At 42.2% G+C, this 72,089-nt stretch overlaps 1 protein-coding gene and 1 long non-coding RNA gene across 3 annotated transcripts; both read right to left on the bottom strand.

The window, feature by feature from the left end:
* Positions 1-14,107: 14,107 nt before the first annotated feature.
* On the bottom strand, positions 14,108-45,759 carry LOC104687449. 2 transcript variants are annotated; one of them, XR_005602902.1, is made up of 5 exons: positions 45,658-45,759; positions 43,903-44,211; positions 23,313-23,352; positions 22,819-22,958; positions 14,108-15,694 (listed from the first exon to the last, which is right to left on the bottom strand). It is a non-coding gene; the product is annotated as an uncharacterized LOC104687449 (long non-coding RNA). The 2 variants fall into 2 exon arrangements; XR_005602901.1 differs by lacking the exon at positions 45,658-45,759 and adding an exon at positions 44,833-44,982.
* Positions 45,760-46,924: 1,165 nt separating this feature from the next.
* Positions 46,925-50,479, bottom strand: CBLN1 (cerebellin 1 precursor). The gene is made up of 3 exons (XM_039558431.1): positions 49,858-50,479; positions 49,523-49,642; positions 46,925-48,339 (listed from the first exon to the last, which is right to left on the bottom strand). The coding sequence occupies exons 1-3, from the start codon at positions 50,122-50,124 to the stop codon at positions 48,142-48,144; spliced, it is 585 nt and encodes a 194-aa protein (XP_039414365.1). The 5' UTR covers positions 50,125-50,479; the 3' UTR covers positions 46,925-48,141.
* Between the last annotated feature and the right edge of the window lie 21,610 nt (positions 50,480-72,089).

Here is a 72,089-nt window from a genome sequence, read left to right as displayed (position 1 = left end):
CTGGGTTTTTCTATTGGGTTTTGTGTGGCCCTCCTCCAACTCCAGGGCAGTGAGCAGGCTTCCTGAAGTTCAACTAGGAGCTGAACCCAGAGCTCACATATCTTCCAGGTAACTTTGGTAGAGCTGGAAACCCTGAATTTTTGAGATCTCTGACCCAGGTTGGGGCTCCTGCAGCTTTCACTCCTTTATTCAAAAATTTGGATACCCTAATTCCTGCTGCAACCCCCAGCCAGTGGAGGTGGAAACCTGGAAGCTCTAGGAAAGCTTCCCCAGTAGAGGTTCATTCTTTTTCTCCTCCAGCAGTGGCCACCATAAATACCAAGATTGCTGGTTAAAGTGAATGTCTGTATTTCTGAGGTTCCTACTCTGTTGGTAGGGGAGAAACAAGCAGCCCAGGAGCCCTGAGGCTCTCAGTTCTGCGGCTTTCACAAGGGTTCCTGTTTCCCAGGATCACCCAAGATTTTTACAGTTGGTTCCATTTGTTTCAGACAAAATAATCAGCAATTAAATTAATTTTTCCAATATAAAATTTTCACAATTTTAATTCCACTGAAAAATTTGAGAATCTACTTTTTTATTCTCATTCAAAACAGAAATGTGGAGCAGAGATCTTGAATTTGGATGAAAGCATCTGCAAGCACTGTGTGGGGAATTACTCAGTGCCTGCTTCTTGTACCAAATGCTCCACTCTGAATTGGTAGCATCACTCCAAACCTGTCCACTTGGGGGTTTGCCGTCTGAGGTTGTTTCAGTGAGTCATTCTCAGCCTGTGAGATGTGGCATTATCCAGACTGGGAGGTTGATAATGTTTGACACTTAATTCTTGGTGCTGTATTGTTTACACTGGAGCCATTAAATGTTCTGTAACCTTCAGATATCCTGTTTTTCAACCACGACTTTTGCAGTGTCAGGCTGTGTTGAAGCACACGAGCAGTATATTCAGTCATGGTGTGTGCAGAGTTCAAAGCTTTGTGACTCTTACACAAAATCTCCCTGTGCTTTCAGGGCTGTAATCCTTCCTCTTGACAGAATCATTAAAAATAGCTGTGGATGTTAAACATGCTCCCTGCAACCCATAACAACAACACTTCATTGCATCAGAGTTAATAGCTGTGCAAAGACTGAGCACTACTGACTGGTGCTGTGTGGCAAAGTGCTTGCAGGATCAGGATTGGAGAGAACCTTGGCTAGGATTGGATAGGAAGGATTGGTAGCTGTCTGTTCCCAAAATCAGAAAATTCAGAAAAGGATAGTGAAGACCTTATTCAAGGCAGTGTGCTGGAATTTCCTCACCCACCTTTTTGCCAAAATTATATTAATAAACAGTTAATCTGGGAATTATTCCAGCAGATCATGCACAGAGACATCAAAAAAGAAACAGTGCTGGCATTGTTTTATGTATAATGAGTGAGATGTCAGAACTATGCAGTGATTTCAGCACGCTGGTGCCTAACAAGAGAGGAAAGGTGTATGCGGGGGGAAAGAGAAAGAAAAAAGGAAAGTTTCAGACAGTGTTTGTTTTAAGAAAGAAATCTGTCATATGGCTTTTTTAAATGAGGATAAAACTACTCTCTCCAGCTGCATACCAATGGGAGAGCTGCTCACATATTAAAATGGATCTGGGACTTTCAAGTACTTCACTCAATATGCAGAAAATTATACTGGATGTTGACAGCGTTTCTCCACAGAGAAGACAGCTGTGGGGGTCCTTTTATTACACAGCATAAAAAAAAATCCTAAAGCGAAGTTTTGCCAAGGAAATAGGCAACTATTCAATAAAACAATCAAGTGCTGTTTTTATTTTGCTGTTCAGTGTGGAGTTTGTTACATTTCCTGCAAATAATACACAAAACAAATCCCTTTTTAGGACTGTGGGAAGTACTCACATATGACAAATAGTGATTGGTACACAAATGTGCTGAGCTGGTAATGTCTGTTTTCTCCAGAGCCTATGAATCATCTGACAGTGCCAGTGTGATGTTAAAGTAGATAAAAATATTTTCCTTTTCCATTCTGGAACAGAACCAGGCAACCTTCCTGATAATTGGAGATGACGCCCTGTGAAACCACAAACCCTGTCCATTGTCAAAATCTCTGTCCAGTTCTATGTGTGAACTCTGCATATTCCATGTATAAACCATTCCTGTTACCCTTATTCTTACACAGGCACCCCTGGAGGGAGCCAAGTCCTGGATCCAGGCACTCAGAACGATGTGTTAGCTTCCAGCTCCCCTGAAAATGTGTCACCCTCCAGCTCTCCATGGCTGGGATCAGTTTAGCTCTGAAGGTAAACTCACTGGGTTTAGATGCAAAGAGATTGTTGTAGAAGCCCATTTGCTCTGGAACTGCTTCCTGCATGTCCCTGTCAGCTGATGGTGAAAAAGCCCATCCTAAAGTAGTTCTTCAGGGATTCTTTGAGTCTTCTCCAAGAACAGAGGGAAAGCTGTTTAGAAAAAAACATAGTTTATACTGTTGAAAGTGTTGGTTATATCTTTCAAAAAATATTTATGATCCTTATATGAGCAACTGGGACACAAAACAGTTAATATGCAAACAACAGAGCTAACTGGGATATTACAGAACATCAGCAAACATATACAATATAAATTTGATAAGAGAGATCAAAATCAGCCTGGCAGCTCTTAATTTCCATTTCCACTCAAAAGGCAACTTCCCAGAAACAGCTGCACTATTCCCATGCTTTCCCTCTTTCAGATTCAAGAAGAGCCTTTGCATTTCAGGAAAGGAATGCTTTCTCCCTGAAACTTCATATTTTAGCTCTCTTGGGTTTTCCTCTCTTAATTGCTTTCAACCAGACCAGAGGTTTCTTTGTTGTTTGTCTTTCTGTGTTTGCTTGCAGAGCTACAATTAAACACCAATTACAATTTGGATAGGTGACAATGTAATGCCATTCCTGTTTAACTGTCTTTTTCAAGTCTTGATGACGTGTGTTTTAATCATAGTGACTGTTATCACAAAGAAAGCCAAATGCATCAATTATAGGTGCTATTATTCAGTTTAAAATGATTGCCATTGAAGAAAAGTAAAAGGAGTGATGAAATTGATATACTGAAAGAGTTTTGTAAATGCCTGCAAAGGCACAGGAATATTTTGCATTGTGCATTGTCAGATATGTCTGCAGCTAGTTCTTATTTAAAAATCCTTACATAGGTTCAAAAATTCATCCCATTATATGTCTTTAGAACGTGTACTTTGTTCTTCACTTTCTGTAGTGGTAGAAATGAAAGGCTAAAGTCATCTCCATGGCTTGTCATTTGACAGGTTATTGCACTGGCTCATCCTTTAGCTTTTTGCCACAAAGACCCTTTGAAGCTTTCCCAGCTCTCTCTGACTGACTTTTGTATCTGACCTCCACCAGCACTTAACTGAGGGATATTTGCTAACTTAAGTAGTCAGTACTGCATTTTCTGTCGAATTTCTCAGAATCTTTTCCTGCATCTACACAAGGCCCAGATCATCACCCATACCACAGCAAGGTGCAAAATACAGCTGCTCTTCCCTGACTTACCTTCCTCTGTTCCTCTCCTGTATCCACAGAGCTGATCAATGTGAGACAATTTATTACCACTTCATTGACTTATGATACATTTCCATTGGGATTTCAGTGCCACCTGGGGTTTCTCAATGCTAGAATGAGATAAATGTTTCATAAAGTAAATTTGGAGAAGGAAGGGAGGCAGGTAGGTGTCAGGTTACTCACAAATGTTGACTAAAGGGATGGAAAGGAATGCTGCAGGTCCCTGTAAGCCGAAATTCCACATTGATGTCTCTATTCTGTCATTACACAAGGCACTCCATGGTTGTTAGTTCTGGTGGGTATTGCACAGTAAAGATGCATTAGAGTAATCATATGGTAATGACAGAAGATCATGAGTTAAAGATGTTGTGAATCCTGTTAGTATACACATCTGAAATTGTTTGGAGCTGACGTTGGAGGTGTATCCACGTGGAATTTGATAGCACTGATATTGTAATTAAAGCTGAGGAGAGAGATGAGGTTTGTACCTATTTCTTACTGCTACCTGTGAATATTAATTAACTCATGGAGCCACCTGACCTTAGCAATAATCAGCTCTGTTACATAGAGCAGAAGGGAAAATGTGAACTGCCCTCTGAATATTTATTAAGAAAGCTGAGATGAAAAGAGCCTGGTTGTGATAGAGAATAGAGGTTCCTGGAAGCCAAATTATCTTCTACCTGGTGGAAGGGAGATCAGAATCTTTCCAGTTTCCTCTGCTTTGAGGAGGACAAGAACCATTCTGGCACCACACAGGTGACAGAAACACACCTGGTTTGGCACACAAACGAATAAGAGAATGTCAGATCTCCAGAGATTTCTCTGGGACTTTCTGTATTCCTGCTTGCCTTCCTACCTGCACGGGCTGTAAGGACAAGTAACTCCAGAAGGCCAAAATGTAAGCCTGAGCTCAAGAGTGTCCTCATGTCGGAACACCACATATGTTAGTCTTTCTGAGGGCTTCAGCATCACCCTCAGAGAGAAGGGAAATGATTATTTCATCACTTGTGAGATGAGATGAAATGGTACATTGGGAGACCCTGCATTTTCGTATTGGGGAAAGCCCTGAGAATTAAACTAAATAAAACTAAAATTCTAGTCCCATGTCCTAGGCTGCCTGGCAAAGTAATCCTTTTCATCCTTCCCACTTATAGTGTAGTGTGGGCTTTGGGGATACCCAGACAATTGGGATCAGGGAGAAATTTGAATGTCTGTTTTTTACAGATTGCAAGTAAAAGCCATGGAGAAAAGGAAGATTAGTCTATATCTGCAGCATAACTAGGTAGCTCTGTTTCTTTCCCTGCTAGGACCTCGTCTTTTTTGCTGCAGCAGGAGCCTTCCAAATGGCTTCCTGCTAAGGCTCATTATTGAATTTATATTTTTGTCCTTCTCACCTTCCTCATCTCCTATCACAGTCCCCTCCCCAGTCATAAGGATTCGATCACCTATGATACACAGACTTTGGAGTCAGTGTGGAGGCACAGGCTGTGTTAAAAACGAGGTGTGTTCTTAATCTGCTCAGATTGACTGGAAAGTAATTCTCTGAAGAGGTGGAAGAGCACGACGCTGCTGTGCACTGGTGTCTGGCTGCTGCCCTGCTGGAGATCCATGAGCAACAACAGCATGGCAAGTCCTCTTTCTTCTTTTCTGACAGCACCACAGTACCTGTATCTTAATCAGTCAGTGTCAGACAGTGTCACAGGCTCTGAGCACTGCTCAAAGCAAAGCACAGCACAAACGCCTCCCTGCTGCTGGTAGCTTAGGTTACCATTACCAGGCTGAGCTGCCTGATGGAACACTCCTGTGCTCCAGACAGGCTGAAATCCTCACAAGTGTTGGCACCAACATGTGTTCAGACCAAGACACCTCTAGCCCTGGTGGTTTCTGTGCTCCCGTGGCTCTGTCGGAGGCACTGCAGCTCCACCGCTGGTGACAGCACAGACGGGAAGCAGAGCTGCTGGGGACAGGGACGATGAAAGGAAAAATGCTTGCTGGGGTCACTGATATAATTTTAGTCATACATGTTACAGGGAAGCATAAATTTATGCATATTTTATATGAAAACATTACATGCCTCTTGGGCTATCTGATTTGTAACTTTCATGACTGGCATGGTTTCAATCAGAAAGGATGAAGAGGGAAGCCTACCCAAAATGAAATGGTGAGGTAAGATTTTTAGCAGAAACAATCAAATAGCTGACTAGAGGGAGTAATTGTAGCTCCATCAAAGTTAGAGTGGTTTACTGTTTCCAGCAGTGAGTCTGGCATCAAAGGGAATCCTAAGCCTGAAATCCTTGGAAAGAAGTGGGTTGTCAGCAGATACAAATTGATTCATGTGGAGAACAAAGGCAACATTTTTTGAGTGGGACAGGTGGCTTTTTCCAGCTCTGTGACAGCATTCTCTTCCTGGAGCATGGAGTGGTTAAGCTTGGCCTTTCACCATGTTAACCCATTTTTCCTCAAGGCCCTGTACCTTCAAGGTAGGAATAAATAAAGCTCTAATTTTTTTAAGCATTATATAAGTTACATCTGTTCAGAGGGTCCTGCTGGGAAAGTTTTCAAGCTCCATAAACAAATTAAAGCTGTAGTGTTAACACAGGGTCTGGTGAACTGTGTTCACCCGTGGGCACACGGTGAATGAATATTCAAAGCAGTAAACTTTTAGTAAAAGTGTGGTGTTTAACTGTTTTGCGGAATAAGAACCACCAATTATAAACTTCAGCAACTGGATTTTCTGTTTCTTAGGTCCCATTCCATGGGCCCTCCTGATGCTATATAGGCCTTTGCTGTGTATGGAAACAAAACAATTATTTGGAGCTACCCCGCTAAGTAACAGAATAAAAGGGAGGCAGAGCTGCTGCCACAGAGCTGTTGAAAGGAAAAGATCATTGTGGTGGCTGATATAATTCTAGTTGCACATGTTACAGAGAATGAAGAAAGTAAGTTTAGTAAGTGTGGAAATGCAGAGTGATGACAGCTCTTCACTGGGTGTTCCAGCTTGGCTGGGTCAGTTTTCCTCCAAAAAGAGGATCCTTTGTGCAGAGTAGGGTATTTGGGGCCTCAGATTTATCATTGAGGGTATTCCTTCTGTCCCCCTTTTGAAACAAAAGCATTTTGCCCCCTCAGGTTACAATGTGCCTCAGTTTAGAGACGTGTCCTCCACAGCACAGTCCAGCACGCAGGCAGATGTACCTGTGCCTTCCTGCTGGATGACACAATAACAATTCCAGGATGTCTTCTGCAAAACACAAACACAAATGGATGCAGAAATCAGTGGCATATTTTTGTACAAGAACAAGGTTATTCACCCATTTGAGCTCTTGCAGGATTGAGACCTTGTTTAGAAACAAGACAGTCAGTAAAAACAGTATGTTCAATTTTCATTTTTAAGTCCTACAGAGATTGTAAATATTTAGAAGTTAGAAAGAATACAACAATGCTCAAGTACTACATATTCCAAGGCCTTAGATTTAGTACAATGTTTTATGAGGCTACCTCATAATTCATTTCAGCTGCCCAATAGTAAGCAGAGAGTGGTGTTTCAGGGGCTGATTGGAGAGGTCAAAACCTTGTGCACACAATATATTGAACAATTCCATCATTCCTGCCTTCAAAGTGAATTTAGACTGACATAGCAGAATAGAAAAAGATGCTTAATAAACTAAGGGTTTTATTGCACACACACAGTCTCATAGGTATGCATTCAGCAAAAAGTGGGCATGACTCTGTAATAGGTGCACTAAAAAAAGCCATCTGTTTGTATTAATATCCCCTTTCACCACACTGAGCAAAAAAGACCTTTTCAGTTATTTTACTCTCTATCCTCACCAGCTTTACATTTGTTTGGCTATAGTATTACCTTAGTAGAGAAACCTTGTTACGGAAAGTGATAAATATGAAATTTAAGAGAATGAATTTTTTATGGGCAGTGCACTGAGCCAAGCAAGGGAGTCAGGAGACTGTGCCCTGGCAAGAGTGGCCTGTGCATGTCCTCTGGTGAGGAGAGGAACTTTCCACTGTGCTGCCCCTCCAGCCTCCTCCAGATCAACCAAGGCAAGAGCTTCCAGGGCCCAACTCATCAGCCCAGATGCTGAATCAGCCCAAGAATATTTAACTACAGCAGAAAAATGGATCACACCAGAGGATTTTCTCCTTGAACAGAACTTCACCCTGTTCTGATTAGAGATGGAAATTTCTGAGGTATTCTGGACTTCTTTAAGAGGTCTCAGCAGTTTAGTGGAATCAAAAATGGAAGTCATGGTCACTTAGGCATAAACATCAGTTAACCCTTTGACGTAATAAGATTTGTAAGGAAAATCTATCAGACCTTCATCCCTTTGAAAACATCCATAGCAAAACTATTTGCTAAAACATTCCCAGGCTTTAGCACCCTCCCATTCACAATAACTGCTATGAGCAGCTTTAGCATCCCTAATTTTGAGATGAGCAGCTGAACTCCAGGAGGCTTAGACCAATTCCTCCAGGATATCAGAGTGCCTCCAAACATTTGAGAGCCTAGGCCAAACTGACCCTCTAGAGGCCAGAATGAAGGATGGGAAGTAAAGCCTTAAATCCAAGGCCTTCATGCCTTAACTGTTGATCATAAACACAGCACCATCCTTGTCCTATAGAAAAGTTCCTCACCATAAATAATTCCACATTAGCAACACTTGTAGCTATTTGCTTTTGCTTTGCAGTCTCACTGTTTTGTTATTATGTTGTACAGCCACTGCCGCCCTACTTTTCAGCCATATGTTGTCAGTCATATTTTTGCCTCTTGTTGCATTGCTGTCAGACTCTAACCTGTTTATGAGTCCCTGAAATGTGAAATTTTGGTCTTATTTAGTTTTCAGCTAACCCTGCTGCTTAGATTCAAGAATATCACATTTGTATACAGAGAGATTTATTTAAAACCCAATTGTGAGTTACACTGAGGAATCTTCAGCAAACCATGACAATAAATAATGAGAGGATGTTTGCCTGGAGGACTTCCCTAATGAGGTTTGGTCTTAGGCAGGCATTCTGTTTAGAAGTCAAATACTTTGTTCCTTGAGATTTTCATGTTTCTCCCTATCTAGCAGGGCTTTCTGTGAGGTTTCGGTAAAAACTGACCTTGGGGTCACTCATGATTACACATAACGCAAAAAGACACCAAGAACTGAGCTAGGGGAAAAATAATTTTATGTACAATTCCAATGTCTAATATTTTTTTATTTTTAAACAAAAAAATCTTATCAAGATAGCAGCTTTTTGGAAGTAGGCATAGACAAATGTGCTTAAAAGGAGACTATAGATAGCTGTGAATTAGAAAATATTATTGTTGCCCACATTTGTTCAGGGGAGGGTTTCTGCTCTGAGGTGCACCTCGTTGTATTGTTTGTCTTCTATAAGTTCTCTTCTCAAATGGATTTTCCTAAATGAACTCTCTCACTTTTGTACCTGTGGCATTTGTGTTAGATCACCCTCCAAAAGCCACCTTCCTCTGCCAGTGCCAGCCTCACTCTCTGCTCCTTCATTGACACAGAGCCTCTGTGGTGACAAGGGGTTGTGGCAGCCACGTGGGGGAACACTCTACCAGTTGAAACTGTCCTCTCTCTGTAAGGTACATAGAAACACAGTTTTCCAGCATGGTGTTTTGGACACTCTGTCATAAGGAGTGATAGGCAATAGTAGTGGAGGTATTGTGAATACACCAGTGATGTGTATATCATGCGTGTGAAGGAAGAAAATCTGTAGGGAATGTTGTAACAGATTTTTATGTTTGAGGGAGATGGGTTCACTTCTACTGATGGTCAGTGAAACCCGTGGTATTCTCCATCACAAGCCTGTAGATGACTTTCACATCTGTTAAACGTGGTGTAATATTTCCTTGTAGGTTTACTTAATGATGGTCACAAAGAGAGGGAAGCGCTTTATTACTTGAACACAGAGACACAAATGTACTTACCCAGAAACCCAGGGTCCTGAGTCAGTTCATTGGGCATGGAGAGTTATTTATTGGATGTTTCTTGGATCCTTCAGAGTAAATGGACTACATCCAGGTAGTGGGATAGGTAAGTCAACAGACTTAAGGATTCTCCTATGGACAAATCCCTACCAATCTTTAAAGGTCGTCAGAATGTGTGTGTGGCAGACCACAGTTACCAGGAAGTAAAATATATGCCAAAAAATTCTGGTTGGATCTTTCAAGCTGAAATTCTGAATAAATATCCAGGATGAAGTCTTCTTCCCTAGGTATTATCTCTGCTCATTAATAGTTCATTCTCATACTGGGAAGAGCTCTCCTTAAAGTAGAGCAAAAGTGAAAAGTATTATTGTCAGACTCCTAAATTAATAAAGCAACCCAACCATGTACATAGAGCAATAAGCAGCACATCCTCAGGTTGCAGAGATGCACAATGGGAAAATCTATCCATTTGCCTCAGCTGCACATCTGGTAGCCCTTAGGCAGAAGGCGGGTTTGAAAGGCATCTAACCAGGAGCTGCACACAAAGCCTGGTTCCTCAGGTAGTGCAAAGTTCAGCAGCCAAGTTAAAAAAAATGCAGGACTCCTTTCCTCCTTGCCTCCGGCAACATCTGCTTGTGTGACAAAGCAAAAGCTCAGTAGTTCTGCACTTCAAATACTAGTTTGATGTCTGACTTATAATCAAAGTGCTCAGTAACACCGTGCTTTGCACTTGCCCAACTGTTTTAATCTTTCACAGTGCAAGCAACTTGATAATGTAATAAACAAAAGATTGACAGAGGATGTAGCAAGCTTAACATATCACTCCAATTCCTCTACTGAGAAGTGATGGATACTTCAAGTGAAGAATTCCCCTAGCGGCTTCCTTGTTCCCAGGCATCTTTCTAGATGAACTTTTCCAATGGTAAAATCATTACAAAGCAGAATGCAATCTCTCTAAGGGCCAACTTGGAAGCCCAGTCTAATATACAGAGCCATAATGCAGTAATGAATCCTATAGGCAAAACTAGAGGACTTTTTGTGAATGGCTTAGTGAGGTGAAGAAATGGGAGAAAATATTGGATTAAGAGTTAGGTCAGAGTGTTATGTTTGACCACCTTATAATTTGGGATGTTACAAACCAAGATCTCTCCAAAAGATAGAGACTAAACTCTGAAATGAGAAATGCTTAAAGTCTCAAAATGTGAGCTCCCATCAATGTTCCATTTCTCAAAATGAAAAGGCAGATCTGAGAACACTAGTGTTCAGGTATCTCTGGTATTCAAATCTTGATCTGGATTCAAATTTTACTTCTCAGTGGCAGCTGCAGTATTTTCAGCTTCCATTCCTTCCGAGATTGTTGCAGGGTGCATAATTCACCAGTTATGTGGTGAAAGACGCTGTGAAAAAAGGCTCTTCCCAGCCACACTGCAGCTACATCAGACCCTCTGAGGAGCAACAAAATAATGCTTTAGCACACCTCAGCCAGAGGAAAGCAGTGGGAATTCAGGCTGATATCATCCCCTCTGAGATGGCTTATTGGGAATTTTTATATGCAAAACTAGAAAAAAATCTGGCCCATCAGAAAATAAAACTCAGTGCTTGCTACCAGGATAGGAAATAGTGAGAAAAAGAAATCATAGTCAAAAATTATATTTTATTTCCAGCATGACAGAGAGGAAATCGTTATCTAAGTTATAGATTTACAGTGAGAGTTCAGCCAGCAGTATTCTATATAAAGTTTTGAAAATTAGAGACGCTTGGATTCAACCTGTTTGGAAGATTACTTTGTGTTTAATAACGCAGTTTACGTAACAGAAGATAAAAGCTCGGTTTGCCTAGTTTGGAAAATAAAACTTAAGACATGTCTTGTTTAGGTTGGAATGAACCCATTAGTCATATGTGTAACTAACCATAGTGACAGTTCAGGACAATGAAATCATCATATTGGTTTTTTGTCTTTGTGCTCAAATTAATATGGAAAAAAATCAGTTTTCAATTTACTATTAATTGACTTCTCGCAAGTACTAAAAGTTTTGTGTCTGTAATCAGAACATTTCTACTGTCCCTAAAAAGGAGATTATAACAGGATTCAGTGCCCTGCAATAAACCCTAAAGCAAACCCACCACAATTTTACTTGGCAACTGTACCAAACTACAAACTACAGCAAAGCTGTAGGCTGAGAAAAGCCTACTATTTACTAAAATTATACTAAATGAACATCAGGGCCCAATCCTTGAACGAAACGTGTATAGTGCAGAAGTGATTTTCTTTTGAGAAGGTGTGATAAAATTGATGTGTTTTCCTTAAAAAAAATTAAATTTGGGGTCATGGAAAGAAAAAAAATTCTCTGAATACTTGACAGAAGTGGAGAAGATAGAAAGCAGAAAATACTGTAACTTTGGAACTACACCATAACCACTCCCAAAAAGCCTTTTGGGGTGAATGTCTGGGATGCTTGAACAATGTCAAAGTGGGCAGTGAGACAAGGAAGAATTAAAGGTGTTTGCTAGTGAACCATGGTGTTATCTGCAGGGACACAGGAGTCTGCCCACCTTCCCTCAGCGCCCTTTGATGCAGTAAGGAAGGGATGTCCCCCTGGGTTACCCACCAGCTGAAAGGACAGGCTTCAGAGCTGTTTTTAATCTTGTTCAAGTTGCTAATATTTCCTTCCTTTTTATGCAATAAATGTTGCACTGCTAGGAACAGTATGTGTCCCCTCCTGGTATTGCAGTAGTCATTATTAGGAAACAGCATATTTTTTATTTATATATATACACACAATATATAGAAAATGATATATTATTACTTTTAAATTAATTACAATTCTATTATTTTATTTATATAATTTTTACTTCTATATGCTATATATTTACATGCACATTTTATATATTTGCCTTATATATATATTCTTACATTACTTACATGAATATCTACTGGCTGTGTTCTATGTTTATAGTATACAAATTTCTTTATAGAGTAGGTAAATATTATTATATGAAATAAATGAAGTGCATTTTCTCTTTTTATATGGTTAGTATATGTATAAAATGATAATACGAAAGCTTATAGGCCCTTTCCACCTATTTGGGTGGGCGGGGAGAGGAAGACAGATGTTAGGAATACTTTTAAAGATTTTTTTTATTGAGCTGGTAATAGCAGCTGCTGCTCTTTCCCAGCCTCAGGCTGGTGCCTGGAATGAGTGCTGGGGGTCTGGAGGGAAGGGTTTGAGGCTGCAAGTGATGCAGCAGCAGCAGCCACCTCCAAGCATCAAACTCGGGCTGTGCTCGCAGGGTCCCTGGTCGGTGGGTGATGGGGGCTGGCCAGTGGCTTTCAGCACAATTCAGCCTTGCCCCGGGCACTGCAGGCACCCACACACAATCCCAGGTGGGTGTCCTGTGGGAGCAGCCTCTTCCCGGGGTGCCAGCTCTGCCCCAGACGGCTGTGCAGGGCAAACCACTTGCCTGGCGCTGTACTTGCCCGCGCAGGACATGGCTAATAAGGAGCAGGCTTTTGATGTTGCAAAATTCTCCATCTGTTCCCAGTATTTCTAATTACGTGCATTAATCTGTGCCCCTCCAATGAGCCATAATTGGTAGGCAGTTGCCTCATTAATCATTCAGGTGCTGAGCCTCTCCATGCACAGCCGCGGCAGCTATGGCCAAGCACACGTAGCTGCATGGGCTTTGTATGTGGTACCATTGCAATTTTTGGAATTGTGGCGGATTCCAAGGACATTTGCAGTTACTATAGCTCAAGGGCGTTTTAATATCCTGAAATGCCACAAGATGGCACTGACTGATTCCGAGGCCCCTCATCCCGGCCGGCCCCGCTGCCCGGGCAGTGGCTCTGCCATGGCCGCAGGTGCGTTTTGGGCTACTCCAGGCACTTTTTATGAACTAGCTGGTGGTCAACTGCACTCAGCTGTTCGTGGTTTGTTTTGATGTGGTTTGCTTTAAGCTGTGGCTATGAAATGCTATGACTCTGTGACAGTGACATGAAGCTTTTGGATTTAGACAGATTTGATTTTCCTATGTTATATTCAATGGCCATTTGTCTGTTAAATGCCTGAGCCAAACCATACAAACAGAAAATAAAGCCTAGGCTGCCTAAGTCCACCAAGAGCTGACATTTGTTATTTGTTGCTGAATTGGGTGAGTTCTTGCCGAAAGGCAGAATGCCGTAGTCCTGGGACACTCCCAGAGCTCAGCTGGAAGGTTCACTGCGTGGGTACCTGTAGCTCTGCAGATTCACGATGGGCCACCATGGCTGCTTCCTTACGGGCCTCTTCCTGCTGACCCACTCACGCTGGTGAGTCCAACACAGCTGCTCACTTTGCAATGTTTCATAAGCCCCTCCTGCACTTGAGCGTTAGACACTCATGTCTGGACTCTCCAGGTATCCCCAGCTGGTTCATAAACTCTCTTCTTCTTTTGCTATGATAGTAAAGTTTCATTCCCTGCTTTTGCCCAGACCATGCCTTTTAGGCTGGCTGTAGCATTCTGAAGGGTGCCGCAGTGGCTCAGTTGATTGATGAGTTGCAATAACTGCTTTTGAGTCCCTTTGTTGTGACACTGCTTTTGAGTTTCACCCATGTATAATGAATAGCCTAACAAACATAGCATATTATTTCATTCCTTTATTAAATCATTTATTACACTGCAAGTTCTTTAACTGAATCAAAAAAGTTTCTGGATACAACCAATTTACTGTCATCATGGTGTAACATATGGCTCTTACAAGGATTTCTTTTCAGCAAATCCATACGTTGCAGAACCTGCTCAAAACTAAAACAATATTTTTTTCATTTAACAAACTTGTAGTCAAATCTAATTTTTATTTTGCCTGGGAACTGAATTTTTTTTGGTTACTGAAAGGGAAGAAATTCTCTTTTAAGTGACCTTCTCATCTGTGAGAAGATACCCATTGGCCACATGTTAAAATACTACAAAAACTGTTCTTTAAAAATAGGATGAATCCCACACTTTTTCTAGGTTTAAATCAAACTTTTAGTCAAAAGAGAATACAGAAATAAAGAAAAAATAATACAGACAGTACAGACACAGAACAGATGTTTACATTTAAACATATGCCATTCAGCAGCTAAAAAAATAATTCAGACACCAACATATCAAAGGCATATTAGTGACATATGGTGTCTGACATGCTTCCACAAATGAATACATACGCTGGCTTTGATGACAACCATGCAAATTGTATCTTTCCACATGAACAGTTTATCAGGAAGAGTTAGATTTGTGCCTGCACACTAACACATAGTTTGGATTTCATGTGGAGGACACACCATGTTGTAACCATGCAGTATGTCAAATCAGGGTAACGTGTCAAATCATTCTCCTCCTTGTTTCCGTTGAGACCCAGGGTAAGACTTTAAAGCATGTGAGCCCCAGCAAGCAGCTCTGCTTGGCAATAAGGGCCAGCTGGCAGTTGTGCTGCTGCACGGGACTGCATTACAGCTCCAGGAAGAACTTCTGGGACAGCAACCCTGTCCCAAAAAGAAGGGTCAGGGCAGGGTACCCTCTAAAACAGCCAGATAGCGTAGTGGCAAATTTCAGCCAGGCACATCAGGTTGGTTTTTTGTCCTCTGCAATGTAGATTTGCCCTGGTTCCTCAGCATCTCTGAGAGTACAAAACCCAAGCACTGTCTCCCATCAGTTGTTGCAACACAGTCATCATTTGGTGCATTTGATAAAACCATTCCACACCACGTTACTTATGACAAAACAGGACCCTGGGAACAGCAGAGCCCAGCACTGCTGCTGCTGCTGAGCTGTTTTCCCAGAGACAGGCAAGCAGATTGAATTGGACACAGTGCACTTTCGCACTGAGGGCTCATCTCCTTGGCATATGGTTGGCAGTTCCAGCACATGGGAAGTTATTATTTCACCATAGGAGAAATAAGTGTTAAAGCTTATTATGGGGAATGGTGAGGCTCACATGGGGCCACATGTCAAGGTCCTTGAGTCCTGTCTATACTTCAGCCGGTTTCAGTGGAAAAAGCATCATTTCAGGTGCTGGTAGAGTTATGCTGGCCAACATTTGAGGTCCAACTCAGAGACTCCCAAAGGCACCTGGGGTCAGATGTAGGGTTAAGGGAACTTTTAAGATTTTAGCTTTAGAACTCCATGGCTCAATTTTGCCTATGTTCCTTTCTAGAAAGTTGTCAGGGGATAGTTGTTCAGCTCAGAGCCTGTAAAAGCAAGAACAGAATAAGGAAAGGTCATACTGAAGTTTACACAAATAGAAGCTGAGGAAGGTCAGGCTGTTGAGAGAGGCTTTACTGTGCCACGTATCTAAATAAACAAGGACAAAGAAAACCAACAAAACCCTCCCACTTAGAGCTAAATTAGCTCGGTAGTTCTCCCCAAAACAGCTCCTGTTCCAACACTGATTTCAGTGGCCAGTACCCTAAATAAATATTTTTCTCCATTAAGCAGCTAATGTATTTCTTCATCAGAATATCCTTGAGTCTATCAATTCATCATTTTAAACAATTGCCATACAGCCATGAGTACTAAATAAGGAGAAATGCCAAAGTGTTATTCCTTCCCTGGCTATGTTTAGAGCCTAACAGGGTACATGTGCTGGTCCCACTGATGCCTGCACAAGGCTTTCAGCTCACGGCTGGCTCACATGCTGTCACTTTAGAGCTCAGAGAGCAAGCTGTCCTCCCTCCCTGGGGACAAGAGTACATCTGTTCTTCGGGCCAAGGTGCTGAAGACAGGCAGCAGCTCACCAGTGCTCAGCATAAAAATGCCAAGCAACTTGGGCTAGCCTTAAGTTGCAGGTTTGATTGCAAGAGCTCTGCTTTGATGTTTTCTGTATTTCTGCTCCCAAGCTCACTGCCCTTAAATAAAAATACTGTTAGTGTTTATAGAATTTCCAGTTTATCAGTCTCTCCTGTGTGTTCTCTCTGGTATAGAAAAGTGGGGGGAAGGGAAATGCAATATATTGTCTTCTAGTCACTAGTTGGGCCTCCTTTAAGGACCTTGTAAGACATTTTTTGTGTATTGTTTCCCTGCATATGTGAGCAGCTTTACTACTTCATCCCCCTTAGGACCACTTAACAACATCAGCAAAGCAATTAAGTGTAGTTTTCAGGAAAATGCCAGAGGCATTACACTGTCTGGATGGGAGTCTCAACCCAATTATTTTCAGCTAGTTGTGAACTGTGGAAAGTGGACTTTACTTCATTATAACTTCAGTTCCCACTGATTAAAAGTCTAGTGTGTTACAGACGGTAAGGAAAAATGAAACAATTAAACTTTCCATCAATAAAATTGCTGCATATTCTTCAACATAAGGGTTTACTTCTCTCCAGAGAAGTGATTAAAATGAACTGATTGAACTATAATTTGATTGACTGAAGAGTTGCAATCCATTGCACTAAAGCTTAAATTCCATCTTATTGCTCTATTTAGCTCTGAATATAAAAAATTACTGGTGGTCTTGCAAAGCCCTTATGCAGCCCTCCAGCTGAAATTTCTTGTAGCTCACAGGCTGCAGCAGGTTCTGTTCTTTCATTGCTGTGTCTGCATGATTCACAATGGATTGATGTTGAGAAAGACACGATGACACCTAAGAAATTATATTAATACAGCTTTAGACAAAATAGAAAGATAGGAAGACAATATATTATCAGGTATCTTCTACCTAGTACATAATCATTTGGGGATTCTAAACACAACCACAGAAAAAGTGAACCCCAGAGACCAGAGAGATTAATTGTCAGGTTATATACAGTTGTTGCAGCAAAAATTAGCATATTCTTCTGATGAAAAATGCAGCTGTGATGCTCCTTCTTGCTGCAGACCTGTCTTCAGGAAGGTGTGAGGCTGCCAGATGCAGAGGTTTGTAGGTGTGCACACATATGGGTGACTCCTTCCTCCCAGGGGATCCCAGAGTGGCACACTGCATCTGGTCTCGAGTGTAAGCTGTGCTGGCTGTGAATTAAGATGCCCGAGTTCCAGTGCAAACACTGTTTCTTGGGACTCAGGACAAGTTTTTATGGTTTGCTTAGATGACGAGGGCTTTGTCTCCACAGATGCAGAATTCTGCTGCCAGAGCCAGGGGCTCCTATTGCACTGTGAGGGCTAATGAACACCAGCTAAGAAATGATGAACTGCTTGCTTCTGTCAGCAGGCTACTACGACATTCTGGTCTAGGAAATAGCCAGAATATCATTCTCCCTCTGAAACTTCAGCTGAAATGCCACTTCCTGTTATGAGGTTGCCCCTCTGTTGTATGACACCTGCTTTCTCTATTGCCAGCATGCATTTTGAAATAAAACACAGTATTTGACCCATAGTAACATTGAGTAAGAATATAATATTGCATTAAGTCACAGCAAGAACACGTTATATTGGTAATTAAATGTATAAGGCTGGGTAAGATGTATGGCTAAAGATGGGCAACAGCTGGGTTAAATACTTAATGCACTTTCTCTGATAGCTCAAACTCTGAATGAATTCAATATGTTTTCCCACTAAGATCACCAAGAACCAGGTTATGTACTCCTTGATAATATTTACTACTGAGCTCAGTTTGCTGTGGAGCTTTGAACTTCTGGCTGTGCTGATCTACGAGGCTGGCTCATAGCTAATCAGGCCATGTGTGTGATTTGTGCCAACTTCAACCCTTGCATATTGCCAATCCCAATTTTACAGCGATATGTGACCACAGTCAAGGTCTATTAATCCACTAAGTTCTTTGTTCTTAATGTTTACACATAGGACATACCACAATTCTTCCCATTTGTCAGCCAAAAGCTACCATAACTGTACTGGAGTCAGTGAGGCAGTATTGATCTGAAAAAATGCTGCCTCCATCCAATTTAGAAGGAACACTTTTGACAAATTATATTTGGCACTTAATGATTGTCTTGCATTATTGGCCTTTTCCTTTGTTTCCCCTTTCCTTTTGATTACCAATTACTACAAAAGTTATCCTCTACTCTGCCTCACCAGAGGTAACTTTGAATAAAGCTGTGCAGCAACAGGAGCCTTTTAAAGGGAGTCAAGGGCAAATACAGAACCACAAATTTGTAGGTATGGCTGGAGGCTGCAGAACGTTTGCTAGCTTCCCTGAGCCGAGCTTTATGTACACACAGCAGAGGCACATAGGGCTCCAAACAGCTTAAATGCCTGCTTAATGCCTATTTAATCTTTCAGTTCTTACACAGACAGATAAATTCTCTCAGTTATAAGACCTTTGCATCAAAGTTGAAGCAGAAGGTGCTGTGTTTGAAGTAATTTGTATCTTATTTTCTTGCAGGACAAGAAGATGACAAAAAGATCCCCAAGTGTGAAACTAGCCTTTAGACTTCTATAATTCCAGCATGAGAAAGTGGCAGGGATCTTGCAAAGCATTTATTCTTCTCTAGCAGCACTCCTACATCCAAGGCAGCAAGCAGAGCATAGGAAGGGCTTTTTGTCACACTGACACGAGTCACAAGAAATCTGGGCAGTGTGCAAACAACAAGAGCAGGGCAGGACCTTCTTCCAAGCCCAGCCTGCGCTGGCACATGAAGGAAGAGGCACAGACATCTGGTGACCCAAGCAATTGCTTAATGTGGTTCCCCAGAGAAGTGTCAGCAGGAACTGGCAAACAGTTCCACCAGACCATTCACGGAAAAAGTGAAGAATGATTCAAGCTGGACCTGTTTTCTGTGCCCATGGGCCTCCTGGCAGATGCACAGGAATAATCATAACTACCAAAAAGAACATCACTGTGCTATGGATTCTGCAAATCACAGATGTGACTCCTCTCTCCTTACCCTGTTATGGAGAGGCAAAAATTTTCTGTGTTTCAACAAGAAGTTGAAATACATAATCTCCAATTACACAAATATACAAAAACGTATTTGCCAGCAGATTTGTGTTTGGAAAAACACAGCACTTTATTTACACAGATACCATAACTCCCTATTTTTCAGGAAATGCGATTACTGCAATTTCTTCATTAGGGAAGAGTTTCACTATTTAAGAAAATGTTATTTCAGAGGCGTGGTGTTATCTGTTTATTCCACTCTCTTAACACATTCAAAACATAAGCAAACACTTGAATGCTTTCCTCCTAGCAACCAAGGTCTCTCACATCAGAAAAGCAGCATACTTGTCTTTTTCTGTACCTTGTATTGAGCCAAATTTCTAGTATGCAACCCTTTGGCCATTCAATATCCACCAAATTCCTGGAACATAAATTTAGGTGAAAGTGTAAACCAGTGACTATGGTCACAGGACCAGATTTTCAGACTTTTGTGTATCCCTTACATCCGCTGATGGAAATATTGCAAAATTAATTTCAGGAACTAAGCTTCTTTACATTTACTAATCTGATGCATGACTTAACTTTTCAAATTATCAGCAGCTTTTACAAAATGCTATTTTTCTGCAATTCCCACTACGGTGAGTATAAAACACGGATACTGAATATTGCCTTGGGATCTTGCTCTGTCTTTCAAGGCTGGATAATGGTTCTGTTTTTACTGAATATATATGGGGGTTTTCAGATCTCTTAAAATCTTTGCAGGATATTAGGCACCAAAAAACCCCAAACAAACCAGCAAATACACTATCAGAATCCTCTCCTTGTCTACATCCTTCTTTCCTTACCTAAGGGTAACTTCTCCGTATTTTTTTCTTTTCTTAGGTAAGGGGGACTTATGGTCTCCTTGCTAACTCTTCAGGAAAAACAGAGGAGCAACTGGGAAACCTGTCTTCCAAGGAAAAGATGAAAGCTATAGCTAAGTGAGGAGATGTGTCCTTCTCAACACTGGCAGTGTGGTCAAAGAGACAGCTCCCCCTGACTTTTCCCTGAAGAGTTCACAGACAACTGTCCCGGTCTCCCCGGCGTTTCTGTTAACAGCAGGATTCACTGCAGCACTCTGGACTGCTGCTGCCGTGTCATTCCAGTGCCTCTGGGGTCACCTGAGTGCATTAAATTAACACTGTTCCCAGGCAAAGCAAAATGTCTGGCAACAGGATGGTGCAGCATAATAATGGGATAGGAGGGGTAGATGCACACAAAAATATGAAATGATTGGAAGGAGTGGGGAGTGATGATGTGGTTCTGACCGACGTGACTTAGTGCCAAATGTGCATTATCACACAGATCTCCCAGCAGATTATATGTCTCTTCACCACCACTTAACATTTTTATAGCTTATTTCAGTATTTTTGCATTTGTTCCACCTGTTATAATTTATTTATGAGTTTCAGATTATTAAAAATTTGAAGCTTCATTACAAACTATCCTGGGGGAATCTCACCTGCCTCATGCTATTACATTATTATTACCAAGTGTCTAATTTATATTTAGTCAAACATCAATTGAACATCAATAAAATAATAATGAATGAATAAGCTATAGCTTCCTAGAAATACTAGTAGCTTAAGTGTGTAAGCAAAGGCAGTTCCCTGTCTGTGGGTCAGCTATCAAATCTCTCTGAGACTATTTGACAGAACCATTTATTATTTAGAATATGATAATAAGCCATAAAAATAGTTAATTGCTATGGTCTTCAGCTAATTCTTGTGATAACTATGACCCATACCAACCTGTGAACCTGAGCTGAGAAGCAACCCAGAGTTCCATGTAAGACTGTCATTTCCAAACACTGTAAGTGCCTAAGAGACTCCATGTTTCCACAAAATGAAATGACAAAAGAATTTCGGCTTGGGTAAATGCTTAATTTTTCCCTTGAACACGACCTCTTAGACTGAAATTATTTATTTTTCTACCCAGGCAAATCAAAATAAATCTTTTTTTTTTTTTTTTTAATTAACTTAAACATCTGCCTATGAACATTGAAATAGCATAGTTCAACATTGCTGGTTGGGTGTTCTGTTTTAACAAAATATCGACCCAAAAAACAGGCTTTGGCAAATACTTCTCTGCAGACAGAAGTGGCATTATTTCAGCCGGGGGATTTTCAGTAAAGACCCTAGTCCTGTTCCACCCTATGGCTCCACAGTGATTGTCATCCCTAATTAGTGATGAAGATCACTAACTGGGGACTACTTCCATGTGCACTTCCTAGGTTTATATGTTTTCCCCTTCCTCTGCTAAGCCTCAAGAGCCAAAGTTTTCATTCTGGATCTTTTGATCTCTTCTTCAATTTCCTACTGTGTACTCTCCTTTATGGTTCAAATTTTATCAGGGATTGAAGAAGCGCCCTAGATGCAAAAGATAACCGTGTTGTCAGTATTCTTCTCTGTCCCAGTCCACTAAGAATCACTTAACCCTGTTCTTCAAAATGATCCCACTGAAGTCAGTGGAACTGTCTCAGCCCCTCACTTCAGCACTATCTACATGAGGGCTCTAAATACCCATCTGTGGAACTGAAGCCAAAAGACAGTATTATCCTTCTATGACAGTCTGATATTTTTTAATATTCACTGACTCTCCTTTCCTTTTCATCCACAACACATTTGTCTTTTTTAACTGCTTGGGTCCACTCTAGCTATCTGTATTATGCAAGCAAAGATTATAAGGCCAAATGTCCTCAGGCATGCAGCATGGGCTCATTCAAAATTACAATCCCATTTGAAACCTCAATGCCACTTGGGATCTTGAGAAGTCCACCAAGAATTGCTGTTCAAGTCTAACATAAAGAGGTTCCAGTTCAACATTTAAAGTTCTATTAAGATCTAAATGGGCCATCAGACATTCTGATCTGATCTCTTATCTGAGATTTTTTTACTCAGTTACTTCTACATCAATCCCCACAACTCCTGTTTGAGTAAAACACATCCTATTGAAATACTTCCAGTGTTAAAAGGAAAATCCATCATCTCGGTGGTTTACACTAGCATTTATTATCCCACCCATTTATTACCACACTTCTTCTCAAATTGAACTTGTCAGGCTGTCACTCCCACTCACTGACTTGTCCTTCCCTCCATGCAAGGCTTTGTCAGCCCATGTTTTGGTCTCAGGGGTGCTGGTACACCACAACCTGAATGAGCTGGACTCAAAGGTATGGGCAGTTCCACCACTCAAAAACGTGCAAGCCATTGCATGCTTATGTTCCATCCTTGGCAAGTCCTTTTATCATGAAGAATTCAACAAAGTTCAGAATCAAGGATATCTTCTCTGTTCTTCCTGGGCAGACCCAAATACACTCCTTTTTGGGTACTCTTATAGGGAGTACTTTTAGAGTACTCTCATAGGGAACTGATGACTAGTGTAACAAAAGAGCACCTTCCCACACCTCTGAGGGATGGTTCTAATTTTTGAGCAACCCACTTACTGGATTTCACATTTTATGCCATGTAACCACAGGCAAATTTTGAAAAAAAAAATGCCACTCACCTCTCTTTTTAAAAATCTTTCACCATGGACTGGTTTCACTGCTCTCATTCAATCAAACCACTCACGGACTTGGACAGATCTTTCTCATGAGTAAGAAAGAATAAAGGTCATCCATTTCTGGATGTGCTTTGCAATGGATCCTGTGAAAATCAAGATGAATAATGTACACTAATTCATCTTTAGTGAGCACAAAAATAGTCCCCCGGAGTGATAGCTATGGGTTTGTCTCCAGTGAGAGATGTATAACCCCTTCTGTAAACACGACAATGAGTAACGATCAGCCTCTTACTCCTTTCTTATTCTCTAGTGTGGCAGACCCTTCATTACAGCTATTACATTAATAATGGCTTCAGAGAAACCTACATGGCTGAAGCTGCATTCTCTTCTGGACATCAACACCAGTATTAAAACCCTGCCTGGGAAAACTCTTCAGAAACCTCTGCTGATGTTCACCCCAACCAAGGAATGCTCTGTTCTAGATGGAAAGCACTTACCTTCAGCTCACTGCCTCCTACCCCTGGATGATCAGGCAGCCTGCAAAAAATGATACACCATTGAAAAGGGAAAGATTTACACCTGAAAATATTGAGAGAAAAGAAAACTCCACCTCTCACATTAAGCTCTGAAAAACTACTAAAGATTTTGGGTATCTTACCCAGACCTCTAGATCCTGCAGGGTTTGCCCATCTTTAATCAGCCCCTGACTGATGGTGCTTGCAACAAAACAATGCAAAGCAATAGCACAAATTATGATAGTGTAACAGAAAATTGAACTAGAAACCCCCACTAAGGCACTGTATCACCAGCATCTATCACTGCACCAGAGCATCAAGATTTTAATTCTGTATGTGTGGCATTTATGGGCACCCTTCAGGTATAAACCTGCTTCTAGAGTCAGCGAGGAAGGAGGTCTACACAAGTCCCCAGTGAGGGGGCAACAGGGCAGAATCAAGATTCAGGTTTGCACTAAACAATAAATAATTCATAAACTCTCTACATGTAGGTAACATGTAATTTTTATATAGCAATTACTAGAAAATTAATGTAACTGCCTCTCAAGAGAATTACTAGAAAACACTGTTGTCCTGTGCAGGTATGCACATGCAAGCTAAGTCTATGTAACAGGTGATGACACATCTTATGATAAATTATTTGGTTTAAACTTGTTTTGGAATATGTAGCAACTTATTGATAGACAACATCTTACAACATTGTCTATGTAGAAAGTAATGCCTGGCAAATTATCAATTCTTAATAAAGTTCTGTGCTTCTAGGTATTACTGTTGATGCTGTTCTTGATTTAGATTCAACTAATTTTTGTCTAGACTCAGCACTGTGGCTCATCCATGTTTCTCCATCTCCCTGAGGATTTGGAAATACAAATTCTGACTTGATGAGCCTATTAAAAAATTAAGAAATGCATATGCAGCACTGCCCTTGTCTATCCATGAAACTAACACTGATTCAGGATGCTAGAAAGATACATATGCGTACTAAAAGCCCTGGCTCCAAGATGAACACTGTGTTACCTACAAGCAAGTTATACTGTCCTAAAACAACACTGTCAAGGTGCACTACCACACTTGAGTAAGCCTGGATGTGCCATGAAGGAAAAGAATTTTCAGACAAACCCATCTGTAAAGGTAAGTTTCTTCAGAATTTCACAGCCACATGGTGCAAAAATAATCTGCAAAAATAAGCAGATTTATACAGCTCTCTGCCAAAACTTAAGACTGTTCCATATCTCTATAACAATCACATGTCAATTGTCAAGAGTTGCTGTAAGCAATTATGATCTACAAAGACACAGTTCTCAGTTATAACCTTATCAGTAACATTCCTTTGTGAATGTTTCCCCTTCCAAATATCTTTTAATGAACACCATATCTAGTACTCTGTAAACCATGATCCTCAGATGTGGGAGCTTTGCATTTTCCACTCATTTAGTCAACTCTGGGCATTGCTAAAGATCAGTCTCATGTAATTCTGAGTTCGAAAATATCTTCTGAAAAAGGAAAAACTATTTATGATCCTTTTTGCAGTTTAAATCCTGTATAATATTTTTGATGAAGCTTTTTGACTTCAAAAACCCACAGTTTAAACAAAGGTCTGATAAAACCCCTCTGATTTGCCACAGAAATTGATCTTCTGCTGTCCAATTCCATTCTTAATGAAATAGACAATTCAGAAACCTACAGGAACATGCTTTATTGATTCATTCACAAGTCACTAAAGCCTATGTTCCCTCCAATAAACCTAACCACATAGTGTTTCTCATGCACTGAATTGCAGGGAAGAAAGATGACCCCAGATCTGTTCTGCTGGAAGTCTAGTGAGACTAAACACGCCCAATAAATGTAAACAGGGCACACCACTAAGCTAATGCCACTAAGCTAATGGCAAATGTGTGTGGGAGACAGACACTTATATTTCCTCTTTATTATTACTTCAGCTGAGCCTCTGCTTTCTTGTAATTTATTTACCCAGGGCAGCTGTGCCCAGATGCATACCTGTTTCTTCATGAAGGTCCTTGTTTTTCTCAATTTTGTGGATGGATTAAACAAAGCAGGAGGAGGCCAACCTACATGAGTGAGGTCACCCAGTGACCTGTAATCTGCACTGCAGCAGATGCCCGAATTCTTTCAGGTTCAACACCTAATTTGGCATAAACCTGGAGTGTAGCTGCACTGCACTGGATATTTTATAAATATGTCTTTCAATAATCTCCCTCCCTTCTTATGAAAGCAATAAGAAGCAGTGAGAACAGCAGAGCCTATATTGGATGAGCTTTCCTATTAAACTCCTCTCATGCATCTCAGCTGTGACCCATAGTAATCTGGGTAATCAAATAAGCCTGAATGCCCTGTAAGAACCTACGATGGTTCATTGTCTACCTGCAAGATAGAAGTACAAGAGAGCAGCTAGATACCAGGTATCAGACAGCAGTCAGAACAAGAGTGAACTTAAAAAATAGATGTTAGAAAACACAGGAAAACACATTATCATGAAAATATGCTTTGCACAGTCCTACTGGTACTTTCAAGTACCACCAATTCAACATTCATTTCCAATTCAAAACATTGCATCTACTTGTCCTGCTTAAGGGAATATGCTACACTCAAATTCAGTATCAGGTTTTATGGTAACTACAGTTAATCCAACTATTCCAGTAGGAATACCTTGAAGTATGGCATTTTTTCAGGTTCACCCACGCTTTACCAGAAATCCAAACAGTCTTTTGCCTTCTATCTTATGACACAATAGTTTTAAGGGAGCCCATTTCTCTTATATAATTCTAATATTTTTCTCCCTTTACATATGCTTTTGATAAGTGGGCACAGACCCAGTCAAGAGTAACACTCTTTACTGCAAAACTTATCTGTCACCTGTATTAGGACTTAGTGGGTTTAGTACAATTCTAAGTGAAGAATAGCTTCAGAAAGCAGCCTCTGCTGTTACTGGGATAAATAAGGTAACAAACAATTTAGTGGTGTATGGGGGAATGAAAATATTTTGCAATGCTCTTTAATATTTCCCCTAATTCTAAAATCAGCCAAAACTCCAGCATAAAAATCACTTTTCCTTTAGAATTGCCTCTCAGCAGGGTAGTAGGCACAAGTTATCGCTTTGTGCCATACTGTATGTTCAAAGCCATCAGCATTCAATGTGCTAAGAAGTGACACTGAATCCCACAATCAGAAATAAAAATGAAAGTTTCAAAAAGATTTCAGAATTTAGAAGAATATAAATAGCTGCTTTGAAGATGGAAAGCATTTTACAGATTTACATTTTGGTCTGTTTTGAACGGATAAACAGACAAAAAAATATGTTTTTAAAAGGAGCACTATGATTTTCAGTTTAACACTTTCCATAATTAGATTGTAAGAAATACTAGGAGCCACAGAAAGAATTATTTATATTCACTGTACAGAAAGCTTATGTTTTACTTCTGCTTATTACTTAAGCTTCTGAAAAGCATCTCATTTTATAACCTTAACAACTATTAATGTAAGCCACAAGGTTTTTGCAAATGTAGATTCCCACTATCACCTTTCCCAACTATAAGGATTCAAAGAAATCAGGGCTCTATCATTGTTTAGTCAAGAGATTCAGAAGTTTTAGCAAAGGTTTTCTTTTCTTTTGAAAGACACAACTAATGTTGCCAAAGAATTCATACTAATTTAGAATTAAAAATGTTACGAAAAGTGCTCTGAAGAGAAAATTAATTGGAAAGATTCATACTCTAACACTGCCTGCTGTCACTTCACTCTTAATGACCCAAGAGTTTTTATAGTTTTCTGTGTTCTCCCTTAGTGCTGTACAATTTGATTTCCAAATCCCCTGAGAGCTCTGTGACAAATCTCCAGGGTGTTTCCAGGATGTAAAGGTCAGAGCTGAGGACAATGGGGATGGAGTGTGCAGAACACAAGTCTCAGAATCTCTTGCTTCAAATCCATCACTGACACAGAAACCAGGGTCAGTGAAGCACAAAGAGAAGCCTCTTAAAGGAAAATCAACCATGGTGGGAACTTCCTGAGGAAAAATCAACTCTGGTGGGAACCTCTTAAAGATGTTAGAGTAACTGCTAGCAGAATCCAAGTGACATTCCTTAAACCAAAGGAAGAAGACAGCTTTCCCAGAGATCTGCTGCATGGAAATCAAACAAGCTTCCAAATTGCTTGAACAAAAATTATATACTGGGAAGCCCAAACCATGACTTGCACACTTGTCTCATGCATAACACTTGGAATGCAGGGAAATTCTCCTGTGCTTTATTCCTGGACTCCTTTCCACCCTATCCTCTGAAGGCTTTCTTCAGCCAGCTCCTTCCCTGCCCTCACACCAGCCTCCAATTTTCTGACGATATTGCTCTTTTGGGCTAGACACCATACGACCTTCCCTGTGCTGGCTGGCTCCACAACTGTTAAATTAGTGCCAGCCAATCTCTATCTTAGGGTTCCCTAACAAACTTATTATATTTTTTATTGTTTAATTATCATAATCACTTCTTAAGAACAACTGTAATACGAGTTAGTGGAACAGGTGCTGTAACTAGTAAAAAGTCTATGAAGAGAAAAATCAATATCCCACCAGATGTATGTAGAGGATATACATTTCAACATCACAAATTCCCTTTTGGGGACCTGAAAGTATTCTCTGCTGCTTCTGCATGATGTGCCTCAGTTTTAATTCACTTGTTATTCTTTGTTTAATCAAGTTAATCTGTAGTATAAATGTGAGCACCATAATGCTAATTTCTGCACTTGACATGCAAATATATAAACATTTGTGTGCCAAATTATTAAGGTTCTGTCCATAATGTTATGCCCCTATTTACTATCTATATTTAATGTCTTATGGATTTCTAAACATTTAAATTTATATCAGTGCTGTCACATATCTGCAAGCAGAGACAGTTTTATGAGCACTAAAAAAGCTGCAACACACAGCCACTAAATACTAATGACATAAATGGTATCCACTAATGGTCTCTATTTTTATTACAATGCAAAACTTCAATACATTGCAATTACCATTGCTCTAAGGCTGAACCATACACACTGTATAACGCCAACTTCCATCTCTATAGCATAAAATGACATTATTTGTTGTTCAGCCCTGTACTGCAGATGTTGACTGAATGCTCAAGTCAGCAGTTGAAGCTAAAATTCACTCTATTTACAGAGTCTTACTGTTAACTAATACCCTAAATTGTCAGATATGCCAATGCCTTAGACATTTTTCAAAGCTTGCTGCGCTAATAGCATGTAAGTGTAGCACATGTCTTGTTGTACCTGTCAACAGCCCAGAAACTTTGCAAAGGTAAAGCATGTCAAAAAAAGGAATTATCTTCTTATGCTTCTGCAGAAAAAAAATCTTTAGTGAGTGATTTTTCTAAAATATTGCAATACAAAAGTGCATTCAGCAGAGCTTACTGTCTTGTAACTGGGTTTCTATTTCACATTTTTAATCTTAAATTTTAAATTCGTCATTCATAATTACAACAGTGTCTCCTTTTACTTCAGCTGCCAAAGAGAGAAAGCTTCCTCTTAGAGCTTTAAGGCAGTGGAAATCTCAATGTTCATAAAACTGGATGAAAACAAGTGTATTTCAAAATATCTCCCACATGAGTTGGGGGTGGAGGGGTTAATTTCATTTCATCAATGCATTTTGCTTGCCAGAAACTTTCACCTAAGTAAAGGAGAGCTAAGTTCGATTCTCAGAATTTCTCAAGCTGGTTCATCTCACATAAAACAAGTGGAATTAGATTCCCTCCCATTGACTTCAAGAATAACCTCCAGAAAGCTGAAAGTTTTGTTTGAAACAGGAGACATTTTTCCTATTTCCATGCAGCTGGGAAGTCATTTACAAAAGGAAAACACTGGAGACAAAGTAGGTGTCAGACAGGGTAGCATTTTACATGCATTTTCTGGCACAAGGCAGACAACAGAAACGTGCACACAAAATGTTTCCTTTCAAGGGCTGGCTAGTGAGAACAGCAAAAATTGGCTAGTGAGAACAGCAAAAATGAGGAGACATTAGTGTAATTACTGCAGAGTTACCAAATACTGCTTGTCCTTATAAATACAATCCGATCATCACTCATAACTTTTAGGGATGGAAAACCATTCCACCTGAAAGCTGTACTTTTTTTAAATGTTCTCACTCAGCTTGCAAAATCTAAACATACACAACTGACTAGAGAAGAACACATGATGTGAAATACATAGAATAATAATACCTAAACCTTACACATGGGAACACTGACATAGCATTGCTTATTTTTTTCTTCTTCCTTTCTCTGCCAAGATTCTTGAACATGGCAAGCACTCTCCAGTGCAATCTGAACCCACTTCAGTGTCCTAATATTTTGACTAAGTAGGTTTTATAAAGGATCCCAGTTAACTACCTCTGTTGTACCATTGCAACAATAAAATATTCCAATTGAAAATCAAATGGCAGTTTTAATTTCAGAATCCAGGATTTCTCAAAACAAAAAAATTCATTTCTTTAAACAGTTGTAGGAAAACACAGCTTTTCTAAATAAGTAAAATATGCTATGCATTTTCTCAACTAGGATTTACAATAATAATTTTAACATAATAGCTCATTTTTGAAATTCAAAATGTTCAAGGGGGGGAGAGTAATTTTTAATCCTCTCTATACATCTTAAAACTTGAAATAAACTGGACTGACTGAGCTCACTTGCACAAAAATGAAATACTTGAGTACATGAAAAGCATTTTACTTAAATTATTTCCCCCACCTCCCCTTTTTTTTTTTTTTTTGAGGAAACTTTTGGGTAACTGCAACCAGTTTTGAGGACTATTTTGGGCCTTTTGAAATGCCATCTTTGGCAACCTGCATTATTAGCTGTAATTCTTTCTCCTTGCTTAACAATCACATTGTAACAAAGGAAGAAGCGAGCTCTTTGTAATAAGACCTTGGACAAAATCTGAGAGTATCAACTTGAAAGAAAATGTTAAATTTGTTTCAGTTTGTATGTGTAATGTCTCCACTAGAAAAGTAGGAATAGGTCACGGGCTGGCTAATGTTAAACCAATAAGTGCCTAACCCTTTTTTTTGTGTGTGTGTGGTTTTTGCTTTTTCGTGGGGTTTGTTTGTTTTGACGTAGTTTTCTTTATTTTCCCCCGACTTTGTCTTCACAAGTTTGCCCTTATAACTGTCTATGCAACAAAGCCCAATGTCACTCCCCTAACAGATCACACTTGATGAGGCGCCTAATTAAGAAAGCAGCTGCCCTAAAAACTCTGTAATATCAAGGAGACAGAATGAGACACCTGCAGAGGCCAAGTCAGGTGTCTCTACTTGAAAGCTCCCAAGCTCCTAACGCAGGTGTCTCAGGAGAGCAGAGTTACATGGTCTGAAACCAGCCCATGACCCAAATAGGGAGTTCTGTTTCAGCCTAAAAAAGTGTACATTCCGTGAGGGCACTGACGAGAACACAGGTAAGAGCACAGCTGCTGCCCAAAAATCAGAATTACAAAGGTCTCCATGGATATCACAGCCATTCCCAGAGCAGTAGGTTGGGTGGGTTTCCCAACTCGCAGGCTTGGCAGCTGTCTCTGGGCACCTTTCCTATCCTGTTGCTCCAGTCTCTTTTACAGTAAAAAAAGAACATAAGCTCTTGTGGAGCTTATCTCTACCTGGTTACACATAGCAAAAACATTCTCCTTCACTGAAACAACAAGAGGCTTTCCGTCCACTTCAGTGGATGGTCAATTGAGCCCTAAACCAAAAGACTCTTGGCCCAGTTCCCTGCTTGGAATATTTGGCTATAATTTTATTTCAAACTGTAAAGACACTATGTGAAAAAGCACTCTAGGAAGCATGGCTGTCTGTATCTGTATTCCTTCCAAAGGGAATGCGGTAGAGTATTTACACCTAAGGCAATGGCTTTTTTAAGGTGTTTCCTCTGATACTAATAATACAATAAAACAGCTATAACATCTGGAAGGTTTAGACTTCTGCCTTGTAACCATGCAGATGAATAGCTTCAACCTTTGCAAGAAATTGCAGTATGAATGTCTGTTTTATTCCACAGTTGTGTCTGAGCAGACTATTAATAGAATACTGATAAATGCTACAATAGCTATTCTTTTTCCTCCCCTTTTGCTTTTATGCTATTGCCAATACCTATCCATCCCCTGGTGCTGTCAGCTGATGCCTGTCTCATAACTCTTGGGGTAACAGCATGAGGCAAAAAAGAAGTTCAAATAAAACTGCCAGGTAGAATGAACATTATGAGATTATGGACTGAATTGTTTTCTGAAGCAGGCACATATATGCAGTGTTATACCACTAATGACCTACAAAGAACTTACATATTAAAATTTAATTACTATAATATTGTTTAAGAGATGGGAAAAGATACTAAAGGTGAATTTATTTTTCTAGGAGCTCTGCAATTTTTAATGGCAAGTAATAACTACATCGCTATACATTTCCTGGGGACTGTGTAAGTAGCACCACACACTGCACCATGTTCACATAAAACCAAAAGGTGTTATGAAGTCTTGGTAAAATGTGCATGTGGCTGGTAGGACATTCACCCAGGCCTTTGTCAGTCTGTGCCATTCTTGGGAACACGGCTGCATTTGTGCACTTCTCTTGTTTGTGTTCACTCTTGTGAAATAAATCTAAAGATAGGGAGCTGCCACTGTTGGTCCTGTGAGTAAAAATAAATCCATGAGATTATGGAGAAGAACACACAATATAAAGACTACACAAGAATTATAAGGAAACCAAAAATCTGGATTTCTTGCTAATACTTGCAAGCCATGCAGCTAAAAATAAATGAGTATTTGATTATGATACCAACATTAAATTATCAGTATAGCATGCAAATAAATGAAGTTGCTTACCATGTAACAGCAGTGTTATCCATGCTACTGTTTGCGTCACATATCCTAGAACCACAGTCAGATTCTTCATCTGGACTGCAGCAACTGCTACTGCTGTCAGAAGCAACCATCTCCTTACATGGGTCTTTCAAGGAAGCCAAATAATGAAGTGCCATGGAGAACAAATATATTTTTTCTCCCTGAAGCAATGTCTTCAGTAAGTTAGAGGAAACAGCTCTGTCCCAGAGAAGCCTCTAAGGCTGATGTTTCATCTGCTTTGAAAATTTGAATTTTCCAGAGTTCTCGGACTATTAAAATTGGAGCAAAAAATAACACATGTAAAAGAAACTAAGATAAATAAAAATCTGCTTTTTCTCATAAATGCCTAAATAAAGTTGGGAAGAATGAGAAACACCTAGATGTTTGTCCAATCTGAACAGAATCCAAGCCTGCCACAAAAGGCTCTAGCACATCCACAGTTTAAAGTAACAGTTTTACTGAGTAGTAAATATTTATCTTTTAAGATCCTTGTAGCAAGTACTGTAGAAACATGCATGCAAACATTTTAGGAATAGCTAACATTTGCTCATGGCTGGAAAGCCATATTGGTGAAGACACATAATCTTATAAAAATGCTTTGATAAAATCCTCAAGGAAACTACAAATGTAGTATGTGTGGAGTGGGATAGTCAAGGAAAATAAACTATGTGGTGTTTTCAGGAAATTGAGTCAGCTGTGGCTCTCACAGTTGGAAACCTGGACAACAACAGATATCAGAGGAAATCCCAAGTGTGTACTCACCAAAAGAAAATTGACTATTGGGAATTTCAGTGCACAAAGGCCTAGACTGGACCCTGTAACTCTGGTAAAACAATGTTATGAGACTGGAAAAAAAATTAACAATGCTAATGGCTGAATTCCAGTGAGTGCAAAAAGTGTAGGAAATTATAAGGATGCCTTAGTCATGGTGAAACAGATATCAAAAGAAGAAAGAAGTTCTAAGTACATCTGGGAAGGCAGGTAAAATAGACAGAGGGTACCTAAAACAGGGGCTGACAGCAAAGAGGAGCTGGCAAGAAGCAGAAGAAACAAAAAGAAATGGAAACCTTTATAAAGAGAAACATATTAGATGACTTGTAAATATATCTTATTGCTTATAAAAGGCAAGGATTTCTCTTCAACTGGGTTTTTTGTGTGCTTATCTGTAGGTTTAGTGACTGTCAGTTTTGGAGATTACATCTTATGCATATTAGTCTTCAAACATATTGAAACTTTTTTTGACCTTTCCCAAATAATAAGTGGTATTTTTATGTAAATTAGTCTTCTTCAGTCTTTGTTGTGATATCAAATATCTTAAATATTGGGCATGCTTCCTGAAGCAGAACTATTTCAAAGAATGAACAAACTGAGAGTAAACAAACATGGCTAGTAACTTTAATTATTACCCAAAGGGACACCCAGAAACTGTATTTTAAATGCTTGAAAATTTGTGGTTTTCTCACACAGAAGTCAGAGAGGCAGCACTTTTCACATCCCATGGCCACTCCCGTTGATACCTGTTCCAAGAAAAGTTGAAATGTTCAATTCTGCTATGTCAGGCTGACAGGTTTCACAAGACACAATGGACCAGAGAAACTCTGAACTGAGGGCTCATGGGCTAGGACCTGGTTACTGTTCACACTCAGTCCTCCCAATCTGTTAGTTTATAACTAACAGGAGTTTACCTGCTATAGCAAACCTTCACCTGGCATCTCCTTCACCTCTCCCTTTCGTATTTCCCTTAAACCCCAAATACCTGAGATGTCTAACAATGGGAATGGATCAGAATAGACTTAAAGGTGTCTGCACAACACAGGTTAAGAGCTACAAATCTCTCCACCCAGCTCTGCACTAGGCAGTAAGGAGCTGAATTAAATGTAACAGTAAAGCAGAGCTGAACTTTCAGATGCATCCCCTCCTCTTGCTCTGTCTTTTCTAGTAATAGAGATGCTGCTCAAAAACAATGCCTAACTAGCTGGTATAAACTAACTTTACATAAGCAGTTATGACCTTAACAAAGTTTGAACAGTACATAGCCTCTGGGTACTCTTTTGAGTACATTTTGAGTTTAAATTTAGATTTTTTATTGCCCTTGGAATGCTGAAATAAACTTTCAGTCCCACTGGTGCAACTCCAGGAAGAGACTATATTAAATTTCTCTGTTCATGAAGGTGTGTGCCTTCCTTCTATTCATTACCAGGCATGCAAGTCAATAATAAAGCTGAGCTGGTTTTATTCTCATACAATATGTACCTTACTATGCTTAGCAGAATTCTGCAAGGGCAGCCTATCAGCGAGTGGTATCATGTAAGAGCTGAGCATCCCATCAGGGATCTCTGAAGTTGAATATACAGATCTGACACACCCAGGGCCTTCCAGAGAATGGTCACACATCTTGGTCTTTACTTCTCTAGCCTGGGATAGATATCTTCAGTTTCCCTGTTTCTGCAGAATGACATTTAGAACTAACTCAAATCAAACCACTCAGCTTACTAAGATGGCATTGTGAAAACACACAGCAAAATTAAACTTCTGAGGTTTGAAAAGGCAAACCTAGAATTTACTTATATGATAAGGAAAGAAGTTTTGAATGCCCTAATATTAGTAACATGCACTAGCCTTACACGCCTAACATTCTACCAGCAAAAGGAAAAAGTGGGCCCAAGCAGAAATAACAACTCTGACGTGGGAACAACCTGACACATCAATAAAATTAAGAATCATTGTTTTGTCTGAGATTTTTTCCTCACTTCCTGAATCAAATCTGTCCCAGAGTCGAAACAATTTAGCTAGCTGGGAACAGGGAAACAGCAACATTTCTCTTACAGGTCACAAGGAAAGATTCACCCATTTCCTTGCTGGCTTAGCTGTGTAACTGGAAGAAGCACTCCTTGTTTCCAATGTACCAGTCCATAATGCTGCACAGGCCCAAGGCAGAACATTTAAGGTAACAATTGTAATATGCAGTGAAGCAGAGACTGCTACACACGAGAAGAGAGGCAAATGATCATTTGCCTCAATAAATAAATAAATAAATAAAGTTGCTACTTAAGTTGGAAGTCAGGCAGATTCCAATAACCTGAAAATAGTCTTTGAGGCAAAATGGTGATAACCATGCTTATGACAAAGAAACGAAATGTGGTGTGTCTCTTGATGAAACTTATCATTATTTTGTTGATGTTCTGCTATCAAAAGCTCATTCAGTTCTGCTTTTCTTTTAAGCAAAAGTCATAAGTCTTCAAGGCACTGGGACCATGCCACAAGTTGTAGGTCCACAGTGGTGGCAGAAAATATTCCATTTGTGGGAAATTGGACAGAGGTCATACAAATCCTTACCCTGGTAATAGCAGCTGTAGCTGGTATGAAATGCAGTGTTAAATGAGAATAGAGCATGGAACATTTTATAATTATAGTTCTCCATTGAATTGTTTACTTTTCAAAGTGGTATAGAAAGAAGTACTTATGGTTTTAATCATGTTCATAACAGCAGAAGAGGATTTGTGATCAAACCTCCAAAAGTAAGCTTAAAGAAGAATCTGTCATTTTGATGGCTCATTTTTGAGATTTATATTTTGTTGTGGTTTTGTGGTGTTTTGGTTATTTAAAGACAGAGAGGAAGTTTGAGGAGAAAGCTGAGAGATTGTTTGTGTATTTTTAAATGCTGCCTGAGCAATACAATCAAATTGTATTGCCAGTGCTTCTCTGATCCCCTTTACCCAGAGGAAAGTTTGTGGTTATTTCTTCTTTCTGCGTAGAACATAAACAAAAATTGCTTAACTTTCTCTTCCTCTTCAGCTCCTAACCTATTCACTTAAACTGGCCTAGAGGGACTTCTCTTGCTGGTTTGGGGGAGCTTCTTCCGTATTTTTGTTTTATTTTAGGCCTTTTCAAAGCTGTTTTTTTCCCAAAATAGCCTGCTATTTGGGGTTCTGGTCCTTCCTCCTCTTCTAAAGTATTTTGAAGTTTAATTTTATATCTTTTACAGGGCTTTTGATTTTTTTTTTTTGGTGACTCTTACTGTTGACTTTTCTTTTTGCTTTTATAGATATTGATAACATTATGAATTATATTATACAGAAATAAAGCTCACTAGAATTGAAACTTGCTGCCATTTTCTTCCAGTTTCTGTGACGGATTGAGACTCCCAATGAATTTATTTTAAAAACTCCTTTAATCCTCCTGCTGGACTGATGTTTCCTTTCAGAGAAGAAGAACACTGTTCCAGCCACAAGAAATGACATACCATGAAGGAAATGAGGAAAAAAAAGTCCTGAGTCATGAAAGCAAAGAATACAAGTGAAACAGACTTGAAAGAGAATTAAAATCCACGGACTGGAAGGGACAGTAAAGTAGGATGGAGCTCTAATAGGAAGGAAATAGAGGACTGACTCTATATAAGAACTAGGCAGATCAAGGAGGAAGAACTTGACCAAGGGAGAGCTGAACTAGAAGACACCTCTCACCTTTTAGCTCCATTCATTATCCTCCCTCTGTCTTCTGTTCCCAGGGAGAGCTGGGAGCCCTCCCAACAAACTTTTCCTGGCCACAGTAGCTGTTCTCAGAGGGTCACACAAGGACTGCCAGGGTGTAGTGATGGATCTGCCCCTCCTTCCAAGGGTGGGATGAATATCTGGGCTCCAAGGAACACAAGTCAGTTCTTGCTCCCACAGCACCAAGAAAAGGAAAGATTTGCATCTTAGGTCTGCAAGTGGATGTATTTTGTAAATAAGTGGTTCCCTTCTCTCCTGCTGCTCTGGACATCTGATTGCTGAGGAGGGTAAGCCCACTGCTAAGAGCTGCACACACGGCAGTGTCTGTCAGCAGTGAGGACACCTAAATCAGCCACCGAAGCCGCGCCACTGCGCAGGAACCCCGATCGCACCCTGCGCCCGGCTGGGTGCAGCTGGGCTGGCTCTCTTTTGGTCCATTACAGGAGCAATCTGGGGTTTCCTCAGTTCCTCAAGCTTCTTTCTACTCCTAAAAACCATTTTGGAAAATCCATGTTTACAGCAACTAAATCACTCTACACAAGGAGAGTTACAGTTAAATCAGAGCCCACAGTTACAGATACACTGCTGAATTTACCATTCTTGACCACTCTGGAGTGTGAAGCACCAGCACTTAAAACAAGAGCCAACTCAAAAAGCCGAAAAGGGCATCCTTTTCTTCAATTATTCCCATGGAATGCACAACTGGATTTTAAAAACCTATGTTCTTTTAACATTCATCCTTCTGAATAGGATGTTAAAAAAGTAAATCCCTCTGAGCGTCACAGCTATACTTTCAAGATGAGTCCAGCCATAAAAAAAGATTTTGTATGGATAACTGATACATTTTATACTAGGTGGAGAGAAAAAAAGAAAAAAGAGATACCCCAAGCTATGACAAGTTTGCTGTGTAGGTGATATATGGTAGTAATTGACATCCTAACAATAGGAGACAATAAAGATACCTTGAAATTATTTTCTTCTCTATTTCTTCCCTTTCTGCTTTTCCTCCTCCATTTCTTCAGTAAGGCAGATCTACCAGCAAGACAATTTAATCTTCCAGGGATAAAGAAAGGTTTCCTTGTCTAAGAAAAATAAAAACTTCTACTGGTCAAGGACAGAAAGCCCAAGAGAAGGAATTATCTCCTGGCAGTGAGCTATGTTTTTTTATCTCTAGAAACGGAAGCAGCAGTATTCTGGAAGAAATAACATTGATTTAGCTGGAATGTAAGGAAGATATCCTCTGTTTGATGTATGTAGCCTTCTGGACAGGGGTAGGACAATAGCTTGTACTCCCTGAACAAAATACTTCCTACTGTGTTTTCACTATCATTTAGTGAGTAGAATTTTATTCCCTTGTAACATTTAACTCTGAACCATGAGAAACTTCATGCTCAGTCATGAGCCTGGATGGACACTTACTTAATGAGCTACCAATAGGCTAATTCTCCTGGTCTCCTTTGCCATGCACAACTGAGAGAGGGAAGAGTCATTGTCCCATCCAGTATGGATAATAAAGTAAACCACACCAGGTACAATTTACCTCCTTGGCAAAACAGACACAGAAACCAAACCCCAGCTATTGTATAACTTTGCAATTAGAGCAACTCTTTCCATCATTTTTGCTACTACACTTCACAATGTGGCACTATGTTCAATAATATTTAGAAAAGCAGCTCATTAGTCAAAGAAACAAACTTGCTCACTTGGGCTTATATGTAAACACAGAACAAGCCTCCACATCTGTCTTTTTCATGAACACACTTTTGCCATCCACCTTAAAAGTAGCTGACTGTTGCTTGTGATTCCTTCTAAAGGAATGTTCCACTTCTCAAAAGGCCACTTTTATCTGCTGTCTTAAATATAAAACAACTCCTGTACTTCTATTACCCAGCTGAAGGCATACGGAGCTGGCAAGCTTATGCCTAAGTGATTTAACTTAGAAAACATGAAGCACCTTGCTGGTTTCAACTCCATGGACACACTTTTGACATCAAGCACATTCTTAAGTGTTTTGCAAAATGGTAGGCTTCTCAACAGAGTAACTAGAGATATCAGTATCTATCTCCATCTTTTCCTGAGGAACCAGTCAGAGATGCGGGGAGCCAATACTTCAGCCAGAATTAACGTATTACTGGTTTCCAGCAGAGATCCTAATACTGTATATCAACAGGGTTCTTCTAAACAAGAAAAAAAAAATTAAGTTAGAAAAGGAAAAGCACAGCACGAACAAGCTATAAAGGTAGTAGAGAAAACTGGAAAGGGCTACTAAAGGCAAGAATTATTTTAAGTTAATCTCAGAGATGACGGGAAGTCAATACACAAAGAGGGAGGCACAAACTGAGTTAGCACAGCCAAGAGGCTCTCCTCCTGACTGGCAAGGTTGAAGTATTGGGCCTTTTGAGAAGATTACTAAACCAGTTAAAACTGAAAAGCTGCACAACTCATGGAGGAAACTCAGCAAATGAGCAGCTGCAACAGAAGGAATGTCTCAAGATGTAAAGGACAGTATTTCTACAGCACGACTGATGTAATGGACATAAACTGCTGTGGCAAAGGGTTTAAAAGTCTGCTACACGTGGTCATGTGTGGCCAGGGCTTACCTTGCCTGCCCAGAAGTGCTTGATGCTTCCTACCATTTAACAGTCCCTTTGCTTCAAGCTTGCAAAAACATTTCCTTGCTGTACAGCTGTAGAAAGGAGTGTCTCACAATCCTCCTCTGCCCCTGAGAACAGACTCAGGGTTAGTGCAACCTGGCCACAGTGTAATAGGAGGGAAATTTCCATAAACTGCAGAGGTAAAGGGCTGAGTGAAAAGCATCTGAGTCACACAGGAGCTCACTCAGCTGCACAGTGTACAACAGCCTTTGTGCAGAAGCATTCATTAGATACCAGTGTAGGTACAGTAAGACAGAAACACAGTGTCATGTGATGTGATATGCTGTCACCATTAAGGTAGGATGTGACACATACATTTGGAAAATATAAACTACATTCACACAGCTTCAAATTGAGAGAATACACGGCAAGCCAGCCTGAATGAACAGCCCTGCCTTCTTTGGAACGTGCTGACATTGATAGCACTGATCAGACCAGCTCCTAATTATATCAATTTATAAACAACACCCCAATATTGTATTTGCAACATCTTCAGCTTTGCTCAAAGCACAATACAGTAAGGGAACATTAAAAACATCAAACTAAAATGACCATTCTGCAGTTGATTTCTGATTATACAGGACTCATCTTGCCAGCTGCTGAAGCATAACCAAAGGGATTTGGCTGCATTTCCATGCTCTGAGCAGAGAACGGTCATGACAAACCTGTAGGTACTGACTAGCTGGCCTATAGAACTGCAGCTTCAGTTTGCTTGGGGTCAGGAGCCAACACCACCTTACACTGTGACCATCTCAGCCACAAAGTCTGTCAGAAACAAAAATTTTGTTTGTCCTTGATATTGTGTTCTCCACAGTTTTTGTGAGCACTTCACTCATTTTGTCTTAAAACAACTCCAGAACAGTTCAGCTATTTCCTTTCCCACACAGGCCAAGTATTCAAATCTTCAGTGCCATCTGAAAGACTACTAGTGAACAGAGGAGAGGTGGTTTCTTCCTAAAAACATCTATAGTTTCAAGAGAAAATAGTAACAGATATTATTTAAACAAATACTTAACTTGATGTGTTAAGTTTCAATGCTTTTTAATGGTCGTCTTTTTCCATCTTTAAAATATATAAATATTTTAAATAGGAAAAATTGTTATGGGACTAAAACAGTTTATGCACCTAAAACCCTACACTGATATAAATTTACATGACAATCACCAGATAACTCTGGACAGCTTTGACCCTGTGACATTCCAGTTATTTAAAAAAGAAAAAAAAAAAAAAACAAGAAACAAAAACCAACCTATCCTAGGCATGTTTGGACAACTTTCTTCTTTGGGCAACAGCATGTTTGGACAACATTTTTTTTGGGCAACAGCATCCTTTCACCATGTGTTTACCACTGAAACTATTAAATGTCTCAACAGTTATCCAGAATACTTACATGATCTTGAAAACATGGCCAAAAGAATTCAGTTGTGTTGTGTAAGGCTACATGAAAAAATTAATACGAGAAGAAGAACTATAAATGTGTTTCTTCAAAAGTTCTGGTCATCCAAATAATCCTTGTCTTATGCAAGTGTATCTACTGCTTGCAACAATTCTGGAACTGGGACTGGGATGTATTTCTGTAACAGCAGTTTCCTGAATTCTGCCATAATATCCCACGGGCAGAATAAGTTGCAAGAATCTGCACTGCAACACAGCTATGCAAATTTATGTCAGCAGAAAAAACTCATTTAACGACCCACTGGAATTTAAAACCATATCTTCCAAACTGAGCCCTGGTACCTCTACTTTAAAAAAATAAAGGTCCTCCTCTTCCTGCTATAGAAAAAAGCTGATTTTTCTCTTAATGCATTTGTTTCAAAGTCCTTTCTTATCAATAAAGTCTTTCCACTATGTGTATTAGGAAAATAAATATGACTTTCACAGGTCAAAATGCTATGTTAAACCTGTGCTTCAAGACAATGATGTCTTAGTTCCATACAGGAAAAAAAAAAAATTCCAAGTTTGGTCAGAGCTGTGCAATTTTTCTTGTACATGATAGGCTAAATGCAAAGCTGCTGGGTTTGCATATATTGATGGTGGTTGATTCCTAGTAGAGCTCTCAATTATCTTAATCAAGCCACAATAGAGATCTGGGAATATTGCAGGAAACCCAGCAAAGGTCTCTGCTCAATGCAGCACTGTGAGAAGTTGGCCACATGACAAAGTGCACAGCTACAGGAATAAGAATTTCTGTTGTGGATATAATAACTGCTGAGCCTCATCTCACTCTTCTGGATAAAGCTGGTCCTGCTCAAAGGAGGAGTTTCAAAACTAGAGGCTGCAATCCTCTGGGTTGTGTGAACAATTGAGCCTTTGGAAAGGCTCTTTGAAGACTAAAATAGTGAGATTAATCACTCAGAAGACAGCAAAGGAACAATAAAACCAGATAAAAAAGAGATACATCAGAAGCTTCTCTTTTCCCACACCTCAACAGACAGAATTGTAGGGAAATTCAGATCTATTGTCAGCTAGGAAACACAAAACCAAGTAAATAAATTATAAAAACATACAAAAGGGAATTATGAATCCATGCCAATCAGTAATTTTAAAACATGATTCAATGTATGCTGAAAAATTTGGGGAGAATTAAAATAGGAAGGATAACTGACCCATGAAATTTCAAGTCCTGTGGACCAGATTTTAACAACTATGAAATCAGGAATAGTACCACATGCATGGCAAAGAACAAAATACTTCTCCATTCTTTCAGTGGAAATGGTAGTTATTGAGTCAACATATCGGGCAGTGTGGCCAATATCCTGAAGAGTTATAAAAGAAATTTTGATGGAAAGAACTGTAGGGTGAGCAACATGTCATGTTCAAAACTTTTTTTAAGTCTCAGCATTTTTATTTTGTAAGAAATATTGACCTGCTTTGGTGACAAGACCACCAAAAAACAGCTGTCATGCAATTAGTGGCATGGGGGGTTTATTAACAGAAAAGGCTCAGGACTATGTTAATTTACACTAAAATAGTTACATTTTTAACAGGGTTGTTACTACTGGAAAAATTGGAAAACACTGTCAGTATAGAAGCAGCTCAAGGAGGGTGGCCCTGACTTGAATGACCCTGAGGCCCAAAACATTGAAGGTGCATTAAAATTTATTAGCATGAAGTCCAAAAATGCAGTGAGAATTTCCTCTACAAGCTGGATGACTATTAACTGCAAACAAAGCAGGAATCCTTCTGTGAACCTTTAGTCCTTGAGCAAGTGTTGTGTAGACAAAAAAAACAAACCCTGGAAATATAACAGCAGTTGAAGCACTAATACTTCTTCGAACATACTGTATGCAACATAAATTACTAATGTGAATGACAATTATTCACATCTTTTGTCTTCATTTTGCTCCAACTCTTCCAACATCTCTTTCCTGGGTCGTCTTTGTTCTGATAGCTTAGCAGAATTTCAGTCAATTAGAAGGTCACCAATACCAAAAATGCTAGGAGCAGCCTGCTGCACAAAGACTCATTACTAAGTCTGAATTCTTCTTTTTAGTGATCTAGGCACAAGAGGCATAAGACCCTTGGGAATATTTTTCAAATCTACATGCTCATGCAATGTTAGACCCATTCTCCACAACTCCCTCCTGAAGAAACATTTCCCAAACAGGGATTTTCAGTATCCCAGATGCGTCCTGAGTTCAGAACAACTGTTTCATTTTAGGAATCCCATACTGTAAGAACCTAAGTGCTGCTGGTGAAATGGGACATGGCTCATTACCACATCTCCCCAGCTGTATAAAGCTGCAGAAAGGCAACGGCCTTATCTTCCTCTCTTGTCCAACAAAAGGCTCAAAGCTGTCACGGGGGAAAGGGGAAACGCACTGCACCCAGATGTGCACAGCTGATTACACTGGGACCAACACTGCTTTTGACTCTGGACCGCCAGAGCAGAGGAACCCCACCGCCCTGTCTCCTAGGAACACATCGTAGGAAGGAAGGAGGTACTAGCGGAGGGTGCGGGAAGTGCAGCCAGTGCAGGCGTCACCGCCTCCAGCCCACACTGGATTTTCAGCGAGTGCCCCAAGAAAAAGCGGCTGATTACTGCCAGCCTTGACCGAGCCCTCTCCTCCCATGCAAGGCACACAGCTTGTTTCACTCTTCAAAAAACCACAAGGCCTCTTTTCTTTTTGGGCAAGCAAAAGAGAGGCCTTTTTGGCAACTCTTAGCTGGCAGAATACACATCACGCTTCACCCACTGACCCTGTCTGAGGGTGAATCAAAAACGGTTCTACAAGCGTGTGTCCCACCCGGGATTTCTGCACTACAGGGGTTCCCTCAGGACCTGAGCCTTCCTGCTCGCCCTCTGCACATCCCACTGCAGATGCCTCCAGCAAAACTCTGATCTCTTCCCTTCTAGACCACTTTTCCTTTTAAGTGGAAAGGACACTCTCAGAGGCCACCGTCAAGAACAGAGAGACCAGATGGAGTACACAAGCTGCTTCCAACTTCCTCACGCCCAGTCCTCACAGTACTCTCACAGTCCCCTCCCTGCCTCTAAAATCTCCCGCTGTGACCAGCCCGCTCCGCTCCCCGTACCTGTTGCAGCCCTTCGCACTGCTCCAGCCGGGGCTCTCCAGCACTCGCCGATCTCCAGCTCGCAGGAAGGACGCGGGCAGGGCTCTCGCTGCCGGGGGCGGCACTGCCGCTGCCAGAGCTGGGCGAGCCGCCCCCCTGACCCCGGGCAGGGCGCAGCTCTCCCCGCTCGGCAGCGGCGTTGCCTCGGAGCCGCGCAGCCGCCGGCGGGGCTGCAGGGAGCCGGCTGCCCGGCGATGCACGAAGCCCAGCCTCCGCTGGCTCCTCGGGAACCGCCGCTTCCAAACGAACTTATTTGGCTTCCAGAGGTACCTGGGGGGCAGACAAAGGGAAATTATGTTTTGCAATGTCGAGTGTGCGTTAACTATTCCCTGAGTTAACCGCATTTGACTTGCTCTTCTGTTGGACCAAACTCCCCGTCTCCTGCTGGAGTCATTAATCTGTACCTTCTCATCGTTTGCGCAGAGGAGAGTTGGTTTGTTTCTCCCTTTCCACCCCCTTCGCCCCCACTCGCAGTCCCTAAAAACTCAACAATTAAAAATGTGGGTTTTCCCTTTAATTCCGCTATGTTGTGTAATTATATTCACATTAGAAATCAATCAACATTGGTCATTACCATTAGTGATATGCTCATAAAGCAAACAGTAGACATGCTAATGAACTGAATGAAACATAATTTCTTGTTGTGTAAACTCATGCTCAACGCTAATCAGCAATAAATTCAATCAGACATTACATACATCAACTGAAAACACATTAAAGCAGGGTACAGAGCAGCGGCTGCTCGTTTCTGGGGGCAGCGCGGCCCCGTATCCGGAGCAGCCCAGCAGTGCCACGGCCGCGGGGGCCGGGGACGAGGCCGCCGGAGCCCTGAGGAGACACGACCTCCCTAAAAGGGACCCCTCGGTGACGGGACCGTTCGTGGCTGCTCACCGGCCGTGGCGGGGCTGCCGGGCAAAGCCGGTCCCTTTTCTGTCTCCAGCTCCGCACAACTCAGACAGCAGTGCCCACAAGCAGACCCCGGGGCCCGTCCGGCTCCGCAGCTTAAAACGGCACCCAGGTCCAGTTCCTTCAGCTTGGTTACCCCCTCGGAGCACATTATCCTCCTAGGACCCGCCCCCGGCCCTGCGGCTCGCCGGGCCTGGCGTTGCCCAAGCAGAAAGTGACCTTGCCTCACCCAATGAGGCAGAATTGGGTTTCCAGAATGAGAACGGGCTCCGAGCAGGTGCAACCAAACACTCATTTAGCATTCCCGCACCATAAACACGGGTCCAAAGCACCGGCCACGTGTAGACATTGCGATGGTTGTAGGCGTGAGTGAGGCCGGCTGGCCTGGGGATGTTCCGCGCCCCGTTCGCCCCGTCGGGGCAGCGCCGGCCCTGGAAGCTGGGCAAGGACGGCTTCCCCCGGCCGCCCTCCAGTCCGATCGGGGTGCACCTTCACAGCCTTCATCTCCCTGCCCGCCGGGGGCGCAGGGATGGCAGAAAGGGGCTGTTTTTAAACACAACGCTTCTGGTGAAGTAAATCATCGGGCAGCAGCCCCGCCGCCGCTCGGACGCACCACCCGCCCTTCCGAGCACCGAGCCCGGGGGAGCTCCGGGCCGAGCTGGAGACGGGAGGCAGCGGGACCCGCCCGCCGCTCCGGGGAGCCGGGGCGGGGTTCCGGGCCAGGCCCCCCGCCCAGGACACCGGCAGGGGCTCCCCGGCCAGGCGAGACAGCTGAGCGCCACGGGGGTTCCGGTGCGGCGGCGCCTTTACCTCCTCAGCCAGGACGCCGAAACTCCCGCTCCACCCCGGGCGGCCCCGAGGTGCGGGACTCGCTGAGGGGAGCATCGCTGAGCGGGGTGGGGGGCTCGCTGCTCGGGCGCGGAGCAGACGAAGCTGTTTCAAGCAGCCACGGCGGCGTTTTGTAACAGCCGCAGAGCAGCGATTTGCTGTGATCGGAGTAATGTAATTTCCAGCTGCACAATATTAATGAGACGCTCAGAACCAGGGGAAAACTTTCAGCGGAAGGCGGCGGGTTTATTTGCTTCGCGTTAAGGGAGAGGAGGGAAAAGGAAAAAACAAAAGACGAGCATCAGCATCATCAGTCCCCGCAATTGCGGCGATCGCCGGGATCCCCCGCGGCGGGCCCAGCCGGGAGCTGCTGCCTGGCTCCGGCGCGATGAAGCGGGGAGGGCACAGGGACGCCGTCCTTTCTCTTGCAACCCAGTAGTTTTTGCTACCCCCCCCCCTTTTTTCCCTCCACTGCCCACTCCCCGCGGTCACGGGCGGCAAGGGCGGCTCCTCTAGCCCTAACCATACTCTTCGGGTGAGGAGGGCGTGAAGGGGGCGCGGGGCTGGCAGCCGGGCGGGAGGGAGGCGGCCCAGTGTGAGAGGCTTCAGGGGACAGTAATGAAGAGTCTCACGTTGAGAGAGGAGCGTGAGGCCGGAGAATGCGACCTGTGGGTTGCCTTGACCAGTTTGTAACTCCAGGTGAAAACAGCCCGGCTGCCTTCCGTCATTATTTCTTCTTCATAAGACTCAGTTGTTCCCTCGCACGGCTCCTGGCCGGCGGCCGCAGGTGCCCAGGCTCCCGGCGAGCTGCTGGGGGGTGTTGAGGAGGGCCGGCCCGCGCCTTCCCCGCTCCTGCGGGGCGCGAAGCAGGGCCTGGGCCAGGCGGCAACCGCGGGGCCAGAAGGCGTTTTGGCCCCTGCGCCACAGGGTGACAGAGGAGTAGGAGCGGACGGCAGGCTGGTGTATTCCACTTGGAGTTCAAGGGCCGCGGCCATCCCGGCTCCGGCCGACCCCGCTCCCCGCCGCCGCCCCTCGCAGAGCGCGTCCCTGCCCGCCCCGCCGGTCTGTTTCCAGGGCAGAACCTGTGAATAAAGCGAGAAGCGTTGCTTATTGTGCTCGTATTAATCCCCCCCTCCTTGGAGCTAATTAAATTCCTCCCCGGGAGCCGGGGATTCGCGCGGCTCCGTTGGTGCCGCAGCCGGGGCAGCCCCGCGCCGGCCACCGCCGCGCTACGCACACAGCCCGGGGGTCATTTCACCGATTTATTTCACATTAAAGTTTAGATACAATCAAATCCTCGGTACGCACCTTTTAATAAAAGTAGTAATCTCTTTGAGTACTGCAAAATTATAGCATTTATATCTCCAAAAGACGGTAAACAAATAATACCAGCGAATCAATAGTACCAGCATCGAGTGCACATGGTCAGGTGGTTTTAGGCGGCCGTATAAAACGCGATCTGGTTTAGAGGATATAATACAGATAAATGCTATAAATAAGTGGATATGAGAGACGGCGTGAAACTTCCTCCCATTGATGGGTCCGCTCGGGCTGCCGGCACTGCCCGCGGGGCTTGTGGGACCCGTGCGGGCGAGCTGCGGGCAGAGGGGCAGGGGGCTGCACCCCTGAGCCGGTCCCACGGCAGCAGCCCGGGGACGCCACCGACCCTCCTCCCCCCGCCTACCTGCATTGAGAAACCTTATTTCTGGTTAAGAAAAATAAAAGTCCCATTCAAACTTTATTGAATTAAAGCAAAAATTAATTTTCGATATTCACACATATATTACAGAGTAATAGTAAAAGTTCAATATACTTCCTGGCATTTAGTTGGGCCACATTGTACAAGAGCAAAACAAGCATCAAAACATTTAGCAGCCTTAAATTTCACAATCACTCAGAATTACATAGAAATATTGAAATACTCTAGTCAGCCTTGGCTGTGGATAGTTCTTCATGTAGAAATTTTTCCTTTTGCCAGCCAGTACACAGCAAGAATTGCATTTTCCTTTCCATCATGGCATCCATGTATTCAAAAAATACTTTGCTTTTTTCTTTTTTTTTAAAAGTTAAACTCAGAGAAAGAGTCAAGATTAACATGTTTTAAAAACAAAACTACAAAATATGCTGTAAAGGACAATGAAAATATCTAAAGTCTACTTGTGTGAGGCAGAAGCCATGGGGGAACAATGGCAGATTACACCAATGACACAGAGATGGGAACTAATTTTGTGGGAGGAGAGAGAAGAATATAAATGGGGGTTTGATCAATTATAGTGTCTCCCGCCTGTTGGCTGCAACACAACAAAAATAAGTAGTAATTCTTCAAAGCAGATGTACACAAACCTAAGCAGGATTAAGCTTCTTTAATACTTGAATGTAAAAAGTCTGCTGTCCATGACTCTTCAAACCCAGCTCTGACTTGGGAATTTGTAAGAGATCTCTCCCTTTTCTTGGATGAGAAGTGATTTAAAGCGGGAACACTAGAAATCCAGAGAATGTTGAATACTTCCAGCCTCCCATCAAGTTTCCTCTCTCCAGTTTTAGGTAAGCTCTGTCTCCTTTCTCCATCTGAATCAGGACTCCGTTGCTAGCAGCTTCTCGTGTCACATCTTGGTCCCCTGCAAAGGCAGAAATCACTGGCCACCCATTTAGCATCAAACTCACCTAAAGAGCAAGATAAAACAAAGCCCTCTGTCAATTAAAGTCAGACAATGACACCGCTGGGGCTCGACTAGCAGGCAAAATGCTTAGCTAAGAAAAGGCCTCTTTTGACAGCTGAAACTCTAGCCTCATAAAAAAGAAATACCAATCTAAACCCAGCTAAGGTATGTACTCCAAAGGAAGAAGCCTTTCACCACTGTTTTAGACCGACAACCACATCAAAACACCTGGTGCATATAAAGCAGGACATTGATCTTATTTTGGAGAATTTCAATAGGGTGCCTGTGTTTTCAGGCTATGAAAAGAGGTCTGCTTGTACTTATTGAAAGATGGCTTTATGTGAAACCTCAGAGACAGCGAGGAGCAGAGCCACAGCCGCTGGAGTCAGGGCCTTTGAAGTGTATTCAAGGGATAGTTTTCCTTTGTTAGGCAGCAAAGACAATATGCCACAACAGAGTCAATAAGCTCTGCTAAGCTCGCGTTAATGATCCCGGAACTGCGTACCCCACGTTAATAATACACTACCTGCCCAATCTAAAGGTGGTAAACCACTTGCACCAGAACGGTGCTATATAGCTGTCCATTCTCCTATGCAAAGTGCATATTTATACAGTCAGATTTCCTGTCTTGGTTATGTTACCTGGCTTCAGGCCGGTAATTTATTAACCCTACCTAGGGGAGCGTATGCGTTGAATCCCATAGAAAAGGCAGGTACATATACAGCAGCTGCATAGACATGCACAGATTCATCATCGTTTCCATGCCATAGGCACCTCCCTGAACCTCAAACCCCTATGGAACCTCAAACCCCTATGGAACCTCCTGCCACAGGAGAGTGTGGGTGAGAAGCCCGCCAGGGGCCGTGGGTCCTATGGGCTGCGTGCAGGGACGTTCCGGCCAGCGCTCCGCGACACTGGGCAGTCCGAGTGCCCGGACAAGGTGGGAGAGGGCGGCAGGCGGCCGGGACGGCTCATGCGGACAGGGGCCGAGCGGAGGCCTGTTGGGGCTCCCCGGCCCCTTGGGCACCGACCCTTCGAGCGGAGAATCGCCGCAGGTCTGCGCTCCCGCAGCGGCTCAGGGACACGTCCCACCCCACCGCCCGCACGGCCCTTGCCCGCCGGGCCGCCGACCCGTCCGCTCCCTCCCGCGGTGCCCGCGGAGCTAGGCGACGGCGCTCGGGGCTGACCTGGATGGTTTGCCTGTTGTACACTTTCACCACGTGAAAATTGAAACTGTAAATCCCTTTCCTGGGCGCGATGAAAGTGCTCCGCTCCGAGTCGAAGTTGCTGCCGATATTCACTAGTACCTGGGAAGGGAAGAGCACCATCAGCACCAACGCGGGGCTACTGCCGCCCAGCCCCGCGGCCACCCCCGGCCCTCAGCGCCTCCCCTCCCGCGGGCAGAGCCCCGCAGGGCGGCGCGTCCCTGGCCCGGCCCGGCCCCGCCACCGGCCCCAGCAACTTCCTCCCGCGCGTCGCACCCCGAGCCTCGGAGCTCCCGAGCCCGCCGTACCCGCCCCACCTGGTCGAAGTAGATGATCATGGTGCGGTTGCTCATCTCGGAGGGCTCGTGGTTGGTGCTACGGATGGCGGAGAAGGCGACCTTGGCGCTGCCGGAGCGCACGGAGATGCCGAGGGCCGTGCCGGTGGGGTCGGAGGTGGGGTTGGAGTCGCACACCACGAGGCACTTGCCCTCCAGCACGATGGGCTCCGTCTCGTTCTGCCCGCACGCCACCCACGCCGCGCCCAGCAGCAGCCCCAGCCCCAGCCCCAGCCCCGGGCCCCGCATGGCGCCGCGCTCCCTTCGTTCCGCGCCCGCTCCCGCGCCGGGCGGCACGTCCGGGCTCCGCTCCGCTCCGCTCGCTCCCCTGCCCCGCCGCGCTCAGAGCGGGGGCCCGAGCGCGCCCCGCCGGGTGGGAAGCGGCCGCGAGGAGGCACGGGAGCGCCGGCACACATAGCGCGGCGCGGAGCGCTGCGGTGCGGAGCGGGGGCCGAGCGGTTCGAAGCGGAGCGGAGCCGCCCGCCGCGCCGAGCGGGGCTGAGGGAGGCGGGCGGGAGGCGGCGGCGCTGCCGGGGCTGCCGGCGAGCACAAAGACGGCGCGGGGCGCGGCCCCGCCTCCCCACCGGCCCCGCGCTGGCGTCACGCCCCGCGCCCGCCTCCGCCGCCCCGGCCCAACCGGCGGCCCCGCCGCGCGCCGCGGCCGCCAATGGGCCGCGCAGTCCGCCTGCCGCCGCCCGCAGCCGCCGCTTTTGTGGGGCGGCGCGGGCCGCGGGCGCGGGAGCAGGTGCCCGGCAGCCGCCGCTCCGCACCGCACCGCGCCGCGCAGCCCCGCACGCGTAGGTAGGAGCGCCGGGGCGCGGCAGCACCGCGCGGGGCTGAGGTGGGGTGGGGCTCGAGAACTTCCGCGGAGCAGCTCGGACCGGGGCGTCGGGCAAAGCCGGGCTGAGGGCCCCTTGGGCGGAGCGGGGTCGCGGCTTTCGGCGGTGCAGCTGAGCGAGGCAGGCTGGAAGGGAGCGGGCTGCTGGCGGGGCAAGGCCTGCCACCAGCCTCCGAGCAGCCAACGCATCACCGGCTGTCACCCCGCGCCCCTCCCTCTGGAGATCGCACCGAGGGATGGGATACCACGGGTCCCCCTTTCAGAAGTGTCCAGGCTCCGCTGTCATCTTCAGCCGCCTCGTTCGCATCCCGGGGAGGAGCAAACCGCAAGGCTTCCCGAGCAAGAAGCTCCGAAAGCGTCTAGAGGCTTTCCTGGCCGGCAGAGCAGCCCGCTGACAGGGAAAGTCCCCGTCCGGGCCGGGACTCCGTGCCCTGCCCCGCCATGAGTCCAGCCCGGAGCGCGCGTTTCGGGCCGTCGTTGTTCCTTAAAGTGCAGAGATTGCTTTGTCTCGGCGGAGGTCTGACCAGTATTCGTTCTGGATCATCATCAAAAAATAATCACCCGGGATCGTAAATGAAGAGATTAGAAACAAACGACTGGAACAGAGTTATTTTCTAACTGGCAGATCTGTTTACAGAGTTAAACTTCAGAGATAAAAACTTTTATGGAGTTTGTAGCATCTTCTCTGAGAAACTGAATGTCATCCAAAACTGGGCTCCAGTGCAAATCATTATGAATTTTGGTAAAGGCTTTACTTTATTTTATTGTGCTCTTCTGATTGTGTGATTCATAAGTTTTTTTTACGTGGGAAAGCGATCTCTCTCTCTGAAAACTGCCATAAATAAAATTTTATTCATATAACTGCCCTGCTAAGTTAAATGCGTGTCTGTAAAGTTGTTCAGACAGGGTCTGTGAAGTATCAGTCTGCCCGTGGGTTGGTACTGGCTGACTGTGAGGGGACGGGATGTAGCGGTAACCAATGGCATCAGGAGTGCCTCCTCAGGGAGGGTCAAAATACTCCGCACTTTAGATGTTCGGCAGTGAAGCAGTCTGGAAACCAATGTAGTGGCAAAACGATTTTAGGGGAAGAACAGTCGTCAGAAAGGAGTTGGGGAGATAATATAACAGAAACGAAAATTCTCCTGAGAAGTAGAAAGTGAGTGGGTGGAGCCACAGCCTGTTAGAAGGCGTGTTATATTTTACCTCAAGACATGAGCTCAAGATTACAATGCCTTATTGTTGCAGACAGTCTTAACTGAGTCTGAAATCATAATCAGAAACTTTAAAATAAAATTAATATTTCTAAGGGGCATTAATAAGGCTAAACCAAATAAAAATTAGTGAAAATGAGCATTTTGCATTCTTGTCAGTTTTGGTGAAATGACTTGGGGAAATGGAAACTGAAGGGGCACAACTCTGCCCTTTAAGTATTCTGAGTGCTTGACTCAAGAAAAAATACATGTTCTTTCAACACACGATTCGTAAAAAATATTCATGTATTTCTCATGTAAGACTTCTTGTGCATGACAGAAGTCAGTTCTCTCATGCTATAGAGTTTTTTAGAGGTATCTTGTGGATTTGAATCCAGGAGGGTCTGCCAGAGCTGGAAGTTGTTTGGTGTGGTGACCCCTTGGCAGGAGGTTGGGTGGGCCTTCTACCCCCAACTTCCTTGACTACTCCAAGGGCTATGGTGGATGGAGTTACCAGAAAGAATAAGAACAGGGGGAACTGGAAAGATGAACAAAATTGTCACTTTATCTCACACAGGAGGTAAGCAGGCAAACAGGGAGTGTGCCAAAATTCCTGTGCCAGACACCCTTGTTGTCAGCGACTCTCAGTCTTGCACACTTGACTAGCACTGTAGCACCAGCTTCTGCAGCTCTGGCTGTAATAAAGTAACACCTGCCATGCAAATTAGACCTGACTTCATTTTCATTAAATGTCACATGCAGCACTAGGCAGTTCTGTTGATTCTCTCTGTATTGACAACAGCCTCTGACTTGGAACAAAGAAGAGATGCTCAGCAGGAGGACGTAGGGACTGATATATAAGCACATGGTATAATTAGTGGTGTGTGGCAAAGAGCTCCCCATCTAGGAGCGGAGATTTGCAAATCCAGATGTTTATAGAGGGCCAGGGATTAAGTTACCCCATCTAATTATAAAATTGCCTTGTTAGTCAATGTCTTTGAGATAGAAGAGGGCAATTGTCATTGAGATACAACGGAAATGGTGTCGAGGTGTCAATAAACTGTAATAGCTGTTGGGGATGTTAGTCTGAAATGGACATATTTATCAAACAGAGCTCTTTGGTGTTTGCTTTTAAGAAAAACTGTTGTGAATATGGCAAAAATATGTGAACTGTCCACTGTGTGGTAACTAGCCCTGACCTCAGCATTGACAGATGGATCGCAGGCTATGAGTTTGTAGAACTCCCCTAATGTTTCACCCAAGGTTAAAGGAAATAAACCAAACAAACAACTTGGACATAATCTGGAGTGGAAAAAATTGAATGATCCTTGTTAAGTCCCTGAAGCATCACTTCAGGGCTGGTTACTATCCTGCTCAGATCATGAGAGAATTGCTTATTTTGTTCCAGAAAAAAAACTATGGAGAGACCAAAATAACCTGTTTTTTTACTCTTACAGAAGCAAGCTTAAAGCTCATAGGTACTGAAATTTTATCTGTAGAAACCAAAATATAGTTTAGCCACAAAGCAGCAGCAGCATTACCCACCCTCCATTACACTCTCAGTGAGCCTTAATCCTGTTTTAGGAAAATCATCCTTAAAACTCAGTCTCACTACACATTTAACTTTAGCTTCACTCATGAAGAAAGCCTCTAAGGGGGACAAGCATAAGCTTCTCTGAAAACAAGTACAGAGAAATCTACTGGAAACCTTTATTTTTCCTTCAAGAGAATAATTTAGCAGGAGTTTAGCTTGCTGTTTATAAATTCACCTTTTCACAAACTACTTGCCATTTGATTTAATCCTTCTTGAATAAGAAATGCAAGGCCTGGTCCATAACTGGATAACTTATGTGAAATGCAGTTTGTTCACAATCCTGTAAATGCAGTTTGTTCACTGCTATATTAGTTTATGAAGTATAAGCAGCAAAAAGCCATTCAGGAGTTTATATATGCCCATATAAACTCAAGATACCCGTCTTCCCAAGCATCTGCTGGGATTCTGTACAAAGTCTGAAGATGTGTAGAAATGAGATTTAGAGCGAAACAGCTCTTGCTGATCCATACTGTGCCCTATCCACAACCACCTGATTTGCTGTTGTAAGAGAGGTTTGCATGTATTTGTGGCGACTGGCTTGTGGTGTCACCTTCAGCTTCCATGGCAAGCAATTAAGGTATCTCAAAGAGGAGGCTGAGTTCACTGAGAGAGTGCACAGCAGGAGTAGATGCACTGCTAGGGTGCCATCCAGCAGAACTATCTGAAATGTTCCACACTGTAGAATAAAAAAGGCCCGGGACCTGCCGTGCCACTTGCCTGCGGGTGCAGGTTTTAGTCAGCAGAGAAAAGACAGAAAATGGCACAGACGGGCTGGTTCAGGGGGCAGGGGAGAACAGCACCAGGCCAAGGGAATTCTCTTGTGCTCACTTGTGCTTGCAGGAGAAAGAGGACATCCCTGAGGGTAAAACTCATCAGTAGCATGGACACCCAGAGAGTGCCTGTGCTTTTCCACGGTATGTGCCTGACAACAGCTGCCAGGTGATCATTTGTGTATATTCCTGTCTCAACCTTCTGTAATTTTATTTGATCAAATGAAACCAGGTTGCTTCCCAACATTAATCATGCACTTCTTCCTACAGAAAAATAGTTCTGATTTTTACTTTCAGATCTTGCTTCTGAGAGAATATCAAACCTGCGCCTTCACATGTTTTGTATTATTAAAAAAACTTGTGATAAAATGTTGACATAAAAATTTAACGTTTGCAGTTCACATTTGTGGCAAACCCAAGTCTCAAGAGTGGGAATTTTTGATGGATACAGGTAGTTAGAAACCAGAAGGTCAAAGGGGAAAGGGTTACATAATCTTAACCAAAGTGGGGATTGCAGCAGTAAATTAATGTCAAATTACCTTTCTTGAAGGTTCATTGGGCTATATGGGTAGTGAGGTTTGTATATTTTGAAGAACAACACAGCTTATTAAGATAACTTAATAATAAATTTCATCTGCTGCATTTTACTGCTTGCCTGCAATACAGTATTTGACTTCTGATCTCCCATATATATTACATAGGGCAACTTTAGAAATGGGAAAGAATATTAGTTCACTGCTAAGGGCATTTGAAAACACCATGCCTGAGACAAATAGTAAACATTCTGGTTTATACAACCATAATTGTCCATATGCAGTACAGCACTATCAGGCTTTTTTTTTTTTTTAAGTAACAGTGGATTTCAGTCTTACCTTGAGATGTCTGTTTTACAGCTGCATTTACTGATGGCATGCACAGCAACATATCTCTGTTGCTGTATTTACATGAGATAATATATTATTTGCATGGAATATCAGCAGATTTTCTTTCAGGTACAAAAATTTCCTAAGTGAGCGATGATGCCAAGGTCAGGAGCTCGATTTGTTTTTCTTGTCATGGACTTCTGTCAAAACAAGTGCATTGTTACAAATGAACAACTCAAACTGGAAATTAGTTGCCATTCAGATAGGTAATTATATTTTAACAGGGCAAAATCCCAGCCCAGGCTGCCAGAGAACACTCAGCTAAAGCCAGAACGGGCTGGAACAGCTTGTGTGCTCACTGTATTTGTAAATGGGGCCGCCTCGGTCATGCTGCCTCTTCAAACTTAAAAGAATTAAGACCAAAGCTGTCCAAATGTTAACTGAAACTCCTTATAATTAAGGGTTATTAGGGGCCATTGGCTGGCTTTATTTTCTACTGCAGTGCACTTGTATTTGTGGATTCTATTTATACACAGAATTAAGAGTTCTGTTTGAACAGGTAATCCAATCTCCTCTGTGTAATTTAGCCAATGATTTTTTTTTCCCCCTGGCTCTTAATTTTGGCTGTGTTTCATGATGTATGGTGCAACAGCAATACTAAAAATAATCTCATTCAATGTACTTTATCTGAAAGGATAAATCAGACCACCTTACAAATGCTGGGTAAAATTCTGTTGTTTTTTTTACTTACGGAGGAAGCCCCAGAGGTGCTGAGGGGAATTTTCCGTGTGCATCTTTCCCTCTAGTGGCTGCTCTTCTCGGGGAAAAGCAGCAAGAGCAACACTTCTGCACTTCTATATTGAGTACAAAGGGATGACAGGATGGAGGGAAGGAGACAGGTAGACAAACTTTTTGGTACTAAGAAATTAAAATCTCGTGATGAGCCATATGAAGACAAAGATATAATAGCCATGGATTTGACCATATTTCCATTGAAAATGCAATGTGCTCTTGAATTGTTATAGTAATTTTGATCAGTTGCATGCAAGACCAGCTTCTCAGCCACTTTATAGTCTCTCACATGGATCCTTTTTGTTGGTTTGTCACATTTCCAGTGCTTGCAGGACTCATGGCTTGGAAAATATCTCAGTGACAGCCCATAAACCAGCTGTCCCTTATGTATCCATTCCACACACTTTTCTCCTGGTTGCTACATGCTTTCTTCCTTTTTGTCTGTCCTTTTCTTTTTGGCAGCTAAACCCACAGCCAAGTGTCCGTGTTCGCTGTTTCTTTTGGGCTCTTCCTGCTCTGGGATTAGTGCCTATCACACACCCCTGCACCCCTTCCCAAATTGCTGTTAAAGGGATGAGTTAAAGCCATAGACCATGACTGTTTGGAGGATGAGGTGGCTGAGACAGCACTGCAGAAAATCAGCTGCCTCAGGTAGAAAACAAGGCTGCAGGGGCACAGCCACCACGTGGAATATTTCATTAGGACTTATTTCTTGTCTGCATGCACCAGTGGGTGCTCACAGGCAATGAAGCCCACGCACTGTATTGCTCTCTGGCCACCTTTTCCAGATGTTGGACCAGTGGTTATGTGGAGTTTAAACACCTCAAATGGAGTAGGCAGAGAAAAAAATATCAAACAGAGAGGGAGAAAAAACATGCTGTAATTTCATTCATAGCTCACATGGATGCCAACCTGAGTTAGTTTTCCAGTCCTTTAGCTGGAGACATATTTTTTCCCCTTTGCTTTCTCTCGCCCTTTTGTTTTCTTCTGGTTTTGCTAGTTTTATAGCAGGGTTGCTCTCTCCAGCCAGACTCATTTATTCTGGCTCAGAACAAAATAGGTCTTTGTAACCTACAGTAGCTGGGAGATTCCCTTAACACTTGTCGTTTACTGCTCTGACAGTCTACAGTAACAAAGGATATTAGATACCTCCCCTTATTCACTGCCCACATTGGACATATGTGGTACCTGGCTCAGAAACTACCACAGGGCAGCCCCAGGGTGCATCCCAGGGCACACTTCCATCAGAAACCAAATCTGACAGGACTATCAGATGTAGGAGTTTAACTCGCAACGTTAAGTTACAAAAAATTAAACTCCTGAATTATTAGTATTTCATTAAGGGCTTCTTCTGAGTAACTTATTTGTTATTCAACCAGTTAAAAGTGTCTGTAGCCTTTCCCGGAATAATTTAGACCAACCCATGGTTAAAAAAAAAAATTAATAATAATGGATTACTTACAAGGTCTTTGGACTTCTACTGGGACAGTTTTTCCCACACTTATTTCTCTTTAGGTTTGAATGGGAAAATTATTAGTAGTTAGGTCTATCTTCAGCAAAAAAAGTAAAATAGTAAATTCCATCAAACAGCTACTTTTTATCATAAAATTTTACAAAGTCCCCACCAGTGAGCTCATTAGTGTAAATGATAGAGCCTTATCTCAGGTTTAAAGTCAGCAGTTTTCCTTAGCTACCAAGCAACCTGTTTTCTTTCGTGACGTGGTAATGGAGGACCTTACTCCAGGGAGCAGGGAAAATTTTCCTCTCTGTTCTTGCAGGGCACTCGAGTAGGGCTGCTAAAAATCAAGCAGACTGAACGGGATTTCTGTACTGTCGGTATCCTTCTGGAAGCCTTTTCTAAAAGGAGCAGAGCCTTTGTTGGGGAGAGAGTGCACACTGCACCACAAGCCTGTTGTGAGGGGCAGATGATGGAGGAGGAAAGCTGTTTCTAAAGAAAATAATAGATTGTCCCTATTCTACCCTCCAAAATCTTTGTGGCAGGCAAGCACTACATGACATACACATCAGTATCCCAGGATACCATCACTGTTCCTCACCACACACTGGTACCTTACCAGAGCTGGGGGCACTGCAGAGTCCTGCTGGCAGTAGACACGGGTGATGCAGGTCTCCTCCTCAATTTCCAGGAGCGCCTGCAGGGGTAGAGGGACGGGGAATGAGGTTGAACTGTTAAAGACACTGACAACTACAGATAAAGATAAAAATGGTCAGTTGCAAATGATTACTTCAGTGGCAAAGAGGAAAAAGGGGGGCAAAACCCGGAGCACCAAGCAATTTCTCCTGACTTTTGTCTGAAAACCACTAGCCTGGTAATTGTGGGGTAAACGTGTCAGCCAGCACATGGCCACTGTGCCATGCTGCTTACTGAACTCTGCTTTTCATGGATAGTGATCTCTGCATTCAGCACAGTGCATCAAAATAACTCTAATGAACATGGTCAGGGGCTAAGGCTGGATTGTTCAGGATGCTCAGTGGGTTTGTTCCGAAGGGGGGGGCTGTCATTATGGCCAGTGTTCATCTGCTGCTTGCTGAAATCAGAGCATAGCACATTTCCATCTTCTGAGCACTCCGGGTATTTTAAAGAGTTGTTTGTGGCTCTGAAGGAGAGCCCATCCCCCAGTACTCATGCAGGCACGATCCCGTGTGGCTCTGGGCAGCGCTGGGGAGCGCAGCTCGTGTCTGCCCCCGTGGCTGCGGGGCTCCCAGTGGGTGCCTGGTGCGCCGGGCTCCTGGCAGGGGCCGGCGGGCGACAGTGGCTCTGCTCCGACCTCGGCAGCAGCAAAGCTGCGGGGCAGGGGGGCTCGAGAGGGAAAATCCGAGAGCTGCAGACTGGAGAGCCTTTTCTGGTGGAACACGAGCACTCTCCAACAGTACAACAAACAAAATAACAAACTAGGGGATGTGGGCATGCGGATTTTGGAAGTTTGAGTTAATAAAGGCTGGAGGAGCGTAACTGTGCCATTTCTGAAGGAAACCTGCTGTCCCTAGAGCCAAGAGCTATCTAGTTAAAGAAAAAAAATCCTGGAAACAAGCCACCTTAACTTGGAGAGGAAAGAATATCTCTCAGAAAAAAAAAAAAAAAATTGCTTCAATTGACTAATTGGAGCACCGTTGTTTAAATATTAAGCTGTGAAACAAAAAGTCGCTATTAATTTGCCTGGGGTGAAGGAGTGAATTCTGTCCTCCCAAATCTAGATTTCTAATTTTGCAGCCAGCTGGGCCTGTGTTTCCCCCCACAACAGCATCGTTTGATGTGCCGATTCCCTATAAAGTTCCATCCAAAGCCTATCAGGCTCAGAGTCCACTTTTTCTTTCATCTTCTCTCAACCTTGAACTTACCTCACCATCCACGGACTTGAGTGTTTTGTGTCATTTCTGGAAGTGCAATTGTGCTTAGATTAGGGCAGAAAAAGAATGAAGAGAATTGTTTCACATGAGGAGGACTTTTATATTTCCTTTTTTTTTCAGGTTCACAGAGCACAGGGAAGTGCCTCTGTGTTGCAGTAAGCTCTGGGTCTGGTACAAGGCTCAGGGGAATGGAGATTTTATTTGCTGAGCATTGCAAGGACCCTCTCCATGGCACCTTGGTGACTGAGACATACAGGCAGATCTGCTCTTCCTCAAAGGCTAAATCTACTTGGTTTGAAAACTGCTGATGTAGGTGAACTTCTGAAGAGATGCAAATTGCACTTCATGTAATTGTGACTGCTACTTGGGCCTAATTCTTCTTTACATGGGAGTATTTTTGCACATATATTAAATACCACAATGGTGGAAAGAATATTTAATGAGTATGGGTACCTAGTTCTTCATCTACACTGCTTCTACATGTACCTTTCAACCCCTGAAACAAAAAATCCAAGTTAAGCCTGTCACAAGTATCATGTTCTCTTACATATTTATTCCTCTAACTATATCCACCAGCAGATTGTCCATCAGTGCTGCAGGCAGCTTGTGACAAACTGCTGTTTCAGTAATTACTGAAGGTCTGTACCACATTTGTGATGCTGTTCACCGGAGGGGTTCAAACCTAGAAAGACAGACATCATCATTTTTCTTTTGAAGCTGAGACCAAGCCTGAGTCACTGGGCTGGCCACTGACTGGCTCAGCAGATCAGCAGTGGAACCACACATATTGTATTTATTGAATATTATGAGGGGAACAATGAGAAGTAGGATGGTAACAGCAGTGATACAAAGGGAGCGACACAGCACCAGATAAGGAATCCAGTCAGGTATTGGCCAGCCACCAGCATGAGCATATTTGTAACAAAGATCATTTGAGGGTCATAATCAGGACATAGAGGGAATCTGCTTTGTTTGCACATCATCATCACCATTGTTCAGCACATCTTTAAGGTACAAAAATGCACATGTATTTTCCAAGGTTTTAATTAAAAGTACGGGTTTTTTTTCACACATAAATTCTCTATTATTTTTGCTTGTCAAGTAAGCTGGGAGTTCTAAATTTACGTTATGTAAAATATTTACCTACAGAGAAACCTAGCTGCACTGAATGACTCTGCACCATACCATTTTCTTCCAGGGTCAGCAAAATTCTTAAAGGCTGAAGTGTAAAAATTGTGTTGCATTGCATTTGCGCATTGCCTTCCCTTTACCCACAGACACTCACCTCACTTGCCTCTGTCCTTTTGCATACTTGGGTTTATTTACAAATTGGCAGTAAAGTGCTGTAGTCTCTTTGACAGTTTGCAATTAATTGCACACAATCTGTTTAGGTTTCAAGATGCACTGTTCATAAATGATGATATATTCCAATAGGCAGTCCAATTGGCTGCTTTGCATATTGCATATATTTTTCATATTTCTGAGACAGGACATATGCAAAATCATTTTACTGTGGCACAAACACAGGAAAGATTATTTGGAAGAAAGGCCAGAGGTTCTGTATCTAATTCTTCCACTCACCCGCTGCAGACTGTGGGTAAGTCATCCAATATTCCTCTGCCTTTCTTCTGCATCTGCACAAGGTTGTTTATTCTTCTAAGAGCTAGAATTTGGTGAATGAAACTGTAATTTATTATTATTAATATATTCCAATAAATGGTGTTGCACTGCTCTAGCATTGCTTTGAAGTTCGTATTAGAGAGTATTAAAGAAATAGAGAATTAGAAGAAAAGATAGTTAAGTCCATCTGATACGCCTGCATGGAAATGCTAATTGTGAAATAACTTCCTCAGAACATGAAACTGATAATGCTAAATGGATCCCAGAGCCTTGACCAGCTTCTTCTCTTTTCACTTGTCTTGAGTAAATAGTGACATGAGTCATGTTGTCCCAAACCACTGAAAGCAACTTTTACAACATAAAGCATTTAAATATGTCAATAAATACCTTATATTGACATAATATCTTTCATCATTCTTACAATGAGCTCCTATTTACTCTAATTTTTTTCTCTTTCTTCCTACCCTGCCTTCATATTTTGAATTATGGGCTACTCTCAGAAAAGTGACACACTTTAATGATACATGTAATACTATAATTGAATCAAACTACTTTGTTTCCCCAAAAAGCTATTTTTCATTTGCTGCCAGGCTGCTTGTTTATCCTAACATTGTCAGTCACATCAGGCAAGCCATCTTAGTAATAAAATAGCTGTTGTAGAAGAAGCATTATTGGTTCTGTGCAGGGCTTTTTAGCAGTAATTATGTACAGCTTTTAGTAATTTTGAGAGTCACCCAAGCATCATTGATACAACCCATTTGCAATGACATGTAATGATGCCTGTGTAGTATTTTTACAAGCAAAATGAAATAAGACATTTTGGTGGTACCATGTAAATTAGCCTTGAGGCTTGCAGTGCAATGCTCATCAAGTGTGTAACATTTAATTACAAGACCACTGAGCATGAGTGAGGTCCCCTGAGCTTTTCATCCCCACAACAGAAAGATTCTCCCACTGAACTGATGATTTGAATCCTCTCATCAGATGAGGAGTGAACTCACTGCTCTCTCAGCAGGCCAAACTGGCATTTAAGGGTCTGATGAGTTTCAGGACCCTATTTGGTAAAGTACTTCATGGACCTACTGCTGCTTGAGATCCCTTGTTGAATCCCATCTGTGAGGAACTGAGAACTGCACTTGACAAAAATAACATGTCAGGAGAAAGGAAAGTTTACAAGAATTTAATTTTAAAAATTGATTGAAGTTAATTGAATTAACTTCAATTGACGACAAGAATCAAATAGAAAACTAATTAGCCATTTCAAATTCCCAAACTGATGCTGTTTTCCAGTAAGAGAGAAAACATTACTCTGTAGCTTTGCTGGAGATAGGAGTTTCATTTTCAGTATCTGTTTAGTACAGCAAATATATTTGCTAACTTACTTGTTATAGACAGCAATATAGACAGCATTAGGTATGTGTTGTCCCAGTTCCCTAGATGCTGGAGAATGAGAAGTCTGAGGGACTTGCTGCCCTGATGGATGTGGTAAGGGACAGCTGCTGTTAATGTTCTGAAATGTCCTGGCTTCCCAACACTGAAGTGTTTCCTTTTTATGCAAATAGCAGTGACAACAGCATGCTCTATCTTTGCTATTTCGTGATTAGTGTTTTCATGTGCAATCAATAAATCCCCAGAGCCTCTCTCTGAAATGGCCATCTTACTCAGCCTCTCCAGTAGGGAGGTCTATTTAGCAGCAGGTTTTCAGCAGACCAAAATGTGGAATCAATACCCTGAGAATAATCTGCCCACTTGTCCTTATGAAATATTTGTATTTTCCCATGCAAGTTCTAACAGACTGAATGACTTTTCCAATATGTAAGGGTTTAGTGTCTTGTATGGAAATGCATCAACTACACAATTGCCAGCACATCTGAGAGGATCTCTCAAGGTCACTACTGAATTGACTGAAGAGCTTCAATAAAGCTTTAAAGTCCAGTCATGCAGATACAGAACACCCACCTTAGTGGCTACAAACTGCCTGTGAGCTACTACAGTGCGTAGGTGAGGGGAGTCTGGGTAGGACATGGAGCTTTTCTCTCCTGAGCTCACTCCACACCACTTCTGTTGCCTGAGGCAAAAATGGGACCCCTCTCTGCTGTGTGCATCCCTCACCTAGGGAGGGACAGTGACTGCACCTGTTTTCTCAGTAGTTTTTACCTGCTGCATGGTTTCAGCCCACTGTAGGACAGGAACCCCCTCCTCAGTCTGTCCTTTGGGCAGGGGAATCCTCTGCATTCTGTCCCCAAAGTGTCCCTATCTGGTTGTAATTGTACCATGACACCATTTTTTCCTTTCAAAAGTAAATACAATAATATGGTTATTAATAATTTTAATAATAATGGTAATTTAAGAGGACTTAAAAGTTATTCACAATTAGTTTCTTTTCCTGACTCCTTTAATATAGCCCAAGAACACAGTAATCTCCACATGTCTCTTCTGATCCAGGATATATCTTTCTCATCCTGGCTTTCAAAGGGGAAGCCCTCAGCCAAGGATCTGAGGTCATATTTTCATTTCTATCCTGGTTTCCTAAGGAAATGAGGGTCATGCCATTACTGTCTGTCTGTCTGTTCTTATTTTTCTGTCATATTGCCTTACAGGAACTTTTGAGCCTGTCAGCCAACCTAAGTCAGAGTAAAAAAGCTTTCTAGGTCTCAAGAATAAATACATGCCTGTAAGACTTTGTGGCCTCTGTTGGCTGGGGAGCAGAAGGACACACAAATTAGAGCTCTTGCTGAGCAAAGGTGAGGGAAACTCAGCCAGTGCCATCTGCTTGGCAGCAGCTATGGACAAACCAGGGCTGGCCACTCACCAGCATGAGGCTAAATTTGGACAAGGCAGGGCAGAAACAGCTTCTTGGCTGGCGAGGGTGCAGCGGGGGATCCAGCTGCTCCCAGGAGTGGGACGCTCCAGGAACACAGGGCACCTCTCCCTCACAGGCATGTCTCTAGTTCTGTGCTTCACAGTGGTAATTACAAATCTGTCATTAAATTCTGCCTTCCCTGCCAAAATAGTCAGGGTGTTTTGCAGGTTACACACAGTGATACCATTCCTGTTCTAGAGAGATTACAATTTAGGGATATAAATTATACTCATTCCTAAAACCTACTGTCCATCTAAATTTTGGGTTACAGACTAGAGTATAATCTCATGGTATCAAAATCATCCAGAAATTCTCAGATAGAATCTAATCCAGTTTTTTATGTAGCTGAAGTAAAGCTAGCACTGAGTTTAGTGATGCAGGACCAAACTTGGGCTGTATTTGTATTTGGTTAGTAGCCCTTGACAGGATAACATAAGCACATTGTTTGCATATACTTCATATGTAGCAGCACTGTTTGGTAGGAAAAAGCACAGAGAGAAATTCCCACAAAAATAATTAAAAAACCAAACAACCAATGATAGCAAAGAAAAAAAATTCACCTTGAAAAAAGTCACAAAATCAATAGATTATGAAAGCTATGCTGAGGCTTCCACTGCTATTATCTCAAGGCTTTATTGTCAAATATCAAGAAATCATTACTGCAATATCAAAACAATCATAATAACAATATAAAAACTCCACTCAATCTGTTCCTGCAGGGATCTGATCTAAAAATCCACAAGAAAAGAACCAGTTGCTGTGAAAATGGCAGTTAGCCAGTTCAGTCATCCTGCCAGCCTGGTTCTATAACTGTACACCAGCCACTGCACTTCAGTGCCACCACTGTAGATAACTTCAAAAGAAGTGTTCAAGCAAACAAATTATAACTAAACCAGACAAAAAATGAAATCTTTTGGAAAGGCTCATAACTGCTACTATTGGGTGCTGTATTTGTGGCTTTTGCTAGATAGAGTAACCGATACCTTATAATTTAGAAATTATAACTTAGACACTCTGCCTTGTGTCCTCCTGTACAAGGCCAGTTTTTATCAACTTAAAGGTTCTTCAGATTTCCTTACCTTGAAAGCAAGAGTCACTTCAGCTTGCATGGGAAACCTTCTTCCGTGTTGCTCAAGGGAATGTAGCTTTAAGGAAAACAAGTTTCTATATGAAAGACTTCTATTGTTGGAGACTTCTGTGCCTTTAATGAGTACTTATGTGTAGTGTTTTCAAGACTCCTCTTGGAACCTACATGCAAATAGAGGTTGTAGTTCATAATGGTCTTTGGTGCATGGGAGAGATGGGATGATGGGAGGAGAAGAGGAGTGAATGTCATTCTCCATTTTTTAGTATAACAAGAAAAAGTTTTCTGGTCCAGTTTATCCAGAGAGATCTGCTTCATTCTTGTTTGACACCAGAACCCCAAGTCTGGCCTGAGATTTAGAAGCCCACTCAGCTCTTTGCAGTGTACTGTTGTATTTATCAGATATTTATAAAAGGCTCCTGTATTTAGGGACAAATCATAAATACACACTAGTAACAGATGTTTGCCTTTTTTAAGCTTAAATAAGTAGACCTCATTATAATTCCTTTATAATTTGTAAAATTTATACCTTTTTTTTTTGTGGCTTTCTTCTTGAATGTGTGGGTAGCAGATGGCCCTTCTGAATTCCAGAAAATGCACAGAGTTGACTGACTAGATCAAAACAAAAAGTTTTAAAAACTGAGGGATGGGCACAGGAGTGACAGGGTTAAAGCAGGATGCTTTCAGTTACACAAGCTCATGTGAGCTTACTCTGTGATTTTACATTGTGGGAAAAGACCTGTGGAAAAAGTACCCAGACCCCCCCAAATGAGACCTTTGTAGGTGAGGAACAGGAAATCAAACGCAGCCTGTGAGCAGAGTGCAGCTCTGGCTTGTATTATATACTGCCTACATGTCCTTGGCTTTTCTTCCACTGCAGGCAGACTGACTGAAGTCACCCTGCAGCCTTTCAGCTGATAATCTACTTCCTAACAACTAGCAAAAGACTAACATTGCACTTGGCTCTGCAGTAGATTCGAAACAGCCCAGAGGCAGCACAGGGCCAGCCTGCTGCTAGGCTGTTTGTTTATTTTGGTTGACATTTTCCTTTGTGGAGAATCTATTCCTTGTTATTCAGTATGTACAGCTCTGCACATATCCTATGTGTTTAACTGTCTTTGGATAAAAGTGGGTATTTTCCCATGTCAATAAATGTTAGGGTGTGAAGCTGTGAGCTGGACTCTCAGAGAAGCACCCCCCGCTGAGCATCTCACTTTTGCATTAAGTTTTCTTTGTTAATCGTGTGCAAAATAAAAAGGCTTTCTGTCTAGCAAAAACCCATCATTAATTTTTCATATGAGCACTAAAATCTTGAACACAGTCTTTGAGTGGCTTCAAAGAAAAAAGAATAATAAAATCAAAGAGCATCTTCTTTTTTTGCATCTTAGTTATTTGATATTTTAAGAAAACTTTTTATTGCCGAATTACATTTCTCTCAGCTTCACAGTGACAGATTCATTCTGAAGGCTACATTTGACCTTCAACTTGTCCTTCATTAGCAGGATTACACCTAAACACTCCTTCATTTTACAGCAAATGAGACAGATGCAATGTGTATTCTGCTCGGCCCCAGCATTAGGATTATCCCAAGAGTGGCATTTATGTTCTTGTAGTTCCTTGGTATAAATAAATATCAAAGTAGAAAGACCAATCTGTACTCCACTAGGAATAATAAACTAAAATAATACAGCAGTGATTCTGTTTGGGTTGTCTAAATGTGTTTTTATGATTGTATATGTTTATGGCTTTCTCACACAGCTACCATGAATTCCAGACAATTAAAAAGGACATGAGTTCTGAAGCATTTTTAAAGGGGCTTTGCTTTCCAAATGGTGTGTATTAAAAGTAGAATATATTTTTTTGACGGAACTACTGCATAGTCAACAGTCGCACATTTTCCCTGCCTCAAATTCCTTTCCCTTTTCCCACCTGAAATAACTAATTAGAATATTTCTGTAAGTTGAAAAGAAAGGCAGGGAAAGATTCCTTGTGTTTGCACATATATTAGATGCACTGCTAGCTGAAGACTCAGCCTGGAGGCCCCAGATTTGAAAGTAGCTCAGAGGGGAAATGTAGCAGGTGTTGTGTCAGATCTATCCACCTACCCACACTCTGTACAATCTGCTTTTTTTCAGGCTGAACCAGTCCAGTGTCACCACAGGTGGGATGGAGAACATTCTGTGCCTGCTCACACTGCCTGGCCTTCACCCCTACTTGACTGAGGGACACATTTTTCAGTCATGGGTGTAGAGAAGAGCTGGATTTAATTGGATAAATAGCTACTGTGCTCTAACCTACCTTGAACTGGTCAGTCTGTGTGGTGTCATGAGATATTGTGATGTAACAATGAAGTAAAAATACAAGTAGTGAAGAAGCAGTAGGTTTGATCAGACTGTTAAATATTCTTGGCTGGCTTTTGTTATTTACATCATTTCAAATAGAGGGTAAAGGACCAGGAGAAGAAAAATATTTTTAAACAATTTTCTGGTTATGAACCAAGTCCAGTTTTAAATGCTAATGTTCAAGAAATACTTTGGAAGACTAGAGGAAACTGAATTTGATAGGTTCATCAAAAAGGTATATTTTTAAAGCCAAAAATACGTTGCTCCTCCATCAAATCAAACTGTCCCTAGTCACATGACTTTATGCATGAGAAAAAGTGAATAAATGGAAGAGAAAGGGTGATAAAACTTGATAATTTGCTGCTCCACAAAGTCTCCCAAACTGTCAGTGGAACAATTCATGGACTTATGTGGTAACAGCGTAATATTTCAAAATTTAGAATTCATAATTTAAAAAAGAATTTATTGAAGACTATAGCTACAGCTGTCACTAAACTCTTAATAACACATCTGGAACAAGCACCTGGAGTCTCTGCAAGGTCTGGAGACCTGGTGTAGTAGTTCCAGCAAGTGGATGGCACACCCTTGGATGAACAGTGCATGTGGGCAAACATACCTAAAACTTCTGGACCAAGAGCACTGAAATTCAGAGTCCCCAAAAAGTCATATTTTGTGAGAAAATCACAGGGTATTTCTGCCACTTCAGTCGTAAGATGTTGTCTCCGTGTTGTTCACTGGGCTTTGGTCCATCCACCTGTTGCATAAGCATTTTACTGGGAGCATAGTCATTAAGAGAACTATTAGCCCATTGTGCTGAAGTGCAGAATGTCAGCTGTTTAGTGGAAATGTATCATCGTGTCATTATTAAATATTTATTTTGTTGTAGCATCAAGAGACCAATCCTGTCAGGTTTCCTCTGTTTAATTTTTAATGAATGATAGTCCCTGACAAGCTGACAGGAATGTGGAAGAACAGAAATTGACACAAGCTTCTGGTGTTTCCAGAGGAAGGGTGTAAATCCTGCCTAGGACTCTTGTTTAGCAATGAAATCCCTTCTGGGGATAAAACAGGCACTCCTAGGATAACCTCTGCTGGGAGCAGGGCAAAGAGGAAAAACCCTGAAGAGCCAAAACTGTTTCCAAAGGCAAAAAAAAGCAATCCTGTCCCTCTGGGGGTTAGGAGGCAGGAAAGAAACAAAAAAGCAGAATGGGGGAAGTCCATCTTATTATTTGAAAATTATATCCCAATTTTGACCAGGTTAATCAAGCTCTGAGCCTGGCCCAGTTCCCCATCAGCGTGGGCACAGCCAGGGTGCTGCTCGGGGCAGCGGCAGCAGAGCCAGCCCAGCCCCGGCGGGGAGCTGCCCTGCAGGAGCCCAGCTCTCCTCCCTGCCTGGCTGGACAGTCCCTGCCTTGTCTATGACAGCAGGAAATGTTTTTAAATCTGAACAAAGCAGCAGATCTGAGGGCAGACAACTCAGATAATGAAAAAAAAAAAAGAACTATTACTTGGAAATGATTGTTGCTTTGTCACTTTCCCTTAATTTCCTCAGTAACTGGTAGAAACCGTTCCTTAGCAAATATTTAGGAAATAACATCCATAATACCATTTTCCTGCCTCAGTCTTAGCTATTGTTTCCATCCTTTTACTTTTGATGACAGGTGAGTTTCAATTGTAGTCCTTTTTATGAATACTCAGTGTATAAATTATGCAGATTAAAGTCTCTAATTTCTGAGTAAATTTCAGAGACTCTTTTCTTCTTTTGGTGTATAACAACTGCATAACATTTTGATTTAGTTCTTCAAAGGCTTTATGATCAAAATTTTTGTTTTAAATAATGCTAATAAAAATCCCTACATTCACTTATGAAGGCAGAAGCTGAAAGAATTAAATAACAAGGTTCAATCTTCAGCTAATTTTTTAGATTCAGGTAAATAATACTGATGTTCACACTGTAATATGTAATTTGGAAGGAAAGCTGTTTTTTGTTGTTCTTAACTGAGTATGGTCCATGGCTAGAACAAACTGACCATGAGTCAGACCTTCACCTGGTGCAAATATTTTTGAAGTTAATGCAGCAAAAGCAATGTACATCAACAAAGAACTAAAGTACTATCAAGGCTCTGACTCCAAAAATACCTAAACCTTTGTTAATCCACAGTGAAATTAATTCATGTGGGGGACAAGGATTCAGCTGTTTGGATTTTAAGGTTCAAGGTTTGGAAGTAATTTCCTGCATTGCCATTTTCATTTTTAAGCCTACCTGTTTCTCTGCAATACAATGAAGAAAACTTTCCTCATTCCACAAAAGAAAATTTTGGCTATCAAACAAACTTCTTGTCAGGCATTGGCATGGGAGAGATCTCTAAAAACCACCAACTCTAATAGCAAATACTTCTCTCCAGTACACAGAAGACCAGTTTTCAATGTTTATTTATCTATGTACACTGAACCAGTTTGACCAGGAGCAGCAGAACACAGCTCTGGAGCAGCGCACTGCCTGATGGCTGGTGACTTAGCAAGGATGCAAAACTAAGTCTTTGTGCGCCTGGTTAAATCTGGCACAGAGACCTGAACAGCAGGCTCCTGTATTTCTTGCATGAGCTGCCTGACTACTGTGCTGCTGGACACCAGTGCAGGCCAAGGCCCCATTTAGTTTCAGCCTTGTAAAAATCAGTATTTTAACTCCTACAAAACGACCTCAGCCTCGATATTTGGTGCCTTACAGTGACACACCATTTTTTTGAATATTCCCAGTCAATCTGATCTGCATGTTTTGCTATTAAAGCCCCAAAAGTTAAGATGGCACCAAAACGAAGGAATATGAATCTATCTTTAAGGTCACGTGCAGCATCATTTTGTGTTGGATCACAATAAAACTGCAGAAATTTGGCCAAAGCCTTGCACTGTTAGGTTTGGATTGCTGTGCATCACAAGCCTTTTCACCAGCACCTGAAAAATCTCTCTCATTAATAACAAATGACAATCTCACTGGTGCTACAATGCATGTTACATTTAATCAATTTGCTATTTGTATTCATTATGTACATGTCTTATTTTGAGTCATGAAAAATTGAAAAGTAATTATAACATGGAAGAGCATCATGGATAACAAATGAGACAAGATGAGGAAAAGTGCTAATAATTGGTCAGTTGCACTTGTCAGTACACTTAAAGCAATTAAGGCAGGAAATGAGATAAGACAATTGTAAGCCTTTGAAGAGAAACAGCATTAGGAAAACCACAGGTACGGAACCTGGTTATGACAAAAATTCAACCATCTAAATATGTACAGTGTTAAGACGGGTTTTAAAGAGTTGTTTAACTACAGCTGTTACTTAAAGAAGTTTTGAGAGACCTCTCCCATGCCAATGTCTGACAAGAAGTTTGTTTGACAGCCAAAATTTTCTTTTGTGGAATGAGGAAAGTAACTTCCCTGAGTGAAACGTAATTGTAATGCCTGGTAGCATGATCCTGCCATAATTCTGCCTGTCACCATGTCCATTACAGCCCCCACTGTAGCCAGGGGCAGCTAACTCATCTTTTTCACATTTCAACAGCCTCAAAGAAGGCAAACAAATTAATGAATCAGAGGTCTATTTCTGCACTAAAAATAGGAAGACACATTAAACTTTTCGTAATCAAGAGAATACTAATCAAGAGAATACCAAGATGCTGACAAACTTTTAGGATTTCAATTGCATTTTCTTATGAACCAGAGGATTACCTTAACAAATGGAAGTGGAAGAAGCCATGTCTCTCTGAGAGAGAACAGGCTGATGCAGTTTTGCACCTTAGAAAGGTCTTGAAAAGTGGAACAGCCAGAGTATCTGCATTTAATGAACAGCTGCTGAGTTCCTAAGGCTTTTACCAAACCTATTAGTCCACATTCCCTCTGTTGCTGGTTTACATAAAGACATAAGATCAAAGGTCCCCTTTACTAGAAAATATGCCTAATTTAGTTTTTATCAGTATTTTGAGGAACTTATGTGTCTACAGCTGACACAGAAGTCCTGGGAAGTCCTGTGACAATTCCTCTGGGTCCCAGAGTCCATGTGTCAGGCAGGATCAACTGAACAGTGTGTTATACCTGGACCCAGCCAGTGCATGCAGCAAGGACCCCAGGGGCCAGGCCTACTAAGCACACTGGATTTGGCTCCTTAAAAACTTGCTATTTGGGACCCTAACTCAGATTAAAATCTCTAACACTTGAGATAGTACTTGGAAGAGTGGAGTGTAGTGGGCTGGTCACAGGCAATACTCAGTGTCTGCATGGCAGATCTTCCAAAACAAAAAGGAATTAAAATTAATACATCAAGTTCTTAATAACTACATTTTTGCTTCAAAATTAAAATTAATCCTTATATCATGTTTCAGGAGAGGCAATGGTCAGAGGTTCCTGCTATGCAGAGTCACAGGTATAAACTTTACACCAATTCTGCTTAAAAGGATAGCTTTAAGGCTTAATACCTACAGAAAACAGAGTAAAGACATAAGAACAGAAAAAGACATGGCTGACAATCACTTTCTTGAGAAAGAGAGCTATAGTGACAAGGGAAGGCAAAAGTGCTGAGGAAGGTGATGACTGTATTGCTGTGGCATCTGGAAAGTAGAGTTTGGTCATAAAAAAAACTGCTCAGCATTAGCAATTATAGTAGCTTTTCTTTGACATTGCCCCTGAAGTTTAGAGGGAATAGCATTGATTTCATAATGAAAGCTATTCATTTTGCAAAGGTTTATTGTAAAGTGTTATGAGGAATAACATCCTCAAGACACCAAGAAATATAATGAAAAACCTGCAAAAAGGTGTAAAGAATTCCAAATCACTGCATTGTCTAGATATTAATGTAAGTAGGTACTAAATGCACTGGCTGATTAATGCTTCATCT

Source organism: Corvus cornix, chromosome 11 (assembly GCF_000738735.6).
Source record: "Corvus cornix cornix isolate S_Up_H32 chromosome 11, ASM73873v5, whole genome shotgun sequence".
Taxonomy (NCBI): domain Eukaryota; kingdom Metazoa; phylum Chordata; class Aves; order Passeriformes; family Corvidae; genus Corvus; species Corvus cornix.
This window is presented reverse-complemented; position numbering and strand designations above follow the sequence as displayed.

Excerpts from the sequence above, each read along its gene's own strand:
- CBLN1 (XM_039558431.1), bottom strand. The coding sequence starts at position 50,124 with ATGCGGGGCCCGGGGCTGGGGCTGGGGCTGGGGCTGCTGCTGGGCGCG. Across the intron at positions 49,643-49,857 it reads TGATCATCTACTTCGACCAG|GTACTAGTGAATATCGGCAG; the intron begins GTGGGGCGGGTA and ends TTCCCTTCCCAG. Across the intron at positions 48,340-49,522 it reads ACAACAGGCAAACCATCCAG|GTGAGTTTGATGCTAAATGG; the intron begins GTCAGCCCCGAG and ends CTTGCTCTTTAG.